Source organism: Coffea arabica, chromosome 3c, assembly GCF_036785885.1.
Source record: "Coffea arabica cultivar ET-39 chromosome 3c, Coffea Arabica ET-39 HiFi, whole genome shotgun sequence".
NCBI classification, from domain to species: domain Eukaryota; kingdom Viridiplantae; phylum Streptophyta; class Magnoliopsida; order Gentianales; family Rubiaceae; genus Coffea; species Coffea arabica.
In genome coordinates, this window is record NC_092314.1 from 5,984,441 (window position 1) to 6,056,529 (window position 72,089).

Sequence of the window (72,089 nt, forward strand, 5' to 3'; positions counted from 1 at the left end):
TCTTGAGGAATATTGGTTGTGTTGAAATTGAAGCACCTGGTCTTAAAGACTTTTATTGTTGGAATAGTATTGTAAGAAGCTATTTACGGCCATTGCCTCCTATTCGTATGTATACATGTAATAATCTGAAGAGGTTGTCCTTGAATGATATTGGCATTAAGGATGAGTTTTTCTTAGGCATTGCGGGAAATTTCCCACACCTTGAGGAGTTGGCGATCCAGGACTGCTACCATTTGCAAACCATCAAGATTTCAAGCCACTCGATTAAAATCATAAATTTAGGATTCGCAGTGGACAGGGGATTCAAAGAGGCCTGCATTGATGTACCAAGCATCGTTCGATTCGAGTATAAAGGAAACTTCATTCCCTTGTTTTGTTTTACAGCTCCCTCTGGTCCTTGGGTTTCTGACATTGAATTATCGTGGCATGATAGGAACATTTTGGAGACTTCCTTTTTCTCCAAGTTGAAGGAGTTGTTGAAAGAGCTCAATCGATCTGAAATTTCACTCAAACTCATCTTTTCCCCAAGTTTTGAGGGCTTCATTGAGGCTGAGACGAGGAACAGTGCCATACATCCCCTGCCTCAAGTTCAAGAATTGTCTATCAGCTTCAACGCGACAGATTCTCTAAATGTTGCACATTCGATACTGGATGGTATCTTTTGGACTTGTCGTCCTAAAACCATGGTTCAATATTGCTACCATGATTTGCACTTCAATGTAAATTGCACTAACCGGGCGAAGGTACTCTTTCAGATGCTAATGTTCAGAAAAAATCAGAAGCATAGCAGTTGGCAGCAGCCAAAGTTTTGGCAGAAGGATCTTAAGGATGTCAAGCTTGAGATGTTTCAAAAGGGCAAAAGAGTTCAGCAGCCTCAACTTTCAGACTGGGAAACTTTCCTGAAGGTAATAGAAACTGAAAAACGCAGTTATTATCTTGTCTTTGAATTGGAATGGCAACCATTTGGCATGAATAGGAAGCGCAAAAGAACTCGATCATTGGAACTTGGCAATAACAAAATAGTGTAGCGGGTCCTTTTGGTAATATTATTCATTCAGGTAGTTCTGTTTCGGTTAGTCGACTCATCATATGTACTATATGGTCATTATTGTGATTGAATTGAACATGTTGGATTTTGTTATTTCTGCTTTTATTTTCTTTTGCTTGATTGGATTTTGTTATTTCTGCTTTTGGTAATATTATTCATTCAGGTAGTTCTGTTTCGGTTAGTCGACTCATCATATGTACTATATGGTCATTATTGTGATTGAATTGAACATGTTGGATTTTGTTATTTCTGCTTTTATTATTGTTAGTTCTGTAATGCATCATTTCTTAGCTTTCTCTGTTCTATAAACACATCCTGAGGTACTAACCGGCATCAGTTGTCTGGTATGCTTCATTGATGATTGACAAGAAATTTTTATATAGTCTAAACTTTAAAATCAAAACTTAAACAGCAGATATTATAACGCAGACTAGGAGGGTCATTGTGAATCAGGTCCTTTCTTCAGACCATCGGCCAAAAATGCAGAATGTCTTCCAATCATCACCTGGCTCAGTTATAACGTTAAATTCGAATATCTGCAGATTGTAAAATAAGCATATTTTAGATTTTTCGCAAGTGGACCACCTGATGAGAGTCTTTCAGTGGCAGCATACCTTGAAGAACAAATGAGTATGGTTCAAAAAATTTGTTGTTGCTTGATTCTTGGAAAAGCTTATCTGATTTTAGAAGATCATAAGTAGAACGGATGTATTAAAGTTTTGGGCAGTTGTAGTTATAAGCCTTTGCCCAAATCCTGTGTGAATATTTATTAGCATAACCAGGTAGACGGCAAACAATCAAAGTTGCAGCACTTTTTCTCTTCCGTCAGTTCAGATTACAGATTGTCAAACCTTGTACAAATTGTCTTTTTCTGTGGGTTGATCTTGTACTTGTCTCAAATCATTCTAAGGGCTAGAAAATCCTCCTGAACCTGATTCAGGTGGAATTTCCATCCTACGTACTTGAATTTTAGTCCATCCTGGTTTGGACTAAAAAAAATTAGTATGTTTTCTTTTTTTTACGAGTTAGTAACACTTGATAATTAGACCTCGTCTCTTTTGGTTCAGGAAACATTCTTGATAGAGTTTTGGAAAAACTAATGGCAGTTGAAAGTGGCAAATTTTGGGTATCTATTCTTGTAATTTGCCCCTATTTTACCAATTTTAGAAATACTGGAACACATCTTGAGAAGATTACATGCAGCAATGGCAAGTCCTTGAACACTTTCTGAACTAGAAATCCTCTGATGGCTTCACAGAATTAGTGGCTTGATGCTTGTAAGATAGCGAATTCCAGGATTAAAAAGCAGCAGTAAATTCTTTCCTCTGAGAAGAACTTGATAGATTTTGCCACAGGGACACTTGAAATTCAAAATGACAAGACACTTCCCATTTCTGTTCCCCCATTCACTGCTCCCTCACAAGGTCCTCCTTTACTTTCACTCACCACTTGACTCGCTTCAGATTCATCCTGTGTAACTCAATACTGTTATGGAAGTTGGGCAAATAGGGATTATATTAACTAGTTGCCACCATCTTAATTCTGTTCTGAGTTGGATTCAAAAGCTGCTGATTTTGGTGGCTGTCTAGTGAATATTTTAATAATGTTTGCCTCAAATAATACTTTTATTTTTGTTTGTTTAAACCCTGTCAAATAATCCTTGCAGCACTTTCCTTGATCATAAATTACTTTTGTTTGATGTACTCTCAAATACAACTGATGAAGTCGTTGTTTCTTGTTAACAGATTACTAGAATTCTTGTTTTTTCTTTTCTACACCAAATTAAGGTACACTTCAACTTGGTTGTCCTGACAAGCCATACAAATGCAGCCCTCTAAAACCCCCAAACCAAAGTACGTATATGACAACTCCTTCCTTGTTTCTGCAGTTTTGCTGCAATGAAACCTCATTCACTTGACCTTATTAGGCAGGACATATTCATGGGAATCCTGAGTATCAATTGCTCTATGCCCTATTACCACTTTATAACCATCAGTGCATGAATCCTAACACATCCCAGAATTTGTCACAGCATAATCAAGTTTCTGATTGTCCAATTCTAGCACAAGGTAGAAGTGTGTTGTCAATGGATTCCACAAGTAGAAGGAAGCTCCAAAAAATTGTAAGCCAATTGTGATGGTTCTGCTGATGGTGGACTCATAATTTTATAGACATACACATAGGTCAATCAGAAGCTATATTTGATCGCCTGTTTCTACCAATTAGAACTCAGTAGTGTTAAAGAAAAGAAAAAATCCGTAGGAGAGTTTCTATGACATGAAATTTCTGTGTCAAAGAAAATATGCTAATATAGACACTACTTTCTGTATCAAAGAAAAAAATCCGTATGCCCCCACCCTCCTCTCTTCCGTATCTCACCTGCACCATTTCTATCAAGTTTAATCAAGTTTCATAAATAATGGCTTTTATTGTACTTTTTAACCCATTTACCTAAGGTGCAGTCGCATAATGCAATAGTCTTTGCAATTTTGCCCGTCTTCTCATTCGGCCCTTCAACATTAACATTCATAAGCGCCTTGCATCCCTGAAATCATCAATTTTGTTTTGAACGATCCCTTAAACTAAAATTCATGTAGGGTCAATCATGCAGCAGATCTTTTGTCACACTACCTTCTATTCCACTTTTTATTATATTGTTATTTCTTCTTCATAAATATTATATTTTAGTCCTTTTTTATTTCTTTAAAATTTAATAACTATTAATTGAGTAATATATAAATACATCAGTCTCAAAAAAACAATGTATAATAAAAAATTTAAAAATAAAGCAAAAATTTCATTAAAAAATTTCACTTTTTTATGCAATTTGATTTTTTGAGTTGTTAAATTTTGTGTATTCTTCGATTAATATTTTTTGGATCTCAAGGAAACGAAAAATAATTAAAATATGATTTTTATAAAAGAAAAATAGTAATATAATTAAAAGTGAGATAGAAAATGAAACAGTGAGATAGAAGATACGTTGCGGGTCAATTTGATTACAAATTCTTATGACCAAACTTAGCAAATTTATCCTGGCAAATGAGAAATTACCAGACAAGTTTTACAATTTATCTTGGTAAACTCTGACGCATCAGTGTTCTACTGACGATATCAAACACAAAGTCAATCTCACCACCTCCTCTTTAACTCTGCTAAATTGATGCTAGTACGATATCTTACAATATTTTCTTGAAGATAGGGTTAAAGGCACCAAACCTCCTAAAGCTTGATATTATTTGTACTTTTCTTTTTAACGTTATTTTTGTTGCATTTTACTCCCTCTGTTAAGCCACAGCAGCCTTTACATTAAAACATGTCAAAATTTTCAATAAGTGTACACTTGTCTCCATTTTTCTCTATTCTTTTTTCTCCTTGCCCAAGCTTTTCATATCACCCATGTCTCGCAATACATTTTTTTTTTTTTTTGGGAAAAATCAAGAACTAGGTTTCCAAAATATTTCACTTCTATTAAAAAAAATAGGGTAAATTACATTTTACCCCCTGTGGTTTACCCTTTTTTTACATAACCCCCTATGGTTTCAAAAGCTATACATAACCCCCTCATGGTTTGGATTAAAGTGTCAAAGTAACGGAAATAGTCACTCGTAACGGAACTTCTAAAAATGTCGAAATTACCCTTATAAATACATGACACATTAACCCCGTATAATTTTTATATTTTACCATATAACCCCTTGTGGTTTAATATTTTACCATATAACCCCCTTATGATTTTCAAAATATACGCATAACCCCCCTTGGTTAATACATATATTTCAACTTTACATAAGGGTAATTTTCACATTTTAGGTGACGCCGTTATGAATAATCATTCCTGTCACTTTGACACTTTAATCCAAACCATAAGGGGGTTATGTATAGCTTTTGAAACCATAGGGGGGTTATGTAAAAAAACGCTAAACCACAGGGAGATAAAGTGGAATTTGCCCTAAAAAATATTACACCAACTAAATTTGAAAACTTTTCTATTGTTAAAACTGTTCCTTCTCAAATTATGAACATTAATAAATGGAGATAAAATGCAAAATGTTGTAAGATATCTCTCACGTTGTGAAATTTTAAATATTTAAATAATTTTTTTTTTGTTAAAATTACATTTTATGCAATTGTTTTATGATTTTTTCACATGAAATAATTTTATTTTAAATTCTACAATAGATTTCAAGGGCATGTGGAATTCTTAAGTGATTGGATCTTTTTTTTTTTTTTAAATACTATGTCTAGTAGTAATACTAATAAAGTCAACTTGGTTATGCAAGGCGCGACGATGTTTAGGAATTTGAGTGAAAGCAAATTCCAAATCTAGAAGGATAACCAATATTAGGCAACTTCTAAACTTTTACGCCCCTCCCTACTCCTCTATATATACATTGCGCCATGCCTCCAATTTCATAACTTTTGATTCCGAGAAACATTAAGAAAGCAATAGGATGGCCAGTTTCGGGTTAGGAATTCGGTTCTGTCTTACCGATGAAGAGTTGATCACGTACTACCTATGGTAAAGAATCAGCTATTGCGTTTGGAATGGAAAAGGGTCATGATCGAAAGAAATATCTAGGGTGAGAAAGGGACGCCATGGGATCTGTTCTGCAACAATGATCCTTGGCAGACAGTAGTGGATCCTTTGGGCAAAGTCTTTCGTGATCAGAAAGTACTTTATGTGTTTACGAGGCGATCCAGCGTTGGTAAGAAGAAGGGAGACAAGAATAAGAACGGTGTTGCGGAAGCCCTACCAAAGTTAAGGTATAACGAGTAAATTATTGTACCTAAAATTGCAAAAATGGTAATTCCCAGGAAATATTTGGTGAGGCACACTGGCCTGCTTAAGTACCAATTTCCTAGACAGAATCACCTATATATGCACTTAATTGCACAATAACTCACTACAAATATAGCTACTAAATAGACAATAAAATAGAACACCAGAATTTAACGAGGTTCGGCTAATTTGCCTACGTCCTCGGACACTACCGACAATTTAATATTTCACTAGAAGAAATATTACAAAGAGAGAGAAGAAAGCAAGTTATTGGCTCTTGCTTGGTGTACTTGAATTGGTTTGTTTGAGAGCTATTTATAGTTCTCAAACAACCTCTCAAATGTTAAACTTAACCGATGTGGGATTTAGAAACTTAGGCCAAAGAATTCAAAGTCCTCAATTTTGGCTTGAAAAAGTCATCAATTGAGGCTTGGCTTTGAATTCAACAAATCTCCACCTTGGCATAATTTCTAATCCCACCAAAAATACAAATTTTTTTCCCTCAAATTCGGTGGTGTCTTCAAATGCGTTGTCAAGCGCCAATCTTCAAGTTGTGCACAACATTTATCAAATTCAAACAATGTTGGAATTTGATAGTTGTCACAACCTTCGTAAGCATATCAGCAGGATTCTCCTTGGTCTGAATCTTTTGAAGTAGTATCGTACTATCTTCCAAAATCTTCCTCACAAAATGATACCGTACGTCGATATGCTTCGTCCTTGCATGATAAACTTGGTTCTTTGCTAAATGAATAGCACTCTGACTATCACAATGAACTTTGATAGACTTCTGTCCAATTCCCAATTCATCAAGCAATCCATGAAGCCAAATTGCTTCCTTAACAGCTTCCGTAACTGCCATATACTCCGCCTCTGTAGTAGAAAAAGCAACTGTTGACTGTAAGGTAGACCTCCAACTGACTGGTGCCTTAGCAAGTGTAAAAACATACCCAGTCGTTGATCGACGTGTATCTTGATCTCCTGCGTAGTCGGAATCACAATATCCAACTACGCCTTGACCAATCTTCTCATCCCGCTCAAATACTAATCCAACATCTACGGTGTTCAAAATATACCGTAAAATCCATTTCACAGCTTGCCAATGCTCCTTGCCAGGATCATGCATGTACCTGCTCACAACTCCAACTGCTTGTGAAATGTCGGGCCTTGTACACACCATAGCATACATCAAGCTACCCACCGCATTTGCATACGGTACCTTTGCCATATATTCTCGTTCTGCATCATTCTTTGGAGATAACGATGCACTAAACTTGAAATGAGGAGCAAGTGGAGTACTAACAGGTTTAGTCTTTTCATTCATACCAAACCTCTTTAATACTTTACTAAGATACTCTTTCTGTGTCAAATAAAGCCTCCCCAATCTTCTATCTCTACTTATCTCCATGCCGAGAATTTTCTTGGCTTCGTCGAGATCCTTCATTTCAAACTCCCGACTCAAATGAGATTTCAATTTTTCAATCTCACCTTGATCCTTGGAAGCTATCAACATATCATCAACATAACGAAGAAGATATATGTAGGATCCATCTCGTAGCTTGCGCAAATATACACAATCATCATATTTGCTTCTTGTGTACCTTTGCCCCATCATAAACTTGTCAAATCGCTTATACCACTGTCTTGGAGACTGCTTCAATCCATACAACGATTTGTCAAGCTTGCATGCCATCTTTTCTTTACCAGCAACTTTGAATCCTTCTGGCTGAGTCATGTAGATTTCCTCTTCCAAGTCACCATGTAAAAACGCAGTTTTTACATCTAATTGGACAAGTTCCAGATCCAATTGTGCTACCAAAGCCAATAAAATTCTGATGGAGGAATGTTTCACGACTGGAGAAAACACTTCGTTGTAATCAATTCCCTCCTTCTGAGCGTAGCCTTTAGCCACCAATCTTGCTTTGTAGCGAACACCAGACTTGTCAGGAAATCCTTCCTTCTTTGCATATACCCACTTGCATCCGATTGCCTTCTTTCCCTTTGGAAGACTGGTTAGCCTCCATGTTTGATTCTTATGAAGGGAATGTACTTCTTCATCCATTGCAATCCTCCACTTTTCTTTATCCGAACTTTGAGCTGCTTCATTGAAAGTGGCAGGAATATCAACATTTATGGTTGGGGATGCATAGGCCACTATATCAGCAAAACGAGCAGGTTTTCTGATTGTCCTCTTTGGCCTACTGGTTGCAATTGATTCATGTTGCTGTGAAAGTTCTTCAACTGGAACATTTTCTTCAGTTGATTCTTCTTCTACCATAGGAGTCCTTTCATCTACTCCGATATCCACTGCTGGTCTGATAATGCTTCTTTCAAACTCCATCTGCTTAGGAGTGCTCTCCACCTGTTGGGGAGTACTATCATTCTGCTGTACATCTACCTTTGTTAACATGGTAGATTCATCAAAGATGACATCCCTACTGAAAACTATCTTTTTCGTTTCGGGACACCAAAGGCGATAACCTTTAATGCCTGTTGTGATCCCCATAAAGAGCGCCTTCTTCGCCCTTGGATCCAACTTTGATTCTTTAACATGATAATATGCAGTAGAACCAAACACATGTAAGGAATCATAATCTGTAGCAGGTTTTCCCGACCATTTCTCTAATGGCGTTTTGCCGCCAATAGCAGTTGATGGTAAGCGATTAACGAGGTGATTTGCATATGCTAAAGCCTCAGCCCAAAATTGTCTGCCCAACTCAGCATTGGACAACATACACCGAACTTTCTCCACCAATGTCCGGTTCATACGCTCTGCCACCCCGTTTTGCTGTGGTGTATCTCTGACTGTGAAGTGCCGAACAATGCCTTCATTTTCACAGACCTCCATGAACGGATCACTAGTGTATTCACCTCCGTTGTCTGTTCGAAGGCGTTTGATCTTTCTTTCTGTTTGAGTTTCCACCATCTTTTTCCACTTGATGAAAATTTCCAATACTTCACTTTTCGCCTTCATAGTATACACCCATACTCTTCGAGAGAAGTCATCGACAAAGGTAACAAAATAATTCTTGCCTCCCAAAGAAGTTGTTTTGGAAGGTCCCCACACATCAGAGTGCACATAATCCAAAATACCCTTGGTATCGTGAATTGCAGTGCCAAATTTTACCCTTGTCTGCTTTCCTTTGACACAATGCTCGCAAAAATCTAACTTGCAAACACTGGCTCCTTTTAATAGTCCTTGATTCATCAGAAGATTCAAAGATTTTTCTCCGGCATGCCCTAAGCGCATATGCCATAATCTGGTTACTTTCAATTCTCGATCATCACTGGAAGCCACGGCCGCTACTCCAACAACTGCATTACCTTGATAGTAATACAAGTTATTATTTTTTCGGATTCCTTTCACCAGCACCAATGCACCTGAAATGATTTTCATCACTCCATTATATGCCGACACCTTGTAGCCCATTGATTCTAGTACTCCCACAGAAATGAGGTTCTTTTTCAATTCTGGCACATATCGGACATCAGTTAGAATCTTAATTGATCCATCCTGATTCCTTAGCCGAATTGAACCAACCCCATTTGTTGCTAATGTGGTCTCATCTGCCGTGTAGACGACTCCACCTTCTTTTTCCTTGAAATCAAAGAACCATTCTCTATTGGACGTCATATGATGGCTACAACCTGAGTCCAATAGCCATGTACTAGAATGACCAGTAGGCATGACAGCTAATGAAAAATCTGAGTTTTGATCAATGCACTCAGATACATTTGAATCCGCAACAGCTTTTTCTTTGTCAGGTCTACCCTTCAGTTTTGGGCAGTCCTTCTTCCAGTGCCCTTTCTCTCTGCAAAAGGCACACTCATCTTTACTTAGTCTGGCTCTTGACTTGGATCTTCTTCTCGTCCCCTTTCTCTGGTTTTGTGAGCGTCCTCTAGTTACCAGAGCTTCTGCTGCTCCATCTCTGCTATTTTGCTTGTCTTTTCTTCTGAGCTCATAGCTGTACAGGGCAGAGCTAACTTCACTGAGGGACACCTCAGCTTTCCCATGGAGTAGAGTTGTTTCAAGATGCTCAAACTCCTCAGGAAGAGATCCCAACAACATGAGAGCCAAATCTTCGTCTTCAAATGTCACATCTAAATTCATCAGATCAGTGATTAACTGATTGAAATTAGTGATGTGATCACTTAGAGTTGTGCCAGGAACATAAGTGAAGCGAAATAAACGCTTCTTCATGTTGAGCCTGTTCTGACAATTTTTCTTCAAGAACTTCTCCTCCAATCCAGTCCATAATTTATTTGCAGAGGTTTCTTTTGAGAACACATATTTTTGTTCCCTTGAAAGACACGATCGAATTGTACCACACGCTAAACGATTTAGCGTCCTCCATTCCTTCTCTTCAATCTCTTCTGGTTTCTCTTTTTCGATGGCAATGTCTAGACCTTGATTAAAGAGCGCGTCTAGAATCTCACTTTGTCACATGCCGAAATGACCGGTACCATCAAATGTCTCCACATTTAATTTTGTATTCGTCATAACATTTCTCGCCATAATAGATAATGACGAGCTTGTTGATGCTTGCATTGTAGATGAAGATCTACTTTCGGCCATCTCTACTAATTATATTTAGTAGCTCCTAAATGTAGAGTAACAATAGCCCAAGAAATCTTTTCTGATGTGGAAGATCAGACCATGCTGCAACCACAGAGCATACTAAGAAACCTCGAGCTCTGATACCAATTGTTGCGGAAGCCCTACCAAAGTTAAGGTATAACGAGTAAATTATTGTACCTAAAATTGTAAAAATGGTAATTCCCAGGAAATATTTGGTGAGGCACACTGGCCTGCTTAAGTACCAATTTCCTAGACAGAATCACCTATATATGCACTTAATTGCACAATAACTCACTACAAATATACCTACAAATATACCTACTAAATAGACAATAAAATAGAACACCAGAATTTAACGAGGTTCGGCTAATTTGCCTACGTCCTCAGACACTACCGACAATTTAATATTTCACTAGAAGAAATATTACAAAGAGAGAGAAGAAAACAAGTTATTGGCTCTTGCTTGGTGTACTTGAATTGGTTTGTTTGAGAGCTATTTATAGTTCTCAAACAACCTCTCAAATGTTAAACTTAACCGATGTGGGATTTAGAAACTTAAGCCAAAGAATTCAAAGTCCTCAATTTTGGCTTGAAAAAGTCATCAATTGAGGCTTGGCTTTGAATTCAACAAACGGGACAGCTGGTTTTGGGCAATGGCATGGCAATACAGCCACATAACCTATCAAGAAGGCGGGCACTGGGGAGCTAATTGGCAAGAAGAGGACGTTTACGTTTAAGTCAAAAGAGGAGACTCAGGGCCAATGGACTATGTACGAGTACTATATTGATGGTGATAGTTTGGAAGGGCTAAACAACGAATTAGATACTTCTTTAGTACTTTGTCGGATAAATAGAGATGACTCCAAAAGCTCTAAAGGAGGAAAACTAGTATCAAGATGAAGATATGGCATTGTCGAATCCAATGATCAGGGGTTGACTAAATCAGCAAAGAGAAAATCGGACATTGATCAATTTGGACGCACTAAGAATTTGAGATCTAACCCTACTGATTAGTGCTAACGATTGCTCTGATTGGAGTACTAGGATGGTACTAAGTACCAGTACTCCACCTGCAGCATCAAACATGAACAACGAGGAGCCAGATATTGCCGGCAGCAGTGGAGCTATTGTTGATGCAGCCCTTGGAGATATTGTGTATGACCCTTCTAATTTCAATGTTTTACCAGTTGAAGACGATCCTAATGGTTGGATCATCATGGAGGAACTGGATCCTAATTGGATACCAGCGAATGACAGTTCTGCAATAGATGGAGAACAAATTAATGGACCAATCCAGGCAAATTAATCCTTGATAGACGTTAAGAAGTGGAAATCACTGATATCTTTCACAGAATTGGTGTCTTGATCCTTGTAAGGCAGTGAATCCCTGGCTCAGAAAGCAGTCAAATTTGTAGTAACAATTTGTAGCCTTTGCCAGAGGGACACCTGAAATGCAAAATCAGACGCTCCCCATTTCTCTCCACTCACGCTGCTTCCGGATAAGGTCCTTCATCACTTTCAGTCACCACCTGACTCACTTCACATTCATCCTGTGAAAAAATTTTGAACTCTTAACTGTTCCATTGGTCAATTAAATTTCAATTTACAACTAAAACAAGACTATCAAAAGAAAAGCCAAGAGAGAAGATTAATGAGTGACATTTAATTTAAACATGAAAAATTAAATGTGGCATGGCCGATTATATGTGTAGGTCTCGTATTTGTCGTTTTCCTTTTTGGAACAAGAGTTCCGCTTCATATTGATGCACTACTCAATTGTTTCTGTGCCCATCTCTCCAATTTCACTTGGTAGGTGAAAAGTGATGGGCGATCATGGAGTAAGAATAACATAAAGCCAATTTGACACACACACACACACACAATGGTCCAACGAATAATATATCTATTATCTATTATCTATATATCTATCTATCTATCTATCTATTACTTTACTATATAAAAAGCATGATGAGTCTTTATTGCGAGTGTAAGCAAAAATCAATCTTAATTTTTATGATACCAATATTGCCCTTGACACTAATAGATAGACAAGATTACATTGCATTTTCTTAATAATTAATAAGATTTATGCTAACAGTTACAAATAAACATTTCTTGAATTGTGGTGATTTTGGTGCATTAAACCAAAAAAAGAACAACAAATTCATTGCATTTCATCTATATTAATATCAATTATGCCAACAATTACAAGAATGAAAAACATTCCCTTGAGTTATAGTGAATTAAATCGAAAAAAGAAGGACAAATTTTATTTATGAATTATAAAATAATATGGTGAATCTTAGTGGTTAATAGTGTAATAAAAAATTATATTAGTTTTTGTGATGCCAAAATTACATTCCTCTCTAATAAATGGACAAATTGTGCTGCATTTTATCGTTAATAAATAATATCAAACATGCTAACAGTTACAAAAATGAAAGGTTCCTTACTTTTTAATTTACCAAAAGAAAGAAGAACAAAAATTTTTTTTTTCAAAATCCAAGTTTAGAGAGTACTTCAAACATGAAACAAAATATAATAAATTGGTACTATGAGTCTCTTAAAAAGTACCACAAGTCTTTTTATTTTTTGGATGCAACTAAATTAAGCCTTAAGAGCACCATTTTAATATGCGTTTATCAGTTTTGAGTAAAAAAAAAAAACTTTAATTCAAAATATAATAGGAAATAGAGTACCAAGGTAGGCAAAGAGTTTTATATTAGGAATTTATTTATTTAAATTGCAATAAAGATTAAATTTAATGAACTTTATCAATCATATTCTTGTAACAACTAACAATATTAAACTACAATTAATGAATATTATATCCATCAATGGCAATCATAATAATAATTACAAAGGTGAAACATACCTTTGAGTTATGTTGAATTAAGCCAAAACAATATTTTTTTTATAAATATCAATTTCAATGTGAACTTTACAAGTGAATAAAAATATATCCATGTTCAGTTTGACTATTACATAACAAATAATCTTAAAATCTGACAAATTTTAATCATATAAACTTTATAATCATAAAGCATGTCATCAGTGAGAAATACAATAAATTACATCAAATCAAAATATTTTTCTTCAAAGTTAAGCTATTTAAATTTGAATTATGGAATTTCAATATGTTTATATACTATTATAATTACAATAGCATCATAGATTATTTTACAATCCACTGTTAGCAAAAAAAAAAATAATAATTAGAAAATCTTACTGAAACTAATGAACAATTCATAGAATGACTTAAAGGGAAGCAATAAATTATTCAAAAAATTTAAAATTTAAACTCAAATGGCATGAAAAAAAAAAGCATTTAGATCATCTGAATTTAACCAAAAGACAAAAATAAAACAAAAAATGTCAATATTGTTACAAAATAAAAGTGCTCTTGGAACAAAGAATGATTTATTGCTTGTACAATTGTATTGGTTAGGGCAAACTAAGTTCAAAAAAATATAAACTAATATAAATATTAAATATCACATTTTTTTCCTCAATTATCTTTATTCCTTCAAAATAATTGATTTTCTAAAAGTTTTAAAGGAAAAAAATATAAAAGCATCATGTTCACGTGCAAAGCACGTGCTCCATTGCTAGTATATATATATAATTTTTTTCTCATATTTGTCCAGACTATTTTTGGAGTCTTTAGCGAGCTAATGCCTTTCTATGGGTCAACCCTATGGTAAAATAACTTTCACCATGCATATCTTACCCATTTCAGGGTTTGATTTGCTTTATGTAAGCAAACATGGGCACTTGCACTGATAAGATATAAGATTATGCATAATGAAGTCTGGAACAGAAAAAGAAGAAGTAGCAGCAGTAGTCTGAGAAAAGCACGCAGTTCTCAAATTCACATTTGAATTAGTGACTTGCAGCCAACACTCCAATAAAGATAATTAAGCAAAGTTGAACTCCATTACATATATTTGGTAAAAGCACCATTTATTCCAGCGCAAGTCATATCCAAATTCAAGGAATTAGTGATATAAAGCCATCCATTTAACTTGGATTGGAAGTAGTTTCCACTCTTCACTGAGGATTTGGTGGGCGGCTATTGGCAGATGAAACTCTGGATCCCCATTCGAGCAACTCTTTGCTTGTGTCATCTTTGTGAACGATCACTTCTATGAAGCACAAACAGTCTTTCTTCTCCCCAGTTGCTGTTTCAATTGCGTTAACTAGTTCCTCTTCACAGCATACCTGAAAATTTGTATCACCATAATAATAATCCGTCGCAACAGAATATTAATATATTGCAGTCATAGGCTACTTTTTTCTTTTTTACTCCCCTCTCCTTTGGGCGGGGTTAGCACAAAGCAGGAATTACCTTTGTGGTCCAGCAATTGCCTTCACCATTGCAAAGTGCATCCACTAATCCAGTGTAGTTCCAGTTCTTAATCACATTGTATGGACCATCATGAATTTCAACCTCTATGGTGTATCCTCCGTTGTTAATCAAGAAGATGATAGTCTTTTGGTTGGAACGAATCATTGTACTCACATCTTGGGCAGTCACCTGCAACACAAAAATTTTATTAGCCCCGAAACCTCATGCTCTTAAAGATCAATGAGATTTCCCCAATTAAGTGTAATTATTTCTCACCTGAAAGCTCCCATCACCAATGCAAGCAATCACCCGCTTTTCAGGTACGGATTGAGCATAGCCAAGCGTAGCACCAACGGACCACCCAATGGAGCCATATTGCATTTGAAACTCATATCTGCAGCACCAATTTTTGCTCGTTAATTTTTATAGAAAGAAAATGGATGAAAAAGCACTAAATGACATCGATACCTACCCACATCCTTCTGGTAATTTGAGCTTCTGGCAGTTGAACCAGGAATCACCTGTCTCAGCAATCACAGCTGTTTGGCTAGAAAGCATCTTCTGGATGTGCTGGAATAGTACATTGACCCTTAATGGCTCAGTAGGCTCACTTTTCAGGGGAAGCCCTTCAGGGACAAAGATCCGTCGATAATTTTCATGGGCAGTGTTATTCTTCTTGATCTTTTTGGCCAATTCGTGAAGGAAATCTTTCATGAGCACGCAACCAAAAGCAGGTCCGTTGCCAATGACAACGCGGTCAGGCTGCACAATGATGGCTTTTTCCTTCTTGAGCAAGAGTGAATATCCAACTGAACTGTAGTCATTGAAGATTGGACCGACGAATATATAAGCATCAGCAGATTCCACAATCTCAGAGCAAAAGGCTGTGCTAACTGCACCCCAATAAGTGCCAATAAAGTGAGGGTGGTGCTCTGGCACTAGGCCCTTCGCTGATGGCATCACGGAAACTGCGTAACCACAGGCGTCAGCCAATTCAACGAATGCATCACAAGCTTTTGCAACTCTCAGCTTTGGGCCTCCAACCATGACTGGCTTCACTGCTTTGTTCAAGAAGGCTGCTGCTGCTTCTACTGCAGCCTGGAGTCCCCTCTCATTACTCAATCTGCATCCATGTAATAGTCTCAGGCATCAGTTGATTTCCTATAATCCAAGAATGAATCTAACAAGCATTTAAGCTTATAATCAATTTAATGTACCTTGGTGAGATTGAAAATGGAATGGGCTCTCTGTCGAAAGTTGGATGAGGGATGCCTGCCAAGTTGCAACTGACGCTAATGTAGACTGGCTTGCTTTCTTTCAGAGCAGTGGAGATGGCTCTATCAATTTGTTCATGTGCATCTTCTAAGTTATTAACCACTGCCTAGCACAGAAAATTCACCCCCAACAAAAAGGGAAAAAAAAATCACAGCCATTCTCAAGCCTTCAGGACAAAAAGCAGCAATCAAAAAATCCAAAACATGCAATGGTGACAATTGTGGAGGATTTGACATCCACCTGATTTAAATCAATATGTCTCAGTCTTAGTCGGGTCAAGGGTAGGGGTTATTTGTATAGTGCAGATCTGATCAAATTGTGTGTGTTGAGCTAATTGATGTTTAGTTTTTAAGCATCATCAAGTAAAATTCAGTAATAGTAGTCCATTAACAAGAATACTAATCATAAATGGACAAGTGCAAAGACAAAGGAATGGAGCTTGAAACGCAAAAAGGTATTGTCAGCCATTTACAGGAAAAAAATAATTGAAATATCAGCCACTATAAACAATGAAAAGTTCCTATGGATGGGAGCGAAAGAGTTTGCACGAAATATGTAATTGAGCGCTTCAAGCGATTAAGTCCTTGGATAAACAATAGTTCATGCAGATTTAGAAGGTAGGAAGTTCTGGGATTAAATTGCTTGTAACTGGGGACTTAAAAAATAGAAGTTCTTACTTTGTAGACATTTTTCTCAAAATAGTAGGTACCACAATGGCTATGGATGAACTGAAAAGTGTGCAAATTACATTCGAGGATTTCTCAGATTCTTTTTTAATCTGCAATATACATTTTCAAGTATAGAATTTGTCTGCAGTGCAAATTTATGGCATAAGAAACCAAATTAGTTATATGCAAAGCAAGGAAGATTTTTTAAATATTACCTTCCACTGCATATTGATAAATAAAAACTTGGACGAAAAAATCCAAATTCAGAAAAAACAAATAAATTGACAAATAAAAAATTGATGGAAAATGAATCTAGAATCCAAATTCAGAAAAAAAAAAATTTGTGTATGAATAGAACTGCACATCAAAGAGCAAGTGTAAGAATCCTTAATTACCTGATAGCAAGTGACGGTCTGGAAACATCTCAATTCCTGGCTAAAATCAGGAAGGCCAATAGTATGATGAAGAATCCTATTAGTCCCATAATCATTCGTGTTAGGCCCTCCAACGATACAAATCACTGGAAGATTCTCACTGTAAGCCCCGGCAATAGCATTAAGCACACTGAGTCCACCCACAGTGAAGGTAACGACGCATGCACCTACCCCGCGAGCCCTGGCATAGCCATCAGCAGCATAGCCCGCATTCAGCTCATTACAGCATCCGATATTGTTGAGCCCTGGTTCAGCAATTAAGTGGTCGAGAAGGGTGAGGTTAAAGTCGCCAGGCACGGAGAATATGTCGTTCACGCCAATCTCAACCAGCCTGTGAGCGATGTGGCGGCCCAGGGTGGCTTCAGGCCCGACTATCATGGAAGGAGGATGAGAACTGGAGGAGGCTTCGACGGCGGAAACATTGCCATTGGTGGCGGGACAGCCCACGTTTTTGTTTTCAGCTGGTTTGCATGAATCTATGGGACTCAAAATGCTGTCCATGTTTAAAGAAATGTGGTTTAGGCGGGGGAAAGAGGTTTACTGCTTAATTACTACTTGTAGGTTGACGATGAATCGTGAGAGAAAAAAATATGAACCAAGGTGAGGAAGGAAATTGGTGATGGTCGGTGGAGGAGGAACATTTATATTGGGGGGGGGGGGGGGGGAGAGTTAGTCAAGGGTTTTGAGGATGGACAAGGGGCACGGATTGTTGTGACAACCGTTTAGAAAAATTCACGGATCAAATTTTGCTAATAATGTAAAAATTAAAATTGTAAGGTCCAAAAAACATCTCATATATAGCTCTAAATCAATTAACATATATGAGCCAACTTGAATACTAGCTCTTTATTACAAAGATGTACAAGCAGTTAACAATGAGTTATAATCTGGACAAAAGTGAAAAACTCTTACACTGTTCAAGATCCATTGCTACTGTAATCATTCTTGCCCTTATCCCTTTTATGACACATTTTTGCTAACACGTCTTGGATTCGTCTGTTTTCATCACGAGTCCTTTGCTACTATTACACAAAATCCGGCTGCTATGACAATTGTAAGTCATCGTTACAAATTACAACTAGTCATTATTATTACTATATAAAAAGTATGATGAGTATTGACAATAGGGACTATAAGCGTAAGTATATTTTGATCTTAGTTTTTGTTATGTTTAAATTACCCTCATATCTTTTAATTAGAGTTATTGCATTTCAATCATGATACTAATAAGAAAAATGAAAAGTTTCAATAAATTATATCTAAAAAATATTGACAATTAAAATTAAAAAATGCCCAATTACAACTATATTCACCAATCATTTTATGTTGTATATTATGAATTAAATTTTCACTTTTTGTGATTGATTTGTTGTTTACCTTCATGTGATTTTAAGATTGTATTTTCAATTTTAGTGGTTTTTTTTTTTACTATTAAGGATTGGTCTAAGTGATTTTTGGCTATTAATGTTTGGTGTAAATGATTGATAGTGCTCTTTCAATTGGTGTTAATGATTGATAGTGGTATTTTAGTTTAAACTTTTTTGTGATTGGAGCATGATTGAGATGGATGTTCATGATCTTCAAATTTGATTTTTTGTTGTTTCGGCAAGAATATCATGAAAAGCTTTAAGGGTCGAAAAAAGTTTTTGAGACTAGATTATTATAATTCCTATCGATATCTAACTGTTAGTTTCCAGTTGTGCTTGGTTTTATTAATAACTTCCTCTAATTAGTTACCTATATTATGAGTGTTTGGAATATTAGAAAATTTCTTCCTACTTCTTAGGAAAAGCAAAATATTTTTAGAAGACATTTGAAATTATTTTATAAGAAGTTCAGTGTAATAAAAAAAATGACTATCATGTTCTTAATATATCAAACATTGAATGCCGCATGCACTTTTTGTACTGACTGAATACTCAACCATTTTGATCTCAATTTTTACTGTGTCCAAATTACCCTCTTGTCTTTTAATTAGAATCGTTGCATTTCAGTCATGACACTAATAAGAAAAATGAAAAGTTTCAAGAAATTATATCTAAAAAATGTTGGTAATTAAAATTTAAAAATGCCCATTTACAACTATGTTCACCAATCATTTTCTCCGTCTCCAATTATTATATGTGTTAAAATTATCTCTAATTATTATATTCTTATGCGTATGTGTGATAATTAAAGCTAACTATATTTTATATACGTGCTGGTTTAGAAGAAAATCACTATTAATAAGAAAACAAAAGGTTGGCGAGTTTCAATGTCTACAAGTAGTCTTAACTTCAGAAGCTGGGGGGGTTTGTCTCCATGGCCGACAGTGGTAGTCTTGGAGATGATGGGCATGTCCAAACTGCCAGAACACATCACTGGCATCACGTACCTTCATTCCTCAAACCCAAAGAACCAGCAAAAATGAGTGTATTGTCTAAGGCATGGTTGAGCACATGGCTGACGCCCCAATTAAGTTGTATTGATTCTTTGAAGATTGCAGTTAAACTTTTTGAGTTCCCGGCGCTTACGCCTGATCATGTCAATACATGGCTCCAAAATGCTGTGGACAATGGTGGGAGAAACCTTGAATTTTTATACACTCTTGTAATTCTACGTTGCCTCAAAAACAATTTTTGAAGCGAAATTACTCGTCAAATTGTGTCTTATGGGCCAATTCCAGTTAAAGCCCCAAGTAATCAAGGATAATAAGGTGTCATCATCTCCAAAAGCCGTATCTTAGCGTGGATTTAAGCAAAGAGATGCTTCAAAACATAATGTCGAGCTGCCCATTGATTGAAATCTTGAATATTTATTCCAGTAGAGATCTTGTGAACGTAAAGGTGAGCAAGCTTCTAAAACTTAAGCAATGTAGTATTGTTATACAGGGAAATGGTTATGTTGAAGTCGAAGCACCAGGTCTTGAACCCTTTTACTGTAATAATTCATAATTGTATAACAGATGTTTCTTTTGAATTAGATTCAGAATCATTCCCTTGCAGGCCTCACATGCATATATGTGAAAATCTGAGGTTAACCTTGGATGACATTGCCATCACTGATGAGTTTTTCTTAGGCGTTGCAGAAAATTTCCCACACCTTGCAGCGCTGACAATCCAAGATTGACTCCATTTGCAAATTATCAAGATTTCGAGTCACTCGATTAAACGCATACATTTGGATTCAAAGAGAGAACTGAAAGAGGTCGTTAAGCATTGTTCGATTTTGAATTGAGAGGATACTTCATTCCCCCACTCTCTTTTACACAGCTTGCTCCTACCCTAAGGTTTATGACATTGAGTTATATTTATGAAGTTAAATGTTTTGGACACCTCCTTGTTTCCCAGATTGAAAAACTTTTGACAATGTTAAATCAATCTCAAAGTTTCATTCCAGATTTTCTTTACCCCCAACTGTCGAGGGTTTCAATGACATGAGAAACATCGCCTCATTTCTCTGCCTCGAGTTCAAAAATTGTCTATAGGATTTGGTGATAGGGATAGTCTAAATGCTGCATGTTTTTGTGGTATCTTTTGGACTTGTCCTCCAAAAACCAAGTTCTGGACGAATTCTTTTGGGCTTGATGTGGGTTTTTGACCTTTGAGTACAATGACGGGGTGAATGTGCTATTTGAGATGCTAACGCTTAGAAGAGATCGCAAGCATAGCAATTTGCAGCAAATAGTTTTGGCAAGAGGATCTTAAGGATGTAAAACTTGAGGTTTCTGAAAAGGAAGGGCACCAAAGAGTTCAACTGCCTAAGTTTTCAGACTGGGACACCTTTTGAAAGGTAACCTCACTTATTTGAAAACTTGTTAAACCTGTTTGTGCTGATAAGTGAGCTTGATAAACTTGTTAACCGCCAACATTTAATATGAAAACTTGAGGTTTCTACGTCAAGTTATGCCAAAACACTGAAGTATGTCTACACAGAAAATTGAATCCGCCAGCATTTTTGAGCAATCTAGCCATGAATTTTTAACAAGTTTTCAAGACAAAAACAAGTTCAAATTCGATATTCAAGTCCCATTTCCATGTTAAGTCATCTTCCAACCTCCATAGTTGTCAAAATCAACAAATTTTAGCTCCCAAAGTCATGTAAATACATAAGCAATCCTGAAAATGAAGTGCTAGCTCAAGTCATTCATTTCCCTCAACATTCCTCCTTTTCATATTGATGATGGGCCTATACCCATATGAAAATAGAGACCAACACAAACTCTATACACCATAGCCATGGAAACTAATCAAGGATTTGAACCAAATGCCACCCAATCACCCGGTCATCAATTATTGCATAGACTCGATCCATTATCTGAAAATAGATCCTATAGACATAAATAAGTCGCGTCGCTCTTTTGCTTTACAATCTTCAATAAAGAAATGGCGTGGCGATATATATGGCCACATGGTCCACAACCTTATTGGTGGACCAAGTCTATTCAAGTATTTGCCTTTAGTTTCAACGCGTGTACTTATTCTTTGGAGATTGTTAATTTCCTTTTGAACCTCCATGAGCTCCAACTCGAATTTATCATTTGAATCATGGGTTCATACTTGACATTTTCTACATTCCTCACTTCCAAGTTCCACCACTCAACATGCCTCGTTAAAGATTACGCCTCTTTGTGTCACCATGTCAGCCTCTTGAGCTAACATCTCGTCGACCGTCAACTTGTCGAGGGTCTTCACCATTTGCACTTCTCGAATTTAGTTGCACCTCTTGACTGCTCAATTTCTTTAGTATGACACCTAAGGGGTGACCATTTAAACTTTCTCAAATTTGATTGCATCTCTTTCCTTAATTAATCTTACATTTTCAAAATATAATTCCTAAAATATACCTTTAACGAGTGCCTAATAAAACACCTATTAGACAGAACCTTAAATTAAATCAGACGCCAAATGATTTCATTAACTCATCTGCTCAGGTCTCTGCGATTCTACTATCTTGCCTTTTGGTTAGAAGCTCCAGTAGTTCAATTTCGCTGTTGAATGGCGGACGGGTAACATCACCGTCCAACATATCTAGTTCTCATCGTTTTGCTCTATTGCTCTGAATTATAACAGGCAACGGCAACTTATATTTGGCACACTGGAGACTCCGAAGGAAAGACCAAAACAAACACTATGATGTTTTTAAGGAAAAAACAGAAAACATATTACTTTTTCATAAAAACTTGAGCAATATAATTCATTTTCTAATTTACACCAAGGCCATCTACAACAAGAGGGGCCGGATACAATAATTTTCCTATCCATCATCTAAAAAGTTCAAGGAGCTAAACTCGATCCAGTACCTCCATCTTCTTGCTCTCGAAACAGAGAACACGGTAACATCGCTGAAAGCTTCATTAGCAGTCCCGTTGTCGAAATTTCTTGCACCCATTTTAGCTATGAGGGAGTTGAATCTCCTTTCACAATGGTGCTTCTAGCCGAAGTGATGTATACAACAGAAGATAGAGAGTATACAAACTTCTTTTGCATTCCTAACTCTACATGTAAAGAAGCCTTCAATCAACACCCAAACACGACCAAATGCTCATGTTGACGTCAACAATCAAACTTAGAGTTGCCACATCTAAGATGAACTTCCAATCTGTATGGCACTGTCAAACCCTGGCACAACATGAAGATACTGTAAAAAATCTCTGGACCAATTAGGAAAACTTCAAGAAAGCATAGCACAAAAAAGTGAGCGGTATTTCCAAAAGATACAAGTTCTTGTTTCTTTGTCCTTTAATACCTTCACTTTTCATAATAACCAAAAAAGGTAAAAGGACTGCATACCAATTATTTAATTGAGAACATATAAATAACTCTTAGTCTCCTAGACACAAATGATGGCTTTAATCAGACAGCTCAAAATCTGGTTTTTAATGCTTGATAATCTAATACTACAAGACAATACACTCTAATAAGCTAATACAGATAGCTAAATATGAAACATCATGTCAACCTGTTTTTCACAAGCAATCATCCTACCTAAAAGGTATAAAAAAACAATTAAAAAAGGCTTATCAAATGGGAAAAAAATTATATATCGAGAACATACAGTGAAAGCAATAAATGATTTAGCAATCCTGTACCTCTAATATGTGGGTTGCAATTAGCCTTCTAAAGCATATGTGGGGACCTGCAATTAATAAGCAAGATAATGACAAGTAAGCATTAGCATTCCATTTAACCTGAAACCTATACTGATTAGAAGCTACTAACACCTAATCAGATTGCCTCAATTTTACACTTGTAAGTTGATTAACTGACAGAAGAACAATCCAAATCAACTTTGTTCCATCCTCACTTGAAGGCTAAATAATGTTTCCTTTTGACAAATTAACCACCTCATCTATCCAAACCATAAATGCCTAATTTTGTAGAATCTTAAGCAGAAATGACTAGGGTCAGGAGGAAGGGGATTAGACACTTGATATAGCGTCATCTTAACTCCAGTTACTGCATTTTAATGACAGCATTGTAACAATTCAATCTCAGGTAAACAGAGGTTAAGGTGGTCTGTTCCCTTTTTTTTCCAACCAGCAGTGTGACAATATGATCCTAACAAGTCGTCAAGCTTTGCATCTTACATTCATCTTTGCTTACCTCACCTGGAGCCTCTTTCCGGGTAACTTTTGTGGTAACTTTTGTGCAATAAACTTCACATAAATGGAACATTAGAGCACAAAAGAGAATCTTCAAATTCAATCCTTTAACATTACTGTGTCGGGGTGATTCATTATTTAGTTTTGTAGAAATCCAAAATACACCATCAGCTGTTTACTTAATTCTAATCAAATAAATCACAACTCCTATGCCTCCCATACTATAACAAATGACTTCCTCCCCATATATGTATAATTACTTTCAACCTACATACAAGAAATTCTTTTAGACATTTGTCTTCAAAGAAAATTTGACCACCAAGATTGAATGTAGCGATGGTTTTCTTCGCAAAACTAAAATGCATGAACTGAAAACATAAGATCTTTCAATTTGAAGCACATGCAATACATCTGATGAATGTTTTATTGTGTGCTGAAACACTTCTCACATTAAATTTTAAGCCTCTCCACATAAAGTACAGAAGGACTAAATAAGACGGTGTTTGAGAGAACACATCAAGCAAAGAACTGACATCAATGACTACCTCTAACAGACTTGTAGCAAGCAAAGAAACGCATCAAGCAAAGAAACGACACCAATGCATACCTCTAACATGTTTTCATGAGAAAAAGATGCTGATGCAGGATTTAAACCATTAGGGTTATTGAATTGAAGGATCCTTAGCTTGCCTTCCTGCGATTTTGAGGAGAAAGTCAATACATGGACAACTTAATGGGAAACCTGAAACATAAATCATGACAAGTTTCTGCGAACCTTGGTTCCATACACAAGACCGCCACCAACTGAAGGATGAAAACAAGCCACATTGACCTCATCCTCAGCACTGGGAAGAACTCTTACAAGTTCCATGTCAGAAACTCTGTATATCTGGGCAGCACAAAGCAGAATTTTGGATGCAAATGAACAGCATCAGTGAATTAGAAGGCTCCTGGACATACCTCTACTCATGGAAACTAAAAAACCATCATCTTATAAAATTATTAAAGACTACAATTAGCTTGTATCTAAAATGCTTAAGAGATCTCCAAATGGGAAGTATAATAACTTCATTTGATGGCCAACAACACATAACGCATGTGAAAAATGGTATACAATTTGACAACATCCTCCAGCACTGAGCCACTGCAAAAGAATGCAAGCCAGTTTGCATGCCATAACTTTTCCTATCAGAGCCCACAAGACTCCATTTTCATAGTATTACTATGACCATTGTTATATATGCATCTGGAATCTATGTTTCTGCAAGTGTCTCATGTCGCTGATTCCAAATTTTCAAGAAATAATGTATCTTCTAATAGTCGTATTCTAGCTTGCTTTATAATTTTCTCAAGACTCATGGTGCTGGGGGGTGATTGCCACAATGAAACATAGCTGCATCCGAATCTTTCCAGTTTAGGATGCAAAGAAATCAAACAAGCAAACCATTTCACTTCAATTTACAACTCTAACATTTCATTAGGAGAAAATAAAGCTGATGCAGGATTCAAACCATTACATGTTCTATGACCCAAATTCTGTGCATGGAGATCATGCAAATAATGATATGCAAAGAAGATACCAAAGATTTGCATAATTTGCTCTTTAAAACTAACATCTCAAATCCTTTTTCCTTTTCTTTCAACATATTTACTTTTTCTGTTAAGTTGGGAACTGACGGTACTAATAACAAATTCATAAAAAAAAAAAAAAAAAAACCAAGCCAATGATATTTATTTTGAATGCTTGATGCCTGTTAAGGGATCCACCTTTGCCCCATCCCAGCAAGGTGATAATCAATTAACAAAATCAAGGATCTGCCAAATTAATAGAAATTTGTCCTTCCCTAATCATAAAAGATCTGGATGTACAGCTCAAGACCCTGACAAACGACTCACTAACAAGCAAATGTCAATCATGTAGAATGGGTCAGGTAAGAAGCAAATGGGATGACAGAAAAACAGAGAATCATTCAAAGTAGAACTTAATGTAATTTGAAAAAAAACAATGCCAGAAAGCAAGTATAATTAGTCTAATTATCAAATATACCTCCAGAATTGTATAAATTGGTACAGTCAGCTCTCCATCAATCACAACACTTTTGAGAAGTGAACTGTGACGACGGCCATAAGCAAGTAATAGATGCTCAGACGTAGGGGAGAACTGCAATTACAAAATATAGAACATCTTAAAATAGGAAATTCTTGCAATTCCATTTCTTCCTGCATTTAACCAGACAAAGAAACATATCTTGTAAAATCTTACAAACTAAAGTATCTTGCACATAAATGAAACAGAAACTTGTTAGATAAACTACTTAACCACCATGACACGTATAGCTTCTCAATCATCACAGACTACTGATTAATGATGATGCTGACTTATCATAACAGATCACCTCTTATCATCTGATAGTTTAAGTCATTGAACGAGATGGCAACTCCACATATCACAAACATAGGCAAAGGCCTTGCGTTCAATTCTCCTCACCACCTAGTATAAAATGTGCCCAGGAGTTGTGCTAATAGAAAATTTCTGAGTGAGTTTTATCAGAGTGCAAAGGAAACCAACGTAATCTCCTTTCCAACAGCTTAGTGTTAAGAGGCTTAAATCTGGTAATTAAGCAGTTAAGAATACATTCAACTCAAGGCAAAGCAGAATGTAGGAAAGCAATGAACTTTGCCATTTTTTTCTTCTTTTCATTTGGGCTCTCTAATCAATTGCCTTCTCTACGTTCTTAACAGGGAAAACAGAAAATATATCACTCTCTCTTTTAACTTTATCAGCTTCAAAATTAATATGTTACCCAAATTCAACTGTAACTCAGCTTTGAGTATGAACAATCCATCTGCTCAATGCTGAGTACAATGAACTGCAATGCAAATGGATAGTAGGATTCAACTTTCCTTCTTTTTTTCTTTTTCTCCTTTGAAGCCCACCCCACGCCCTCTTCCCCCTCCCCCATTTAGGAGAAGGAAAAGGTAGGGCTAGGAAGACTAAAGTCTTCTTGGCATTCAATTTACACAGTGAACTATTTCATTTAGGAAGAAAGAAACCATGTTATACTGATAACTTATTGTAAGTAATATTCAAAACTAGTTGTGTCAACAATAAAATTCAATTATGGAGAAATCAGCCTGGGAAACAATTGCTGTTTTACTAATCCATTTCCATTTCTTCCTAAACTCAATGAAGATGCACACTACAATAGGATGGTAAGATCACGCACTGTAAAAATTTCAAACATTGGCGTGCATGACATTAGTTCATTCAGGGGATAATTCTGCTCTAACTAACAGTGTTGTACTATACCAAAACAAATAACTTCAGATAGGTAAAATTCAATAGTATTTGCACGATCACATAAAGCCATGGAGATATCGTGCCAACAATTTCAGCAATAATACTGACCTGAATGGAAGTTAAACAATGAGCCGCTCTGATGGCCCGTGATGCAAGCACCATCCCAAATCTACCAAAAAAAAGGGCTCGAGTAAGACAAAATACTTGCCAATGTGATAGGGGTAAATTACAGAATGGTTTTTGAGCCATGTACAGGACTTACGTTGCCTCCTCAAGAGAATATACTCGCAGCTCATACATTACTTTGTGGGCTGAAATTGGATGTCTGGTTGGGGATGTCGCAACCCCAGTGGCATCATGATGAACTTGCCCCGGGAAACCAGGATCAGCTTCCATGTTTGGTAGGACACAAGCGACACAGGCTGCTAAAAATCTACCACACGGCGAAAAATGGGCTCCCATTTCACTGGAAAGAGAATGTAAAGGACGCTTAAGCATCAAGAGAAATATAGCTCATAATTTCACATTTTAGCAAAAAAGTCAAGATCTAGGATATGCAGACATGGTCTTATCACCATAACGAAGTTTAAAGATCAGCAAGAAGCAACTTCCATATGTAGAATGCTAATCTTTCTGCTAAACAGTTGTCAAAGAAACTAGTCAGTTTTTCCATTTTCTTGTTTTGGTAAAACTAGGCAGCATTAGGATATAACAGTAAACTCTCTAATGTGTTAACATGGATGAAGATATACATACCTACAAAGAACTGCATGGGGTATGGTTAAGCGACATCTTTCTGCATCAAGAGGTGCACAAGGATCTTTAACATCATGAGACCATATCCGAAGTTTCACGGTGCATGGTAACTCAGCAGTTGCTGCTGCTGCCATTGAAGTGGCTACCTCAGGCTGAACCTGGCTTATGATAGGATTAGTGTTGCCATCATCATGTACAATACTGTTATAAGTAGCACCATCACCAGATCCAGCTCCAGGTACACGTGGCCGTGAGGAGCGGTGCCGTGAGCCGGATCTTCCAGTAACTCTTGAATGAGCAGCATCATTTGACATAGAGGAACTTAATGGAGCAGGATTCTCTATATTATTAAAAGAAGAAATATGCTCATTACCACCACCATTTTGTGAACGCATGGCACGGAGGCCAGCTTGGCTTTGTCCAATCAACCATCCTTGCAGAAATGGAAGTTCCCAGTATGCTGGATCACTGAAAGGGAAAAAATGATTGTTTCTTTCCTCAGGCTGAATATCAGTCTCCATCGCATCCACCACGGGCTGGGATACAGCATTATCTGTCTCCCCCATCAAAGAATTAGGTTGTTGCTCTTCTGTCGAACTATTCGGTTCCATAGGAGACAGCAAAACTTCGTACTGACCCGTTGGAGTTGAATACGTGAGAAGTCGCACAGAGTTAGATGGATCCACTCTTTGTTGTGCACTATCAAGACCCACATCTGTATCAGTCTGCTGCAAAGGTAATCTGCTATCACTTCTACCAACCAAAGGCCATATCAAGAATGGTAAAGATAAAAGAGGCAACTCATTAGGCAGATTAGACCGCGAATTTGAATGAGCATCTGCCAAATAAACGGTAGGAGGAGGGTAGCGCAAGTAACCAGGGGAAGTTGCAAGTGTCATTGAAGAATCAGTTGAATCAAGGTCATTAACCTAGAAAAGAGTAAGACCAGGGTTGATTCCAGTAAAAAGATAACTAAATTAAGAGCATCTAAATCTCCAAGATGTTACCTCAGCAGTGAGAAGAAATGGAGCAGCATAAGGGTGGAAATGCACAGCCCGTAAGGAACGGCGTGTCTTAAGTACAATTGTTGGTGGGGATGTCTCTGCCCTCCTATTGTAGTGCCATATGTAAAGCTGCCAGATGATTAAGGTCAATCTAAGGATCCAACACCTAACTCAATCATATGTTGATTTAGAATACAAACCTTGTGGCCTGAAGCCACAGCCAGAAATTCCCCCCGAGCATGGAAAGCAATGGAAGCTATAGGGCGGTCTGCAAGGAAAAAATTTTCAGCAATTGCACACGCCAGCAATATGTATATGAAGCAGGCAAAAAATTCCTAAACTTAGAGTAGTATTAAAGAGACATACAAAAATCACGCGATCCTATACATTCTGCAGTTTTTGCATCCCATAATCGAACTTCATGGTCCAAACTTCCACTGGCTAGAAGATCAGGATACAGTGGATGGAATCTAACCTACAAATGTTCCACCAGCATGTCAGATAATCAGGTAAAAATAGAAAAGCAGAATACTCAACAAAATCAGAGGTAATCATCTATAAAATGCATCCAGATAAATCATACACAAGATTCAAGGGCCACTCTTCAAATGATGCACATATTAGTGTTTCACTTCATTCAAATTAACATTTTCTTCTATATATTTTTCTCAGGATAGTTAGAAGTTCGTCAGGTAGTCTTTACCAACTACAGTCACTAACTGAGATGTAAGCTGTCCCAAAAGAAAGCCTTACCACCCATGGTGTCCTCCGATGACCACTCAGCACCTTTAAGCATTTCCCAGTCTGGCAATCAATTATCTTTACAGTATGGTCACCACTACCAGCAAGAAATCAACAAGAAGTCCATCAAATTATAGCTTTCTAGAACAGAAAAGTAAAACAAACCTATATTAGCATTTAGACTGTTCTTCTACATATCATCACATTCACAAGAGTGCAGCAGCGAGGGGCATGCACATTGTGAATCTGTATACAAGAGACATACAGAAACAGGAACATGCAAAGACACACACACATGCACACACCCAACCACACACAGAACAAAAGAGGAAGAGAGATTTAACTGCGTAGAAGCAAGTGTTTTCCCATCAGGACTGAAGGCTGCTGCAATAGTTGACCTTGGGGGAGGCAGAAGAGGACAATAGTCAGCTGTTAAATGTTGCAAAGACTCCGCCTCCACCCTAGAAACAGTAAGGAAAGGACATAAATTTCAAAAACCTAACAGTGGCAGCTTTCGAAACTTTTAATATAGTTATAGAGTAACCGCAAAAGAAGCATGTTCAATTAGACACCATTAAAAAGAGAAGTAAGATATTTACCATGAGATGAGACCTCGCCTTGCGTCAATTTCTGCATCACTTTTTGTACCAAAAGCATCCACATGACGTGCAGAAGCCTCTTCCCAAAACTTCTTTGAAGAATGTTTCATTCGAGGGGCAACCTCTCTCCGAGCTAATAACCGAAATACATTATAACAACTGGTACATGATGTTCAGCATAACCAAATCAGAAACAGTTCAGTACGGCCAATGCAAAACAATGTGATTTATGATAACCACAAAATGAGTCTACTTGTAATGTTGTGAAAGAAATCTATATGTAGAAGCTTACAAGAATCTGTTAGCTTAGAAGATGTAAATTCAGAACCCCAACGAAATTTAAAAATGCAGTCCCTCATATGCAAAAACAAGCCCTGATCAGTCTACAAACCTAGAGCCATATAAATTTGGCAACTGAACCAAATCAGAACAAACACAAGCCATAAGAGGCATCTTAGATATTGGCGTCAAACAGCATTATGTCTCATCACAAAAGACCAACACAGTGACAACCAGTGCATCACATTTGTGCATCAAAAACAAATCTAAATCACAGGGGAAAAAAACTAATGCAAAATCCAAACTAAAAAATGAACCCCATCCCATTAGGACAAATGTATAGCTCTTATAAAAAAATTAATACAAGTTTAGGTTCTCTCCTATATTAGTAAAACATGCAGAAACGTATGCCATATGTATCAAAATAACCAAAATGGTACAACTGTTAGCCCCGTGAGCAATCCACTAAAGGCTAAATGGTCTAACATTTTCTGTGTCTTGTTCCCAGCATGACTACAATATCAGCATTCCAGATATCCTATCACACAGAATTTTAGCCAAGAAATCAAAATTACTCCTTTTTTTGTTTTCAAGGTTCTCCAATTAAACTTCTTAGGCCAATACAAAACCATAAGCAGTGAAGGGATTGACCTAAAAATTCATTACTATCAGACAATCAACATTTTCATGAACAAATAAGAGCAAAAAATATATAATAAAACTCAATTCACAAGGCCGTGGTCATAAATTTCTTCCACAAAAAATCACTGCCGAGTGCCGTACTTCATTTCCATTAAATATCAAAGAATATGATTTATCTGAATTATCAAACAAAACTAAAATTCATCAAAACCAAACCAAAAAAAAAAAAAATGCAGTCTGACATGTGGGATAGATATTGAATTGGCATTCCAATAATCAGGACCACAATTTGAACAAACACGCAACAAATACATCAATATCTAACAATTCAATCCGATAGCTCAGATCAAACATCAAAATTTCCCCGAATTACAATATAATACCCATCAAAAACTCAAATTTCAGCTTAAAAACACGAAAATAACTTCCAGAAGGGATCAAAACTCAGATCTACAGAGTAAAACCTAACTCAATAACCAGAATTCAGATGAAATTAGGGTTCAGAACTGAACCTGCTTTTCGGATTTGCTGTAGGGGTGGCGCAAGCCGCCGCCTGCAGCAGCGGCTGTTGCAGATTCATCGACGACGACGTCGATGGAGCAGTATTTGGATAGGAATTCGAATTCTCCGGCCATAACGCCGACGACGACGACCTCATTATTTATTCTCCTCTCCAGAAGAAATTTTGCATGCTCTGAAAAATTTCAGCGGATTAATTTAAAGAGAGAGCTGGGCTTTGGTGAATTGCCTGAAGTGACCTCAGAATTTTGATTCAATTTCACGGCGAAGGATGCTGAGGGTTGAGGAACTGAAGAGAGGGGTAGAATGGGAAGAAAATTTTGGGGGAGAAAATAAAACAGGGTGGGGAGGAAGAAGATGGAGATGGAGCTAAATGGGTCCGGACACCGGAGCGTAAGGAACATTAGGGGGTGTTTGGGAATTGAGTTAAAAAGTTATTGAGGGATGGGACGGGTTGTATCGGCTGATCTGGGGATACATTATTGTTAAATGGCTGTAAACGTCCTTTTACTGGATTTGAACGTGGACGGTTTTTCCTTCCAAAAAAAAAAAAAAAAAAGTGGACGGTACCTAAGATTAATGTGATGATTGATTATGATCAAATTATGACAACTAGGTTTTGAGAATATATTTGTTAGCTTGATTTGTTTATGATTTTGCTTCTTCATTAGGAGTACTTTAACCATTTATTAAGAAAAATTAAATTATAAACCTACTAAAGTAGTAGTCTAGTTGGTTTATTGTATTATCTGATGAAATAAAATATACTTGATGATGATGCCGGAGATTTGAAAGAGGGTTACTCCCACGAAGTAAGAGGGGGAGAAGATTTGTACCATACCTAATTTTGCAATTTTTAGGTTGTCAAAGAATTGAAGTTTCTTTCAAGCAAATTTAAACCCACTTGTTGAGACTAACAAATCAAAATCAAGCATGACAACACTTTGCAATAATCTTTGACTATACAAATCGCACCATACAATAGATGGCGCGATCTTTGACTGAAGGAGCTCAATTTGATCGAGGACTGGAGTACTTGAGCTTGAGCGAGTTTGTGCGAGAGTTTGAGTTTAAATAGATATTACCATGTTCATATCCAGCATTTAATTTAGTATCCGATCAAATTCGAGTTTAAATTCGAATACAAAATTATTTGAGCTGAGTTCAAATAGGGCAGTATACAAGCTCTTATCAACACATTTACATTACACCACCTAAAACTTAAATATCTAAAATTCAGCTCAACTCCTAGGATGTTTGGTACTCAAATCCTCCCCTTTCCCCTTCTGCATTTTAAAGCTTGAATAATCTTAGGTCTCGTTTGGATGATCACTTTTTGAATTTTTTGTAAAAAATTATATTATAATGATGTAATATATGTGAGATAAAAGAGTCATTTAAAAACACGCGAGGAGAATATTTCAAATTTTTTCCACAGAAATTAAAAATCCTAACGGAGCCTTATGCAGGAGGAAGTGGGGCAACCGTCCCTGAACAATGTAATATTTTTTGAACGTTTTGTAAGTTTATATAAATTTCTTGTACATTCTTATAACAGAAGTGTGATTTTTGATTACTGTTCATGTGGGTCCTGTATATAATAATTGTATCTCTGTTGTTATATTTTATAAGTAGTTTACGTAGAATTACACCTTATTCAAAAAATGTTACATCATTCGGAATGATTTTTACTGATAACCATTTATGCCCTTGGTCCTATTCAAGATAATTGACATGCTTTAGTTCGCAATTGCCGGTTCTTATTATTCCCCACTGCCCAGTACAAGTGCCAGATGCGGCTCGGAACTTGACAACTATCATATTCTCCTCTCTTGATGTTCCGCGCCAACTCTACATTAGTATTTTCAATCGTTGTGAGGCAGCACCGGAGGATGACCAGAGCTGGACTTTGCAGGGTGGTTTTAACTATTAACCTCTTTCCGCTTCTCAAGCGGTGAGATTTTCACTTGTGTGGGACAACTAATAATCATAATTCTATTGATCTTGAAGATCCAGTCAACATTTGAAAAAAAATTAGATACTCCCTCCGTCCCGTTTTGTTAGTCTTGATTTTTTTTTCACACAGATTAAGAAAGTGTAATTAATTTGGTTGGAAACATAAATTTAGATTAATAATTTCCTAAAATACCCTTACGCTAATCACGAAGAGTGCCAATTAATATCAGTTACAGCTAATGGGTTAGTATTGGAAAAACTCAATGTATTCAATGTAGTGAGTTAATATTTAATAACAATGTATTAATAACAAGATATTTAATAAGGGTATTTTAGATAATTTGAAAGATTCCTACATTTCTTAATGGGAAAGTGGACTACAATTTGGGACAGACGAAAAAGGAAAATAAGACTATCAAAGTGGGACGGTATTGTTGTGTGGCACGGCACATTAATACCAATAATCTATCACTGCTACCATTAATGAATGATCAATCATTAATACAACCATACCACTTGCCATATCGCGTTCACGTCAATGAAAACTTTGAAATCATGCAGATCTTGTATAGAAAAACTAGCTCAAAGACTAATTAAAAGTTACTAATTTTGTCAAAGAGATCTTATAAAATTTGTTGAAAATGATACCAATTTAATGTACAGGAATATGACAAAGGTGAATAATTTTCTTACTTCATGTCCTAGAACGTAACTATCATTTCCACCTCATTACTTCTGAATTAACAACCCCCCTCTGGAAGACACAACGAATAAAAGGAAAATGAGAGAATATTGCGTCTTATATAATCGTCTTAATCTTCATCCTCGCTCTTAAACCCATTTTTATTGTGGATCCTTATTCTTGACTTATGACTTTTTTTTTAGGAATGGCAATTCTCGACATGATTAGAAAATATAATTCGAACCTAACACGAAATTTGTAGGTAGGGCCTATAGGTTTACCCTTCATGAGTTTGGATCAAAATCTGGTCTAACCCAAATAACTCGCCAAGCAAACAAATTCAAATCAGTTCAATCACGGGTCAACCTGTTTGACCTATTTGAACCATTTAATGTGTAATTTTATAATTTAATAAATAACTTGGGGACATAAAGTAAATAAAAAAAACTAATCTAGACTATCAACTAGTATTATGAGAATGCAATCATGAATTGTATGTGAAAACAATAGATTTTATTTGTGAAAGTGTCAAAGTTTTGTTTTTGTTTATGTTTTTTTTATAAAAAAATAAAAAAAAAGGACTATAAGCAACATACATGAAATCTAGGAATAGGGTGAAATTTTCTATAATTTTATGGAAACTTTATTATAGAAAGAGCAAATTATCCAAATGATCACTGAACTATTGGAATCATCGAATTTTGACCACTAAACTATTAAAATTCTGATTTTTTGACCACTAAATTATTTAAAGTTTAGATTTCAAATCATTCCATTATATTTAATCGTTAACTATACCCTTTTCTTTTGTCTAGTGAATCGTGCAAACACTCAGATCTATCATGTTTAATGATTAAATCAAACGAAATAACCAAAATCTAAACTTTAGATAGTTTAGTAAGCAAAATCAAACTTTTAATAGTTCAATGATCAAAACTTGATAATTCCAAAAGTTTGGTGGGCATCTAGATAATTTACTCTTATAGAAAAGTCCACCTACTACCACTAAGGTGAGAAGCTCAAAAAAAAAAAAAAAAAACAAAGTTAAGCAAATAGGTTATTTAGATCAGGTAACTCGCAAAATTAACGGATCGTGTTTGGATCAAGAAAATTGATCCATTTAATTTTGTGGACCACGTTCAAGTTAACGTGTTATTTAGTATACTTAAGTATCAATCCGACCCACCAACCCACAATTCGACCTGATTGTTACCCCTACATCTAGTTTTCAATTTCAAAACTATTACTATTACTGCCAAACTCAGAGTTGATTTCTTATAAGTGGCAGCAAAATCAAATCCTTCTGAATCGAAGTAATATGCTTCAACCGTATGTCCTACATCTTCCATGAACACCAAATTCGATAAACAAGAACTCGTGTAGCCATGCTTTTCAATTCCAATAGTCACTTCTAGATGAAACCATATCTAAATTATTGATCCCTTGATGTAGATATTCATTTGCCCAAAGGGTAAAATCTCCACTATTTTGAAGGGGACATCATTACACCATCACATCTTGCAACGTGCCAACACGTTGAATGGTTAATTTCGTTCGTAAATTTTTCTTCTCACGAGACTTCATCAAGTATTACGGAATATGCTATCTTTCTTCTCGAATCTACTGAATTGTTGGGAATTTGAGCAGCAGATTCCTTGAAGTAGCCAACCTCCAATTAAAAATAGAAATCAACTGCCTCGAATCTGTAGAATCTCACAACCAATGAATCAGTTTTCGGTAATTCCAGTCCGACAGTTCGTTCCAATTTCTCCCTCCCTTGCCATGCAAAGAAACACGAAAGCCATCAAGTCTCAATCCTGTGAGATTCAACGTGATTAAACTCGAATATGCTGGTGTCTAGGAACTGTTTTACGGATGTGAAATGTAAGAACAATTATATGCTTCCACAAAGAAAGCAAAAAAACTGAGATTAGGATAAAGTTTTGTCGCATGACTTCTCTTGAATTCTTGATTATGAGGTTTGTTAGGATGTGGAACAAGCAACTAGATGTAATAAAATTGTTAACTCAAAAGTCTTCAATTGGCCTTATTTGGATTGTAGTTTTGCGCAAACTTTTTTTTATGTTTTGCACGAGCATATTTTTCGATTATTTTTTATTTCACATACATCAAATCGAAATAATACATTTTTTTTTATAAAAACCAACTCAAGTATATTTTCACACCCATCGACTTGTGTTTGTATATCATTGTCGTTTCGAGGAAAGGGAATGGGTTATAATTTTTCTCCTATTTCCAATCAAGTACCAATATCAACATATACCAAACCTAATAAGCTATAGACTGTACGAGGCCAAACCCTAGGTATTGTAACAATTTTGAGGGATCAACAATTAAGTGATGATAATCATTCAAAATTCTTAAAATTTATAATGACCAAGAGTTATAAATATGTATATGTTTTCGTGTTCCATTAATTCAAAGTTAATCAAGTACAAGTTTTCCAAATCAAGAAAATTATAACACTAACCACAGAACTAATACAATTTAAGGAAAAAGAAAAGAAAAAGAAAAGAGGGGGATATAGCTTGGAGGTTTGAGTGGCTAAAAAATATCACCTAAGCAAAATACACCTAGAATTAATGTAAATTAAGGCTTATGCCTCTTTACTCTCTGTTGTTTCATATCTTAACTTTTTCAGCATAGGAGCACAAATGATGTAAAGGTGCCTTTTTTTTTTTTTTATCTCTAAAGAATATATATTGTATCTTAGATTACTTGGATTTGGTTCATCTTTTTCTGGAATCACATTCGAAACAGGTGTCACGACATTAATTATTTTATTAATCTAACTTCCAAGTGTAAATCAAACAACTTAAACCAACACATCCAACAATATATGAATTTTTCTTCTTCTTCTTTTTTTTTTTTTTTGGGATATTGAGACTTGCCCTTATTGTTGCAAATTCAGTATTCTTATGCCAACACAAAAGTGCAAACTGATGATAATTCAGCATCAGATGCAAAAGAAACATTTGGTTGTTCTTTTTTACATTCTTTTGGAGTTTTGTACACCAAACAAATTTTTCTCTTTTTTAAAAAAAAATTTGTAATGAAGAATATGATGTTTATGGACGACTAAATGCTGAAAATGGCATCACGTAATTTATAAGCATGCGATTTATTTGTGACCAAAACAAAGAGGTGCCTCTCTGGTTATGGTTATGCAGCTACAATTCAACTAGCTTTTGGCTCGCAAAGTTATTTCAGTGGATCACGTTGCCAGCTGCCGCTGGAAGTTTAATTATTTTCTTCTTCTCATTTTAAGTGAATGTAAAGGTTTTTTTTTGTTTTCGAAACGGAAAGAACACGTACACCCAACTAATTTAGACAAACGCAGGAGTTAATCGAGAAATCGGTCCGAAAGCAATCTAAGAGAGACCCACAAACAATCACTGCTCAGCCAATTGGTGAATATAAAGCTTGAATATTGAATATTTGTCTATTATTTCTGACCACGGTCATGTAGAATTTTTTTTTTTTTTTTTTTTGGTGGACAACGATAACTAATCTACTCCTGCTTCAAAGCCTTCAATGGGAGGAAACTAAAGAGACTTGTGTAGAGATTGGGGGTAAATTTGGAATATCAATTAAGTGTTACTGCACCCTCTTTATCTTTTAAGAACAAAACGTCCTATGCTTCTTGTATTATATACCAGGTGAAGTTAGCGCATTTTGTATGATGCACCCGACAGAATTTGAAATTATCAAAAATTAAACGACTAGTGTATGAAAGAATTTTAAAGGGGGTTCTCCCTGCTCGATGGTCCACGGTCATGTGGGAGTTGAAAAAAAGAATCGAAGAGTAGTTACAAGACACATATGACAAAGAAATTGATTTATTTAGGCATATATAATTAGCTTTCTGTCATCTTTTCCTTTAACTGTAATTAGAATTTATGTCACAATCATATCATTTATTTTGTGGCTCCAAAGCCAATCAAAAGGAAAATTGCTCTTTCCTCGTGTTTTTCGAGTCCATCATTCAATCACACAATTATTTAATCAATGTTCTTGTCCAAAAGCTAAATCTTAACAATATTTCACTTCTATTATCCACGTATCCACGAAAATCATGATCCACTACGAGACCTAAATGTTCTGGAAGTTGTATAAATTTTTGGATTATTATTTTCTTCTGAAAATTTTTTTAAAATATTTTTTTCATGAACATATTTTTTGATTATTTTTATCTTACATACATCAAATCATTATAGTATTTTTTTTTATAAAAACTCAAAAAAAAAAAAAACAATCCAAATAAGTTCTTCCATTCAAGGCTCAATGTTCACCACCCCTTCTTAGCTTTCTTTAAAAATGTCCAAGAAAAAAAAAATGCATAACTAAATCCATAAGCAAGCAAATGATGTGGTCTAAAAATCTCCCCAACTACCTCAAATTTCCAACCTCCATTTACGTGTACACATGCCACAAGACCAGTGACTGACAACCATCACAGAAAGATGATCAAACTTCTTCTCCAAAATCTACAGAATTTCCCGGCCATTTTCCAAAATCTTGATAATCACACGGGCCCACAAGTACACAAGACCTCAATCAAACTCACCATTAACAGAACGATGGCCCACGAGTGAATCAGACCTGAATCAGACGCCATTCACGGATACTTCATTCCATCGATCAGAATCTTCAAAGAAACGTCCACACAAAATCCACTGGACGTCATCCACACAAGATTGCTTCATTAGTCATTACATACGTGTCTTAAACTTACTGACTGTGAGCCTGTGAGCGTGTTACCCTTGCACCTTCCTACCAGACACGTGTCACTTCCACCTCCCTCTCTCTCTATTTCGTGGACGTTAAAACCGCCGTTGAAAGATAAAGGACACAGCCACCCAAATTGGCGAATTGTCCCCCAAGGTGACTTTAACCCGACGTGTGACTCGCCATTTCCACATGTCCCACTCCCATTAGCTCACACCATGGAACCAACAATACACTAATTTTTTATTTTATAACGGTAATATTCGTACGCTCTTTCTAACATTCGTTTACAAGGGATGGTTCCAAGATTGGCAGCAACTTGCAGCTAGAGGTATTATCGAACCGAGTCAAGCTCGAATTCAATTAGAATCAGTGCTACTTGAACTCGAACTCGAACGAGTAAAAGAATTTGAACTCGAACTCAATTCAATAAAATTAAATTAAACTCGAGTTCGACTCGTTTGATCTCGAGTAAATATCAAGCACGATCTATTCGAGCTCGAGGTTGAGTTTTGAAATAAACCTATAATTTTTAAAAAATATATATAATATAAATATAATATGAAAACTCGATTAAACTCGTCGAGCACTCGAGTATTTATTTTTTAAACTCGAATTTGACTCGTTAAATGTAACGAGTAGCTCGAGCTCGATTTGATCGAGTTCAAGCCAAACTTTTTACCAAACCGCTCGCAAGCTACTCATGACTTGCGAGCGGCTTGACTTGATTGCATCCCTACTTGCAAATTGCGATAGCATGCTCGAATTTGCGTCCGTATGAAAGGTATGGTTTTTTAGTTGTTTATATAAAATTTTACTATAACTTACTATAAAATCTGCAGAAAAAGCCTTTGTGTATTTAAGGGTTTGGAAAAATTTAAAAAGATTTCTTTTTTATTTTTTTTCTTTTCCTTTACTTTTTATTTTTTTTTGCCCCTCCTCCCTTTCCTTTCTTTTTCTTCTCTTTCTTTGCTCACATGGCAACAGCTATGGAGTTTTCGACGGTGATGCCATTGTCGACATTGGTTGGCCGTCCGCCGCTGCCTTCTTCATTGACCAAATTTCACACTCCTACATTCCATTTTCGTGTAAATTCCATTTCCGTTATTAATTTTCAGAGAAAACAAATAAAAATTGGTCTAAATTTAAAGAACAATTGGTAGACAATGTTTTCTCCCCTTTTCTCCCTCCCTCTCCTCCTCCCTCTCCCCCCTTTCTCCTGCCTTCCACGCTCTCCCTTCCCTTCTCACGACCCTTCCTCCCCTACTTTCATGTGGACCAAATCCCTCCCCTACCCTGATCTGGACTAGATTTGGTCCGGAAGTGTTGATAGACTAAGGTGTGGAGAGGAAGAAGAAGAAGGAAAAAATTTTTTATGTGTCTTTTGGTATATAAGGTATGTCTTTTAAAATTTTTGGGGAGTTTTTTAAGGTTATTATAGTTAAAATTGTTAAAATTTTTGTAGAAGAAAAACTAGGCAAAAAACTTGCCTCCCAAACTGATATTTGCATCAATTTATTTGATTGTATCATACAAATATTTTAAATTATTTTTTATCTCAAATATATCATATTAAAAATGTGATATAATATTTTTCTCAAAAAATTATTCTAAATAATTAACTATTCCAAACACGAGTGTTTAATGGTCAAGATTTAGCTCATCAAGTACAATTCAAAATGTACAACGATGATTACAGCACAAAACCTTGACTCAAATTATATGTATCTTTTTAGCGGGAAAAATTGAGGAAAAGAATGATTAAAATTCAAGGCCTTTCTAAATTTTAGAATTGAAATTTTAACCTCAACACTGGACTAGAGCCTTTTCAGCAATGATATGTGTCTTTATGAATGAATAGTGTTAGATTTTTAACATTAGTATTACGAAATTATGTAAATTATTTTTGATTAATTGTAACTTATTGAAATATTTGTAAAACCGTTCATAAATAGTTGCCTTACCAACAGTTCTCGGCAAAACTCTCGTGGACGTAACTTTTAGATATTTTATCTACCATACATACTTTGTTATTTGAATTCAAAAGCTTTTTTTATGGGATAAAAAAGGAATAAGAAAGCATTCAAAATTTGAAGAGAAATATAGGAAAGGGCACGGGTATAGATGAATTGGGTGATTCGGTGGAGAAAAGGTAAGTGAGAAATTTCAAATTTTAGTCGTCCCACTTATACAAAAAAAAAAAAAAAGATAGAAAAAGGTATATAAATATTATTTCTTTTTTCCAAATACTCTTATAGCTGATAATTAAAAATAAAACATTTGAATTAATTAAGTGACACTGAATTTTTTAAATAAAATTTGCTTCAAAAAATAAATGTGATAGTTTATTCATTTATCACTTAATATAATGTACATTTAAATGTATCAAATTTAATATTTAAAAATTTAAAAAATTCAAATTTCATGTTTTATTTTTTAGAATTCAGTTTTATCCAACGCGCACCCTAAAGTCTTATTCTTCAAATTGATTTTAAGTTTGACACGATAAAATCTCATTCAATGTGTATGATTTTGATAAATATCATAGCATTGAAAAAAAAATTTTGTGACAAAAAAATCAATCTACTCTTAAAATAAAGTTTTCAAATGCAATAAAATCTGCCTGGCTCAGCTCAAAGAATGACGAAATCAAACATAAAAAAAAAAACATTCAGGATCAGCTCAATTCAACTGTTATACTAGCACACTAGTAAGTAGTAAAAATATTTAGGCGGTTCAACTTGATCACGCGCTTCCACCCCGAACCTTCATTAGTAACCAGAACCTTCATTAGTAAATAAAAATATTTAGCGGGTTCAACTTGATCACGCGCTTCCAACCTGAACCTTCACGCGGATTCTCCAACCCATCTCCACCGTCCTTCTCACTTGTCTCTATAGCCATCCCAGCCGTCGCCTCCGCGTTCGCTCACAACTCGCCACTTGGCCCCAAATTAACGGCTTATCCTTTTCCGGGCCAAAAAAAAAAAAAATCTTATCCCATCTCCCATCTAAGCCTATATATATCGCTGTCCCTCCGCCGTTTCCAACACTTCACCAGCTGTGATTTTCGCTGCAGAGCAAAGCAAAAAACCAGAAGAAAAAGGGAGAAAACCCCAGAAATCCAAAGGATATTAATTCTTGATATTCCACTTTTTTTCATTTTCCATTTTTTGAAATATTTCTGTGATTGATTCTTTCTGTTATGGCAATGAGTATGCCGCATCAGATCGGAGCATTGGCCGGCACGCCGATAGCAGCGGAGTCCGGAGGACTAACAGGAGAGGGAGCTCAATCGGCAGCAACAGTTAGCACGTCGGCAGTGTGGAGATCACCGGTGACGAATCTCCGGGTTTCAGTGCAGAAACCGGGAGATGTAGAAAGGGTTTCACCCCTTTCGTCGCCGCCGTTGAGCCCGGTAAGGGCCGGCATGCGACCAGATCTCTCGGTTGCATGCCAAGCATTTGCGACTGCCGTGGAGACAGAGCCGGCGGTCGAAAAAGTTCATAGATTTCCTGAAAGTTCTACCCAGAAGAAGGAAAAAGGGGTGCCGGTTTTCGTGATGATGCCGTTGGATAGTGTGAAAATGGATAACACAGTGAATAGGAGAAAGGCGATGAATGCGAGTTTGCAGGCGCTGAAGAGTGCTGGGGTAGAAGGGATAATGATGGATGTTTGGTGGGGATTAGTAGAGAGGGATGAACCAGGGAAGTATAATTTCGGTGGCTATGTTGAGCTCTTGGAAATGGCGAAAAAACATGGGTTGAAAGTTCAGGCGGTCATGTCTTTCCATCAATGTGGTGGAAACGTTGGTGATTCTTGCACGTATGTTACTTTCAACTTCACTGCATCATTTTTTTTTTATTATTGGAAAAAGTTTTAATTTTTTTTATTTTGGTTGAATAATAAGTAGTATCTATTGTCTGGATTGAAAAAGATGTTGCTTTTATCTGAGCTCTTAACATGTGGTGGTAGCGGCTTCAGAGCTGGAAAAGTCAAATTTAGCTTTCCCTGTTCACTTTTTTAGTGGTCACAAGAAGCTGATGTAAAATGGAAAATTGGTAATGGGTGAAAAAGACGTGCTAGAGTTTTAATTGTAATCGACAACAAAGTAGTATTTTTTTTTGGGGGCTCAAAAGACAACAAAGTAGTATCTAATTAAAGATTGTAACTTGGAGTTGGTTATTTTTCCTTTTTTTAGTTTTTGTTACTTTGTAAAAGGGATATATCAATTGATAACAAGACGTAAAATTTTGTCGTACTTATTTTCCTATTGAAGTCAAGGCGAGTAGGTTCTGTGTAGTTTCCTGCTGGATTAGGATCTTGTCTGTCTAGGGACTAGGAAACCAAATTGATAATTTAATACCAAAAATAAAGCCCAGATACCTATCTGTTTGAAGATTGCATAAGTTAGTTATGTAATAAAAACGAGTCAGTATGGATAATATCTCATCCTAGGAAAATTCTCCCCTGTTTCGTGTAAGACTTGCCTTTTCTAGAAGATATTAGACTTGAAGCAGGAAAAAAATGAACATGGCCATGAATGCTTTATTGCCTCTATGTGAAACTCAAATTAACAATTTTTGGATTATGTAGAAGGAAAGGTCATTCTAGTATTCATGTGGATAATTTGGATGAATATGGCCATGAATGCTTTATTGCCTTTATGTGAAACTCAAATTAACAATTTTTGCATTATGTAGAAGGAAAGGTCATTCTAATATTCATGTGGGTAATTTGGATGAATAACCTTTGAGTGCTTTGAACTTATGAATGGGCATATGAGTTTTAGCACAAGTGTTGTCCATACTTTTGAAAAATGTTAGTTCCATGGTCAGTGATCAATGGGTGTGTAGCTTCTACCTTTCTTTTCATGGTATCATAATGTGTCTTTAATTTTCTGGTGCATATTCTTTTTGCTGATTGTTCCTTTTGGCTTCTCAGTATCCCTCTCCCAAGATGGGTGACAGAAGAGATTGACAAAGATCCTGGCCTTGCATACACAGATCAATGGGGGAGGAGAAATTATGAATACATCTCTCTTGGATGTGACACCCTTCCAGTACTCAAAGGAAGGACACCTGTCCAGTGTTATTCTGACTTTATGCTGGCTTTCAGAGACAAATTTGAGCACCTGCTGGGAGATACCATTGTGGTAAGCAAATAAATTCAACATTTTTTACATTAGAATAGATTAATCTGGAGTGTTGTCTTTGAATAAGTAGTCATTGTCTTACCTTTTTATCTTGTCATGACATCAGGAAATACAGGTTGGAATGGGTCCTGCTGGTGAGCTCCGCTATCCTTCATATCCTGAACAGAACGGAACGTGGAAGTTCCCTGGGATTGGAGCTTTTCAGTGCTATGACAAGGTATGTTCCCATTCAGTTTGGTTCTTGAGTTTACATCTTACTTGTGCTTATTGATTACTTAACTTTATGTATCTCTTGCAGTACATGCTAAGTAGCTTAAAAGCTGCAGCAGAAGCATATGGAAAGCCTGAATGGGGAAGCACTGGCCCAACAGATGCTGGCCATTATAACAACTGGCCAGATGACACAAACTTCTTCAGAAAGGAAGGTGGTGGCTGGGACAGTGAATATGGAGAGTTCTTCCTCACCTGGTATTCCAAGATGCTTTTAGATCATGGTGAGAGGATACTGCAATCTGCTAAAGCTATTTTTGAGAATGGAGGGGTCAAAATATCAGTGAAAATTGCTGGAATCCACTGGCATTACGGAACAAGGTCCCATGCCCCTGAGCTTACAGCTGGATATTACAATACTAGATTGCGTGATGGATACCTTCCCATTGCTCAGATGCTGGCGCGCCACGGTGCAATATTCAACTTTACTTGCATTGAGATGCGAGACCATGAGCAGCCACAAGATGCACTTTGCGCACCTGAGAAGCTTGTTAGGCAAGTGGCTTTAGCTACACAGCAAGCTCAAGTTCCTCTCGCTGGAGAAAATGCATTGCCAAGGTATGATGAATATGCACATGAGCAGATACTAAAGACAGCAGCATTAAATATTGACGGTAACTCGACCAATAGAGAAATGTGTGCTTTCACATACTTGAGGATGAACCCGGACTTGTTCCACCCTGATAATTGGAGAAGGTTTGTGGCATTTGTGAAGAAAATGAAGGAAGGAAAAGACGTCCACCGGTGTTGGGAGCAAGTGGAGCGCGAGGCTGAGCATTTCGTACACGTAACTCAGCCATTTGTGCAAGAAGCTGCTGTAGCTCTGAGGCACTAGTACTGCAGCAGGTTAATGCATGTTTCTGTATGTATGAACAAGAAGCAGAGAATGCCCTGATGGCTGGTTTTGTGGCCATGGATCTCTGTTTTGTTGTACGCATATGATTAGGCCTATTTCAAGAACCATATAGGAATTCTCCAAGGTGTTTTAGTAACAAAATTCCAAAATGATGCAAGTATCAATGATGCATTAATAATAGTAGGAGTATTTCTTTTCATTTGTTGTGCATATATTATGATGTATGAATTGTCAGAATGTTGAACTGTTTTGGTCATTCATTCATATGTCAAAAGAAAAGGTAGAAAAGTATAATGGATTGAATGCGTCTTAGAGAAGCAATTAATATCCAGTTATGAAACTATCTATGAGAATTCCCCTAGACTCTGGTAATCAACAAGAATTGAGAATTGTGTTCATTAGTGATCTATGAGAAGAACTCTTGTAAGACGTCTATGGTCCCTGCTGTCTTGCATCAAGGACTTGGCGTACTTGTAAGATTTTTATCTGCCGCCCGTTTCAATGGCAAAGCGATGGATTTATGGTCTTTCACGTGAATCTGCTGATTGCTTGAAAATTGGGTGCCGTAGGATTTAAACCACTGCCACCTTATTCCCCATCACATAAACTTACAGGCCACTTCTGCTCTCTCTTGCAAGGTGGGTAATTGGCAATTCTGTCCTTTTCTTTTGTTTGGGTCTAAAACCCCGGTATTCGGTGACTGCATTCGATTCTGACTAATTTGAAGTTTAACACTATTGGACTCCTTTTGAGAAGATTTTGATAAAATGTTATTTTCTTCATTCACAAGACTCAAAATCGAGGCCTTGATTAAAGACCACTAAGCTCTTTGTTACTCGACCCAACAACCATTAATGGCAATTCTATTTGGTTAGTGAAGGTAGAGCACTAACATGGCTAAACAACAAAGGTGAAGATTGCAAGAGCTCGACAAAACTATGAGATTGGGATTTTTCATGTAGATAGCGTAGAGAAAAAAGAGAATCAGTGGAATCATTCTTATATATTAACATTGCAGTCTTGTAGGAAAAGAAAAAAAAGGCCCCGCGGGGGGGGGGGGGGGGGGTCGAAACAATATTCTTATTTATTAACACTCCAGTCTAGTCATAAGCGTAATTAATCAAGGAAAAAAAAAGGGTGTAAATGTTAAAGGTTGAGCATTTTCCCAACATATATCCTCGTGGTTAAACGGTTATTTCTTGTTTTCTTTTTGGGCCTATTATCATGATCACCATTTTTTTTTATTAAATTTTTGGTCTGTATTTTTTTTTTCAATCGTCACCATTTTTAGTCTGTATTTAAGATTAGCCTTTTGGGCCTATTGTCATGATTCATGGTTATGTTAGGTGGACTTGTTTGAATATTAATACATCATCATATTATTTGAATGTTAGGTGGACTTGTTTGCATTACAAATATATTTTTCAATCACTTTTTTTGTATTTATAATTACCTTTCCACTTTATATATATCACATCATCATATAAAAAATGTTACATTACTATTTTAATAATCTTCTATCCAAACACATACTTTTTGGGCCTATTTAAACGAGTGATAACATAGTTAAACATATCTCTTGCTAGTCTTGCAAAAAATAAATGACATTAATCAACTTTTTCTTTTTGTTAATCAATCAATTTATTAGAGGATACGCCTAAATGGATCCTAAAATTATTCTATTTATTGCATATTGGTGTGTGTGTGTGTGTTCCTCCTAATTTGCAGCTCAATTTTCGTTGTTACGTTGGTTTTCACAGCTTCACTTCATAATAACCTGAATTGACCAAGTAATTAACCAAAAAAAACACTGGGATGGCAATTTCACAAAACTTGTTCAAGTTCCATAGCCACATGAAACAAGCCTATTGTCCAGGTCAAATGCAGCATAACATGCAACACCTAACAACCTATTATTCCTACGTGCCATTACCTCATAGCTCAAAAGGCAATCATGTTCTACTATAAATTCAAGACCTTAATTCAAGCAAATATGCAAAACTTTCTGTTTCAGTTACAAAGATATCAAACGATTTAGACACTTCATTTCATCTTTAAGGAAAATGTCGAGCACTCAGTTTAATGCAGGCGAAACCCATGGCAAAACTCAGGTGATTAAACCTCTTCTATTTAAGTGTTAGCAATTATCATTCTTTTCTTGCTGTTGCAGCAAATTTTATGGCCTAGTCCTGTTTGTAATAATTTTGCTATCCACAGACATTGTAGTTGATATATAGCCAGATCACCATATATAGCTAGATCATCATATATAGCTGATATACGTTTCTATTTTCAAGATATCATATCAATCATCAAGTATAAGAAAATGAGAATTCTTGATTTGGGACGAATTCTTGAAGACTCATTAGTAGGACTCTGCATCCCAAGATTATTACTAACAAGCTTTTATACGCAGGCCAAGACAGAGCAATTGGTTGATTCATGCAAGGATGCAGCAAATGCAGCCCGTGACCGATCTGCCCAGGCTGCAGATCAGAGTGCAGGATTCCTTCAGCAGGTTTTCAACTTTTACAGTTTTGTCCAAGAAAAATTCGGGGTTAAAATTCCTTTTCTTTATCTTCTTCTTATTATTATTACTTCATTTTTATTTCAGACTGGTGAGCAAGTGAAGAGCATGGCTCAGGGTGCCATTGATGGTGTGAAGAACACACTTGGCGTTGGTGACAACAACACTAAGAAGTGAAAGAAACACGTCAGTCATTCGTGCGAATCATGACTTAGTTGATTTGTTTGTTGGTCATTTCCTATAATTAGGAGTTTCCTATACTCCAATGGTATAAGGAAATCACAAGTAGGGATTTCTTTTTAAGGATTTCTCAGATGATGTAATAAGAGCTTTTAGAAATTTGTTGATAAAGTGGAGTTTATACCATTTTGATGATTTTTAGGTTAGCTTAGAATTTGCTTCAGTTTCTAGCTTATTTAGAGTTGGGAGCATGTTAATTTTGCATTGATCTGAAGAGTCTCTTGATACAGAGAACTCTCTTTCAAGTGTAATAAGGTAGTATTGACTATGATAAAAGATACTGAATTCATGAAGAAAATGAGACAACTTGGTCTTTTTTCTGGCTTCTTGTTAAGATTCCGAAACCCGCTTTCCACAAGAAGACTAGTTACAGAACCGAAGTCCAACGTTTTAAAATTACAGCTAGGTTTGCAAAATGGAGATTTGTAGTAGTTAATATTGACCACTAATATTATCTCTTTACCCTTTATTGTCATTGCTGTATAATATGCTTTCTACCTAACTTGCACGCACCTTAGAATAATTCATCTTTTTGATTCACAGAATTTGTGTCAAGGACTCAGGACTAGAGCTGTCAAAACCGAACTCGGCCCAGATTTGGTAAATTTTTTCGGGTTTGGGTTGAGAAATAATTCCGATACCTGAATCTGGACCAATATCCGTTTACTCTAAAAAAAAGCGAGTCGAATACGAAATATAGGATTCTGACCGATATCCGATTCAAACCCAAATAATACATTAATAATTATAAAATATAAATATTTCTAAATATATTCTTTTACTAAATTAACAAAAGTATTCTTTTACCAAATTAACCAAATTACTTGTATCTCAGATGAAGCATCTAAGAAATTAGGATTTGCAAGACGCAAACTTGTTTGACCAGAAATGTATTCATCACAAGTTGCATATAAGTGTTTTTTGCTAAATACTTTGAGATCATGTTAGGCCTTTTTGCTAACATGGATAAAAGAAAATGAATGATACATGTTGGGCATTTTCTTTCTAGATAGACCCGGACCCGACTTGAGACTCGTCAAATCTGGTTCTGAAATCTTAAGTACAAAACCCATCGGATATACGGGTCGGGTTCGGGTCTAGTACATTAAAATGAATCGTGGTCCGAAATTTTCAATTTTCGATCCAAACCCGACCTGTTGTTGATAGGCCTACTCGGGACTGAAGATTTCTGAAAATAATTCCCAAATTCATTCTCGTTGAACTACCCGGTGTACTTGCTAGGATAGAAATCCAATACTCCCTTGATCATGTGTTTGGTTGGGACACTTTTTCTTTTTTTAAAATACAGTATTTTATAATTGACCCTATACTTGGGATTGGGAATGGGAATGGACCTAACTAAATCATTGAAAATTCAAAAACAACTAAACTATCTTCGAAAATGTTTTAGAAGTCCTGGATGGAAAATGTAGGCAAGGCGTTTTGAATACCATACCTATACCCAAGCAGGGATACTTCAACGTTAGGCTCAAAATTTTCTCCATTGAGCTTATTTGCAAACTAAATATAATAAATATTGCATTAAAAAAAAGCATAAGAAATATTGTACCCACGGGCCATAAGATAGGGATGGGCAAAAATACTTGTTAACTCGAAAACTTACCATATCCGATTCAATTCGATCCGAAAATTAGAATATCCGATTCGTATTATTTCATCGCATTAAAAAGAGGTTCAAGTACCTGAGTAGATTCCGGGCAGGTTAGGGTCACATACTTGAAAATCCACGAATACTTGACTCACCCCGCACACACATACACACACACATATATATATTTTTAATTTTTATACACATGGTATAAAATAATATTTTTAGAACTAAATAAGCAATTTTATTGAGCAAATTGTATTACAAATATGGAAGATTATAGTTTGTTTACAAGATTCATTTATAGAGTTCATGATCTTATTTTTTTTTTAAGAAAAAAGTTTAGTTAATGTGAAATATATATCTAAAAAAAGGGGCTACTTATTTCAAATTTTTATTGATTTTGAATTCTATTAATTTTTTTTCCTTTTTCTTCTATTCTCTTCGCATGTTTGTTTCTTGGTGGGATGATTTTTTTGAGAAAAAATCTTTATTAAATTTTAAATTTTAAATGAAAATGTAAAATATAAAATTAAATTAGCATAGATAATTTTTTTAAAAAAAATTAAATGATAAGTGGGATGAAACGGGTATCCGTTGACCCGATCCTATCTAATTGGATACTTGCTGATATGTGGGGCAGATAAAACTCAGAAAATGATTGATTTACTACATATGGGAGGCCCAGTTAAATGGTGCACGAGATAGGTATTCGACCCATGCTCACCCCTACGACAACCCCATAAGGTCATATATATCTCTCTTCATTGCATATACTCAACACTTATAGACTCCAAGCCAGATTAAATACTTTAAATACTTTATTACAAAAAAAAAACACTAGATTAAAATTAAATAATTGTTTCACAAAAATCTCCTGGAATTCTTGCTAGGATCTTGCCCATTGCTGATCTTTATAATCTTATGCCAATTTTCTAAAAAAACTCTCAATAGAAAATTTCATAATTCATCTCTTTTGTTTTTAACATCTTTCAACTAGGGAGAAGTGAAATTTAAAAAACATTTCTGATTCATGGAATCAAAATTTTAACCACTAGACTAACGTATTCTTGACATCATAATTTATCTTCGATCCAATAATTGTCACTTTAAAGTTTTTCAACAAAAAACACACCTGTAGTTATGTTTCTTAGTTGTATTTAAACACCACAAAAAAAAAACTTAACTTTCCTCTTATGAAATGTTAAAATTAATGAAAGACAACTGAACCGAAATTCTCAAGTCCAAAAAATAAAAAAAAATAAAAAATTAGAAACCGAATAAGAAATCTAGAATGATCGCTAATCAATTGACGTGATGGCTGTGTCCCGCGGCTTCTCCTACCTTCCCTATCACCATCCAATAATACGCCACTAAACTTCACCTTCAATTCTATTGCCTTCTAATGGCAAAATTATTGAAAAGTGAAAACCCCTTCATTGAGGAAAAAAGAAGGCGGAAAAAGAAAATTCTTCAAGTTCCACAGCCACATGAAACAAGCCCATTGTCCAGGTCAAATGCAGCATAATATGCAACACCTAACAACTTGCTATTCCTACGTGCCATTACCTCATAGCTCAAATGGCAATCATATTCTACTATAAATTCAAGAGCTTAATTCAACCAAAAATACAGAACTTTCAGTTTTAGTTACAAAGATATCAAACGATTTAGACACTTCATTTCATCTTTAAGAAAAATGTCAAGCACTCAGTTTAATGCAGGCGAAACCCATGGCAAAACTCAGGTGATTGAACCTCTTCCATTTAAGTGTTAGCAATTATCATTCTTTTCTCGTTGTTATAGCAAATTTCATGGCCTAGTCCTGTTTGTAATGATTGGCTATCCATAGACATTGTAGTATTATTCTACTTTTTGTTCATGGCATAAAACTGCTATACTATTCTTCCACTATTGGAAAAAGAATTTGTCTTGCTGATGATATAAGATGCTAGATGAGTTTTCTATCCTCTCAATTACATGTATGAGATGGCTATTGCATTAATATAAGATCATCATGTATAGCTGATATATGTTTCTATTTTCAAGATATCTTATCAATCATCAAGTATATGAAAACGAGAATCCTTGATTTGGGACGAATTCTTGAAGACTCATTAGTAGGACTCTTCATCCCAAGATTATTACTAACTAGTTTTCATACGCAGGCCAAGACAGAGCAGTGGGTTGATTCATGCAAGGATGCAGCAAATGCAGCCCATGACCGATCTGCCCAGGCTGCAGATCAGAGTGCAGGATTCCTTCAGCAGGTTTTCAACCTCTACAGTTTTGTCCAAGAAGAATTTGGGGTTAAAATTCCTTTTCTTTATCTTCTTCTTATTATTATTACTTCATTTTTATTTCAGACTGGTGAGCAAGTAAAGAGCATGGCTCAGGGTGCTATTGATGGTGTGAAGAACACACTTGGAGTTGGTGACAACAACACTAAGAAGTGAAAGAAACAGATGTCATTCATGAGAATCATGACTTAGTTGATTTATTTGTTAGTCATTTCCTATAATTAGGAGTTTCCTATACTCAAATGGTATAAGGAAATTATAAGTAGGGATTTCTTTTTAAGGATTTCTCAGATGATGTAATAAGAGCTTTTAGAAATTTGTTGCTAAAGTGGAGTTTATACCATTTTGATGATTTTTAGGTTAGCTTAGGATTTGCTTCAGTTTCTAGCTTATTTAGAGTTGGGAGCATGTTAATTTTGCGTTGATCTGAAGAGTCTCTTGATACAGAGAACTCTCTTTCAAGTGTAATAAGGTAGTATTGACCATAATAAAAGATACATAATTCATGAAGAAAATGAGACAATTTGGTCTTTTTTCTGACTTCTTGTTAAGATTCCAAAACAGGTTTTCCACAAGAAGACTAGTTACAAAACCGAAGTCCAACGTTTAGAAATTACAGCTAGGTTTGCAAAATGGAGATTTGTAGTAGTTAATATTGACTACTAATATTATCTATTTACCCTTTTATTGTCATTGCTGTATAATATGCTTTCTATCTAACTTGCACGCATCTTAGATTAATTCATCTCTTTGATTCACAGAATTTGTGTCAAGGACTCGGGACTGATGATTTCAGGAAATAATTCCCAAATCCGTTCTCGTTGAAGTACCCGATGTACTTGCGAGGACAGAAATTCAATACTACCTTGATCATGTGTTTGGTTTGGACAATTTTTTTTTTAAATACAACATTTTGTAACTGGTCGTATAATAGGGAATGTGAATATACCTAACTAAATTATTGAAAATTCGAAGAGAACTAAACTATCTCCGAAAATGTTTTAGAAGTTTTGGACGGAAAATGTAGGCAAGGGGTTTTGATTCCCATACCTATACCCACGGAGGGACACTTCGACTTTAGGCTCACAATTTTCTCCATTGAGCTTATTTGCACACTAAATATAAGAAATATTGCATTAAAAAAGGGTTATTATCACTTTACCCCCATAAACGTTTGGTGTTACTATCAATTTCCCCCTTAACGTTATCTTTTACCCCCAAGACTAATGGTCAAACTTAACGGAGTTTGTTAATTAAAGTAAAATGACATGTTTAACCCTTAAAATTGTTATCACTTTATCCCCATAAAATATAGTCTCATTATCAATTTACCCTATAGAGTTATTTTTTAGACAATTTATCCTACCATTAAACCAATTTAGCAAGTTAAAAAACTTTAGAAGAAAATACTCTTCTCTTTGCATAATAAATAATAAAAAATTTAGAGTGACTCTTCTTCTTTTTAATATCAAGAAAAAAAGTCAAAGTATTGATTTTTTTTCTTCTTGACAATCTTATTAATATTGAAAAAAAAATAGAAAGATGGAGAGGGGGAAGGGGAGAGAGAGAACTCAATTCTTTTTTTAAAAATTACAAATAAGAAAGAATTAAATACTTTTATTATTTTAAAATTATTTCACTTTTTTGTTTACCACAAAATTTCAATTCTAATCCCGACAACCTTAAAGTAATATGATAATATTAGACTTTTCTTTATTTTATTTTTTTCAAAATCTAATTTTTTGTCTCTTTCTTTCCTATCTCTTTTTCTTTTCCTAGTATTAATAAGTGTGAAAACAGAAATTTGAGAAAACTCTTTTATTTTTATATTTTTCGATCTCTTAAAGTGAAAAAAAGAAAGAATAACCATTCTAACTTTTTATTTTTAATTATATATAAAAAAGGGTAAATATATTTGAAATTTTTTGACCATACTAGTTGGATTAACGATGAGGTAAAATACCTAAAAAATAATGTTAGGAACTAAAATGATTGTATCACTATAATTCAAACGAATAAAGCGATAATAACAACGTAGTAATGCTATAAAATAAAAGGATATTTTTGTCCAAAATTTATTAACGTGTTGAGTTGAATTACTTATAGGGGTAAAGTGATTAAAAGATAACGTTAGAGGGTAAACTGATAGTAGTGATATAGTTTAAGGGGGTAAACTGATAATAACCCTTAAAAAAAAAGCATAAGAAATATTGTACCCATGGGCCACAAGATAGGGGTGGGCAAAAATACTTGTTAACTTGAAAACTTACCATATCTGATCCAATTTGATTCGAAAATTAGAATATCCGATTCGTATTATTTGATTGCGTTAAAAGAGGGTAAACTACCCGACTAGATTCCGGACAGGTTAAGGTCACATAATTGAAAATCTACAAATACTTGACTCACCCCGCATATATGTATTTATATATTTATATATTTATTTTTAATTTTTATATACATACTATAAAATAATATTTTTAAAGCTAAATAAACAATTTCATTGAGCAAATTGTATGCAAATATGGGATATTATAGTTTGTTTATAAGATTCATTTGTAGAGATCATGATTTTATCTTTTTCAGAAAAGAATTTAGTTAATGTGGAATATATATCTAAAAAAATGTGCTACTTATTTCAATTTTTTATTGATTTTGAATTCTTTTAATTTTTTTTCTTTTTCTTGTATGCTCTTTGCATGTTTGTTTCTTGGTGGGATAATTTTTTTGAGAAAAAATCTTTATTAAATTTTAGATGAATATGTGAAATATAAAATTAAATTAGTATAGATCATTTTTTTTTAAAAATTAAATGATAAGCGGGATGAGACGGGTATCTGTTGATATGATCCTATCTAATTAGGTACTCGCTGATATGTAGGGCGGATAAAACTTAGAAAATGGTTGATCCGCAAAATGCAGGATGGGTTAGTCAAATGGTGCACAGGGTAGGTATTCGACCCATACCCATCCCTACGACGACTCCATAAGGTCCCATATATCGCTCTTCATTGCATATACTTAACATTTATAGATTCCTAGCTAGATTAAATACTTTTTTACAAAAAAAAAACACTAGATTAAAATTAAATACTTGTTTCACAAAAATCTCCTGGAATTCTTGCTAGGATCCTGCCCACTGCTGATCTTCATAATCTTATGCCAACTTCTAAAAACAACTCTCAATCAATGTTTTTAAACCCGAACCGGGAAGTGAACCGAAAAACCTCCGGGTTCACGATTCAACCAATTCGATCCCGATTCAAACATTTAATAATTTTTTATTCATTTTAGTATTAAAAATTTTGAATAAAACTAAAATATTTATTTTAGAAAATAAATATTTAATAAAAATCGGTTGAATCTCTCGATTTTACCGGTTCAACCGATTTAATTAATTCTTTGGATTTTTAATTGAATCGGACCGGAGGCATGGCCAGTTCGCAATTCAACTGGTTGAACCGGCTGGTCCGGGCCGGTTTTTAAAACCATTGCACTCAATAGAAAATTTCATTATTCATCTCTTTTTTTTTTTAACATCTTTCAACTGGGGAAAGGTGAAATTTAACAAACATTTCTTATTCATGAAATCTCAATATTAACCACTAGACTAACGCATTCTCGACATCATAATTCATCTCTGATCCAATAATTGTCACTTTCAAGTTTTCCAACAAAAAACACACCTATAGTTATGTTTCTTAGTTGTATTTATACACCATAAAAAAAATCTTAACTTTTCTCTTATGAAATGTTAAAATTAATGAAAGACATCTGAACCAAAATTCTCAAGTCCAAAACCAAAAAATAAAAATAAAAAAATTAGAAAACAAAATAAGAAATCAAGAATGACCGTTAATCAATTGGCACGACGGCTGTCTCCCGCAGCTTCTCCTAGCTTCCCTACCACCATCCAATAATACGCCACTAAACTCCACCTTCTTGCTCCCAAATCTCAAGCTAAATTCTATTGCCTTCTAACGGCAAAATTCTTGAAAAGTGAAAACCCCTTCTTTCAGAAAAAAAGAAGTCGGAAAAAGAAAATTTTTTAAGTTCCACAGCCACATGAAACAAGCCTATCGTCCAGGTCAAATGCAGCATAATATGCAACACCTAACAACCTGCTATTCCTACGTGCCATTACCTCATAGCTCAAAAGGCAATCATGTTCTACTATATATTCAAGAGCTTAATTCAACCAAAAATGCAGAACTTTGGGTTTTAGTTACAAAGATATCAAATGATTTAGACACTTCAATTCATCTTTAAGAAAAATGTCGAGCACTCAGTTTAATGCAGGTGAGACCCATGGCAGAACTCAGGTGATTGAACCTCTTCCATTTAAGTGTTAGCAATTATCATTCTTTTCTTGCTGTTGCAGCAAATTTCATGGCCGAGTCCTGTTTGTACTAATTTGGCTATCCATAGACATTGTAGTTGATATATAGCCAGATCATCATATATAGCTGATATAAGTTTCTATTTTCAAGATATCATATCAATCATCAAGTATAAGAAAATGAGAATTCTTGATTTTGGATGAATTCTTGAAGACTCATTAGTGGGACTCATTAGCAAGCTCAAGTTCCTCTCGCTGGAGAAAATGCATTGCCAAGATATGATGAATATCCACATGAGCTGATACTAAAGATAGCAGCATTAAATATTGACGGTAACTCGACCAATAGAGAAATGTGTGCTTTCACATACTTGAGGATGAACCCAGACTTGTTCCACCCTGATAACTGGAGAAGGTTTGGGGCATTTGTGAAGAAAATGAAGGAAGGAAAAGACGTCCACCGGTGTTGGGAGCAAGCGGAGCGCGAGGCTGAGCATTTCGTACACGTAACTCAGCCATTTGTGCAAGAAACTGCTATAGCTCTGATGCACTAGTACTACAGCAGGTTAATGCATGTTTCTGTATGTATGAACAAGAAGCAGAGAATGCCCTGATGGCTGGTTTTGTGGCCATGGATCTCTGTTTTGTTGTACGCATATGATTAGGCCTATTTCAAGAACCATATAGGAATTCTCCAAGGTGTTTAGTATCAAAGTGACAAAATGATGCAAGTATCAATGATGCATTAATAATAGTAGTAGCATTTCTTTTCATTTGTCGTGCATATATTGTATTCATTAGTGATCTATAAGAAGAACTCTTGTAAGACGTCTATGGTCCCTGCTGTCTTGCATCAAGGACTTGACGTACTTGTAAGATTTTTATCTGCCGCCCATTTCAATAGCAAAGCGATGGATTTATGGTCTTTCACATGAATCTGCTGATTGCTTGAAAATTGGGTGCCGTAGGATTTAAACTACTGTCACCTTATTCCCCATCACATAAACTTACAGGCCACTTCTGCTTTCTCTTGCAAGGTGGGTAATTGGCAATTCTATCCTTTTCTTTTGTTTGGGTCTAAACCCCGGTATTCGGTGACTGCATTCGATTCTGACTACTTTGAAGTTTAACACTATTGGACTCCTTTTGAGAAGATTTTGATAAAATGTTATTTTCTTCATTCACAAGACTCAAAATCGAGGCCTTGATTAAAGACCACTAAGCTCTTTGTTACTCGACCCAACAACCATTAATGGCAATTCTATTTGGTTAGTGAAGGTAGAGCACTAACATGGCTAAACAACAAAGGTGAAGATTGCAAGAGCTCGACAAAACTATGAGATTGGGATTTTTCATGTAGATAGCGTAGAGAAAAAAGAGAATCAGTGGAATCATTCTTATATATTAACATTGCAGTCTTGTAGGAAAAGAAAAAAAAGGGGGGTCGAAACAATATTCTTATTTATTAACATTCCAGTCTAGTCATAAGCGTAATTAATCAAGGAAAACAATAGGTGTAATTAATCATCCTTCATGTTAAAGGTTGAGAATTTTCCCAACATATATCCTCATGGTTAAACGGTTATTTCTTGTTTTCTTTTTGGGTCTATTATCATGATCACCATTTTTTTTATTCAATTTTTGGTCTGTATTTTTTTTTTTTTGTCAATCGTCACCATTTTTGGTCTGTATTTAAGATTAGCCTTTTGGGCCTATTGTCATGATTTATGGTAATGATAGATGGACTTGTTTGAATATGAATACATATTTTTTTTGCAAAAAAAAAAAATTTTGCATTACAAATATATTTTTTAATCACTTTTTTGTATTTGTAATTACCTTTTCACTTTATATATATATCACATCATCATAAAAAATGTTACATTAATATTTTAAATAATCTTCTATCCAAACACTTACTTTTTGGGCCTATTTAAATGAGTGATAACATAGTTAAACATTTCTCTTGCTAGACTTGCAAAAAATAAATGACATTAATCAACTTTTTCTTTTTGTTAATCAATCAATTTATTAGAGGATACGCCTAAATGGATCCTAAAATTATTCTATTTATTGCATATTGGTGTGTGTGTGTGTGTTCCTCCTAATTAGTAGCTCAACTTCCGTTGTTACGTTGGCTTCCACAGCTTCACTTCACTAATAACCTGAATTGACCAAGTATAATTAACCAAAAAAAACATTGGGATGGCAATTTCACAAAACTTGTTCAAGTTCTACAGCCACATGAAACAAGCCCATTGTCCAGGTCAAATGCAGCATAACATGCAACACCTAACAACCTACTATTCCTACGTGCCATTACCTCATAGCTCAAAAGGCAATCATGTTCTACTATAAATTCAAGAGCTTAATTCAAGCAAATATGCAAAACTTTCTGTTTCAGTTACAAAGATATCAAGCGATTTAGACACTTCATTTCATCTTTAAGGAAAATGTCGAGCACTCAGTTTAATGCAGGCGAAACCCATGGCAAAACTCAGGTGATTAAACCTCTTCTATTTAAATGTTAGCAATTATCATTCTTTTCTTGCTGTTGCAGCAAATTTCATGGCCTAGTCCTGTTTGTAATAATTTGGCTATCCACAGACATTGTAGTTGATATATAGCCAAATCACCATATATAGCTAGATCATCAAACATAGTTGATATACGTCTCTATTTTCAAGATGTCATATCAATCATCAAGTATAAGAAAATGAGAATTCTTGATTTGGGATGAATTCTTGAAAACTCATTAGTAGGACTCTGCATCCCAAGATTATTACTAACAAGTTTTTATACGCAGGCCAAGACAGAGCAATTGGTTGATTCATGCAAGGATGCAGCAAATGCAGCCCGTGACCGATCTGCCCAGGCTGCAGATCAGAGTGCAGGATTCCTTCAGCAGGTTTTCAACTTTTACAGTTTTGTCCAAGAAGAATTCGGGGTTAAAATTCCTTTTCTTTATCTTCTTCTTATTATTGTTACTTCATTTTTATTTCAGACTGGTGAGCAAGTGAAGAGCATGGCTCAGGGTGCTATTGATGGTGTGAAGAACACACTTGGAGTTGGTGACAACAACACTAAGAAGTGAAAGAAACACGTCATTCGTGAGAATCATGACTTGGTTGATTTATTTGTTGGTCATTTCCTATAATTAGGAGTTTCCTAGACTCGAATGGTATAAGGAAATCATAAGTAGGGGTTTCTTTTTAGGGATTTCTCAGATGATGTAATAAGAGCTTTTAGCAATCTGTTGCTGGTGTGGAGTTTATACCATTTTGATGATTTTTAGGTTAGCTTAGGATTTGCTTCAGTTTCTAGCTTATTTAGAGTTGGGAGCATGTTAATTTTCCATTGATCTGAAGAGTCACTTGATACATAGAACTCTCTTTCAAGTGTAACAAGGTAGTATTGACCATAATAAAAGATATATAGAATTCATGAAGAAAATGAGACAATTTGGTCTTTTTTCTGACTTCTTGTTAAGATTCGAAAATAGGTTTTTCACAAGAAAACTAGTTACAGAACCGAAGTCCAACGTTTTGAAATTACAGCTAGGTTTACAAAATGGAGATTTGTAGTAGTTAATATTGACTACTAATATTATCTGTTTACCTTTTTATTGTCATTGCTATATAATATGCTTTCTATCTAACTTGCACGCATCTTAGATTAATTTACCTTTTTGATTCATAGAATTTGTTTCAAGGACTCGGGACTGATGATTTCAGGAAATAATTCCCAAATCCATTCTCGTTGAAGTACCCGATGTACTTGCTAGGACAGAAATTCAATACTACCTTGATCATGTGTTTGGTTTGGACATTTTTTTTTTTAAATACAACATTTTATAGCTGGTCCTATAATAGGGAATGTGAATTTACCTAACTAAATTATTGAAAATTCGAAGAGAACTAAACTATCTCTGAAAATGTTTTATAAGTTTTGGACGGAAAATGTAGGCAAGGGGTTTTGATTCCCATACCAATACCCACGGAGGGACACTTCGACTTTAGGCTCACAATTTTCTCCATTGAGCTTATTTGCATACTAAATATAAGAAATATTGCATTAAAAAAAGGGTTATTATCACTTTACCCCCATAACGTTTGGTGTTACTATCAATTTCCCCCTTAACGTTATCTTTTAGTCACTTTACCCCCAAGACTAATCATCAAACTTAACGGAATTTGTTAATTAAAGTAAAATGATATGTTTAATCCTTAAAATTATTATCACTTTATCCCCATAAAATATAGTCTCATTATCAATTTACCCTATAGAGTTATTTTTTAGACAATTTATCCTACCATTAAACCAATTTAGCAAGTTAAAAAACTTTAGAAGAAAATACTCTTCTCTTTGCATAATAAAAATAATAAAAAATTTGGAGTGACTCTTCTCCTTTTTAATATCAAGAAAAAAAATCAAAGTATTAATTTTTTTTCTTCTTGACAATCTTATTAATATTGAAAAAAAATAGAAAGATGGAGAGGGAGAGGGGGGGAGAGAGAACTCAATTCTTTTTTTTAAAAATTACAAATAAGAAAGAATTAAATACTTTTATTATTTTAAAATTATTTCAATTTTTTGTTTACCACCAAATTTTAATTCTGATCCCGACAACCTTAAAGTAATACGATAATGTTAGACTTTTCTTTATTTTAACTTTTTGCAAAATCTAATTTTTTGTCTCCTTCTTTCCTGTCTCTTTTTCTTTTCCTAGTATTAATAAGTGTGAAAAAAAGAAATTGAGAAAACTCTTTTATTTTTATGTTTTTCGATCTCTTAAAGTGAAAAAAAAGAAGAATAACCATTCTAACTTTTTATTTTTAATTATATATAAAAAAGGGTAAATATATTTAAAATTTTTTGACCATACTAGTTAGATTAATGATGAGATAAAATGCCTAAAAAATAATGTTAGGAACTAAAATGATTGTATCATTATAATTCAAACGAATAAAGTGATAATAACAACGTAGTAATGCTATAAAATAATAGGATATTTTTGTCCAAAATTTGTTAACGTGTTGAGTTGAATTACTTATAGCGGTAAAGTGATTAAAAGATAACGTTATGGGGTAAACTGATAGTAGTGATATAATTTAAGGGGGTAAACTGATAATAACCCTTAAAAAAAAGCATAAGAAATATTGTACCCACGGGCCACAAGATAGGGGTGGGCAAAAATACTTGTTAACTCGAAAACTTACCATATCCGATCCAATTTGATCAGAAAATTAGGATATCCGATTCGTATTATTTGATTGCATTAAAAGAGTGTAAGGCACCCGATTAGATTCCGGGCAGGTTAGGATCATATAATTGAAAATCTACAAATACTTGACTTACCCCGCATATATGTATTTATATATATTTTTTAATTTTTATACACATACAATAAAATAATATTTTTAGAGCTAAATAAACAATTTCATTGAGCAAATTGTACGCAAATATGGGAGATTATAGTTTGTTTACAAGATTCATTTGTAAAAATCATAATTTTATGTTTTTCAGAAAAGAATTTAATTAATGTAGAATATATATCTAAAAAAGGTGCTACTTATTTCAAATTTTTATTGATTTTGAATTCTTTTAATTTTTTTCCTTTTTCTTGTATGCTCTTTGCATGTTTGTTTCTTGGTGGGATAATTTTTTTGAGAAAAAATCTTTATTAAATATTAGATGAATATGTGAAATATAAAATTAAATTAGTATAGATCATTTTTTTAAAAAAATTAAATGATAAGTGGGATGAGACGGGTATCCGTTGATCTGATCCTATCTAATTAGGTACTGTGACGACCCCACCTCCCCCTAAGGCGTACCAAAGGGTTCGGCGGACCGCCTGCCCAACTCTCGCCAGGACTCACTCACTATCTTAATCGAGTCACGTACACACATCCATGAACCATAAATAACATTCCCAATTCAAGCTTATAATTTACATTAATAGAAATCGAGGTACAAAGTCTCAACACACCCAACTAGTTCAATACGTATACAATCCAAGTACAACATGTTCCATTCGAGGAATAGCGCGAGTACAAGACCAAAAAGTCAAAAGTCAAAACAAAAGGCTACGCTAGTCTTTTACAAGTCTCACGCGTCACTCGTACCCCTGAAAGGAAAACAAATGGAGTGGAATGAGCTAAAAGCCCAGTGAGGTTCCAAATAGCAAATTGACCATTATTTAGAAGTACAAGTTTTCGGTATAGCAAAGTAACAAGCATGAAGAGTTCATAAAGGTGAGCAATAACACGTCAAGTAGCAATCTTAAAATGAACGAATGTAGAAAATTTTTCAAAAGAAACAATAATCCAATAAACAATAATTACTCCAAAGTATAAGGATACGGATGACTCTCAGGAGCCAAATTCCCATTACATTACCAGAAGCTTGATCCCGTAGTAGTTGACACTCCGTCAACTTTCAAGTAAGTAACCAATCCAGTAGAACACCACTTAAACGACTCTCCGTCCACCGTTCAACCCCCAGCTGGGCCCAAAATCCTCAAGAACATGGGTGGTAATACTCGAGTATACCGATTAGTCGAGGAGATATCACTCCACTCGACAATACAAGAGACCCAGGGTTCGTTACCCAATCGACCAAACCCTTGCCGGCTCGACTAGAGTAACTCGCCACAGGGTTTCTGGAATTCCAGGAAGTGCGTGCATCATAATCAAGTATATCAAGTCAATTGCAACAATAAACAAGTATATCACGTAAGGGCAAGTGCGATAAAGTACACTCTTGCCCTATCAATTCACGTATATAACATGTACTCATATTGGTCACGTATCAAGTTCAAGTATCTAGTGCAATTCGGTATTTGAAAGCACTCACCAAAAGATATAGTGCCTTTACTGGTCACTTTCAGGTTATACTCCGGGTTCGGAGTCCAAATCTGCGATAAAACTCAGTTTGAGAACTTTGAAACATGACTAATATTCGAAACTTAGACGTTTCGTTCAATAAAATCAAGAAATTGAAATTCACTCGGATGGTAGTCGTGAAACACTTGCTCGCTTTTTAAATGGTAAAACTTTGTAACATTTATACTTGAAAATGCCATGCAAGTCGAAAGTATAAGGAAAACATACTCCGAGCAATCATTATTTCCTTTCTCAAGGGTACAAGTTCGGCCAAGTCCTTCCTTATATACCCCGGAACAAAAATACTCAAGTACCCTAGATGGTTCAAGCACTATTCATATCAATTCGACCCAAGTCGCAAGTGTATTTATATAGTTCTCGAGCGTAAATTCGGGCAGCATGCCCTTTGTGTTTACCTAATTTTTCAGCCATTTAGGCTTCATTATTTTTCTCAACCACAACCCAACATCACATATGTCAACAATTCATGTCCAGAGCCGTTCCATAGGCTCACAATATCATAATAACAAGAATCACAACAATGACAAGTGCAGAAATTCAACTTAGCACAAGACAGATTTGACGTACGAATGCGGAAATAACATATCCGAGGCTACGCTTATTGGATTGAGGCGTAACCTATGCCGTTTCGAAGCTAAGATATAGGGCTGCAATATTCATGAAGGTCACTTAGTCCAGTTCCTAATGTAGCTTAGTCAAATCCTCAAATTACTAAACCAGAAACCAATTCGTCGGCTATATAACCGCATTACCCTGTAATGGTCATATCTCAGAGTACAAAAGTCCGAATCAGGTGTTCTTGGAGGCATTTGAAAGCTAAGTCAGAATACTACAACTTTCATGTTTTGGCCCAGAGCTAAATCAGTACGGCTCCTAGTCAAAAAACGTGATAAACTGGACTTAACTGATGAAACGGACTGCTGGGAAATATTTGAAACAGTAAGGGTATTTCGGACTTTTCATGACCTACGTTGCTCTGATTGGGCTGAAATTTTACAGGCACCTACAAAATACCATTCTCTACAACTTTCCTTCTTTGACCCAAAGCTAATTCGGCCTCTAACACATAGATACAAATTCGGACAGAATGTAAGCTAGAATTTCCAGAAATCTGAAATTTGTAGTTTCTAGTGCAACTTTCCCCAATTTCTCACCTCTCACACTACCAAAACATCTTATACAACATTAATTGTAACATACAAGCATCATACATCAAGTTGGGCAGAAATTCCACAGCCCTAGTTCATCAAATAAATTGGGGAAAAACTTCTACACATGCTAGCATCCATGAATCCACCACCAATCAAGCTACTAAGCTTACTTTAACCATGATTGAAAGAGAAAGTTAGAGAGATATCATCCTCTTACCTTGATTAGAGTTCACCAAGTGTAGCCCAAGCTTTCTCTTTTCAAAATTTCACCAACAATCACTAACTAATCACTCAAAGGTAAGTTTAATCGGTTTAGAAATTTAATTTGTCACTTGGTTGGTTAGAATCAAGAAGAAGGAATTGTTTCTTGCTCTCACTTTCTCTCTCCCTCTTGGTCGACCAGCTGCTGGAAAAATGAAGAGGAAAGTGCAGAAAATTGGTTTAAGAAGGCTAGTTAATCACTTGGCCAAGAAACTCTAGGGTGGCGACACTTGTCGCCACCACCACCTTTCATTTTTCTCTTTCTTCCTTGCTATTTTCTAGCCTCAAATTTTCGGTCAAAGCAGCTGCCAAACAAGAAGACATTTTGCTCAAAAGTCAATAAGCTTGTATGGTAAGAAAGTGGTGGTCAAGTGGTACGTTCAACCGGTAGTGCGCGGGACCCGCCGGTTCGCGCCGTTTTTCTTAAAAACTCACGTATTACTGTTTTTTTTTTCTTCCCATACTCTAACCTTATATCATTGCTACTACTCACATATGATTTTTCACTTAAAAGTCACTTTTAATCACCAAATTGATCCTTGGTCAGTACCGAAAATTCATCTGGCGAAAAATCGCGAAAACCCTAATTTTGCTCAAATCTTGAAACCGAAGTGTAAACCCCTATTTCCAGGTTCATTTGCACTTATTGTTGAACAATTGGGTAGTAGGGCCTTAATAAATAATAATTTTCAAATAAAAGGAAATTTTTTAAGAAAACGTGAGGAATTTACAATTTCAATAATTAACATTAGAATCTCTAGTAAAATATGAAAGATTTAAGAAACCGTTTAGTCACAAGTAAACTAGGGTTTTTGATTAAAACATTAGGGTTTCTAGTCATTTAAAATGAAATAAGGTTTTAAATCAAACCCGAAGAAATATACTTTAATATTTTCTTCACAAACAACCTCCTAATATTCGAGATGTTACAGGTACTCGCTGATATGCAGGGCGGATAAAACTCAGAAAATGGCTGATCAGCAAAATGCAGGATGGGTTAGTCAAATGGTGCACAGGGTAGGTATTTGACCCATACCCACCCCTACGACAACTCCATAAGGTCCCATATATATCTCTTCATTGTATATACTTAACATTCATAGATTCCTAGCCAGATTAAATACTTTTTTACACAAAAAAAACGCTAGATTAAAATTAAATACTTGTTTCACAAAAATCTCCTGGAATTCTTGCTAGGATCCTGCCCACTGCTGATCTTCATAATCTTATGCCAACTTCTAAAAACAACTCTCAATCAATGTTTTTAAACCCGAACCGGGAAGTGAACCGAAAAACCTCCGGGTTCACGATTCAACCAATTCGATCCCGATTCAAACATTTAATAATTTTTTATTCATTTTAGTATTAAAAATTTTGAATAAAACTAAAATATTTATTTTAGAAAATAAATACTGGTTGAATCTCTCGGTTTTTACCGGTTCAACCGATTTAATTAATTCTTTGGATTTTTAATTAAACCGGACTGGAGACATGGCCGGTTCGCCGTTCAACTAGTCGAACCGGCTGGTCCGGTCCGGTTTTTAAAACCATTGCACTCAATAGAAAATTTCATTATTCATCTCTTTTGTTTTCAACATCTTTCAACTGGGGAGAGGTGAAATTTAACAAACATTCCTTATTCATGAAATCTCAATATTAACCACTAGACTAACGCATTCTCGACATCATAATTCATCTCTGATCCAATAATTGTCACTTTCAAGTTTTCCAACAAAAAACACACCTATAGTTATGTTTCTTAGTTGTATTTATACACCACAAAAAAAATCTTAACTTTTCTCTTATGAAATGCTAAAATCAATGAAAGACATCTGAACCAAAATTCTCAAGTCCAAAACCAAAAAATAAAAATAAAAAAATTAGAAAACAAAATAAGAAATCAAGAATGACCGTTAATCAATTGGCGCGACGGCTGTCTCCCGCAGCTTCTTCTAGCTTCCCTGCCACCATCCAATAATGCGCCACTAAACTCCACCTTCTTGCTCCCAAATCTCAAGCTAAATTCTATTGCCTTCTAACGGCAAAATTCTTGAAAAGTGAAATTCCCTTCTTTCAGAAAAAAAGAAGTCGGAAAAAGAAAAATTTTCAAGTTCCACAGTCACATGAAACAAGCCTATCGTCCAGGTCAAATGCAGCATAATATGCAACACCTAACAACCTGCTATTCCTACGTGCCATTACCTCATAGCTCAAAAGGCAATCATGTTCTACTATATATTCAAGAGCTTAATTCAAGCAAAAATGCAGAACTTTGGGTTTTAGTTACAAAGATATCAAATGATTTAGACATTTCAATTCATCTTTAAGAAAAATGTCGAGCACTAAGTTTAATGCAGGCGAGACCCATGGCAGAACTCAGGTGATTGAACCTCTTCCATTTAAGTGTTAGCAATTATCATTCTTTTCTTGCTGTTGCAGCAAATTTCATGGCCGAGTCCTGTTTGTACTAATTTGGCTATCCATAGACATTGTAGTTGATATATAGCCAGATCATCATATATAGCTGATATATGTTTCTATTTTCAAGATATCATATCAATCATCAAATATAAGAAAATGAGAATTCTTGATTTTGGACGAATTCTTGAAGACTCATTAGTGGGACTCATTAGCAAGCTCAAGTTCCTCTCGCTGGAGAAAATGCATTGCCAAGATATGATGAATATGCACATGAGCTGATACTGAAGACAACAACATTAAATATTGACGGTAACTCGACCAATAGAGAAATATGTGCTTTCACATACTTGAGGATGAACCCAGACTTGTTCCACCCTGATAGCTGGAGAAGGTTTGTGGCATTTGTGAAGAACATGAAGGAAGGAAAAGACGTCCACCGGTGTTGGGAGCAAGTGGAGCGCGAGGCTGAGCATTTCGTACACGTAACTCAGCCATTTGTGCAAGAAGCTGCTGTAGCTCTGAGGCACTAGTACTGCAGCAGGTTAATGCATGTTTCTGTATGTATGAACAAGAAGCAGAGAATGCCCTGATGGCTGGTTTTGTGGCCATGGATCTCTGTTTTGTTGTACGCATATCATTAGGCCTATTTCAAGAACCATATGGGAATTCTCCAAGGTGTTTTAGTAACAAAGTGACAAAATGATGCATTAATAATAGTAGTATTTATTTATCAATGATGCATTAATAATAGTAGTAGTATTTATTTATTTTCATTTGTCGTGCATATATTATGATATATGAATTGTGAGAATGTTGAACTGTTTTGGTCATTCATTCGTGTGTCAAAAGAAAAGGTAGAAAAGAATAATGAATTGAATGCCTTCTTAGAGAAGCAAATTAATATCCAGTTATGAAACTATCTATAAGAATTCCCCCAGATTCTGGTAATCAACAAGAATTGAGAATTGTACTCATTACTAGTGATCTATAAGAACTCTTATAAGATGTCTATGGTCACTGCTGTCTGGCATCAAGGACTTGACGTGCTTGTAAGATTTTTATCTGCCGCCCATTTCAAAAGCAAAGCGATGGATTTATGGTGTCTCACACTCTCACGTGAATCTGCTGATTGCTTGAAAACTGGGTACCGTATGATTTAAACTACTGCCACCTTATTCCCCATCGCATAAACTTAATAGGCCACTTCTGCTTGTTAATGCCAACCATTTACCACCTTGCAAATTGCAAGCAACTATATGCTATCAAGAATCATGTGACTAAAAGTTGCTTTCTAGGTCCAAAAGGCTTCTCTCTTGCAAGATGGGGAATTGGCAATTCTGTCCTTTTATATATATTTTTGTTGGTCTAAATCCTGGTATTCGGTGACTGCTAAGGCTTTGTTTGGATTGTATTTTTTTGGACTTTTTATAGAAAAATTATTGTAATGATTTGATATATGTGAGGTAAAAATGTGATTGAAAGATGTGTCCATGGAAAACATTGTGTTTGGGCAGTAGATTATTTGCCCAAATATATTTGCTTACGTTACCATTACAATTTTCAATACACCTTTTATCTTTCCAATTATCTTTTTATCTCACATACATCACATCACAAAAAGTGTTATAGTAAAAATATCTCAAATAATTTACAACCCAATTTTTCTTTGGAAAATTGCAATCTAAACACTCCTTTTTAGATTCTGACTAATTCAAAATCTAATATTATTGGACTCCTTTTGAGAAGATTTGGACAATGTTATTTTTTCCATTCACAAGACTCAAAATCGAGACCTTGATTAAAGACTGCTAAGCTCTTTGTTACTTGACTCAACAACCATTAATGGCAATTCCATTTGGTAAATGAAGGTAGAGCACTTGCAAGATTTCAACAAAACTATGAGACTGTGATTTTTCATGTAGACAGCGTAGAAAAAAAAGAGAATCAGTGGAACCATTCTTATCTATTAACATTGCAGTCTAGTAGGAAAAGAAAAAAAAAGGGGGGGTCGAAACAATATTCTTATTTATTAACATTCCAGTCTAGTCATAAGCGTAATTAATCAAGGAAAAAAAAGGGTGTAAATGTTAAAGGTTGAGCATTTTCCCAACATATATCCTCGTGGTTAAAAAGTTATTTCTTGTATTCTTTTTGGGCCTATTATCATGATCACTGGTTTTTTTTTTCAATTTTTCGGTCTGTATTTTCTTTTTTCTTAATCGTCACCTTTTTTGGCTTGTATTAAAGATTAGCCTTTTGGGCCTGTTGTCATGATTCATGGTTATGTCAGGTGGATTTGTTTGAATATGAATACACATTCTTTTTGCAAAAAAAAAAAAAAAAGCATCACAAATATATTTTTCAATCAATTTTTTTTTAATATTTGTAAGTACCTTTCCACTTTACATATATCACATCATAAAAAATGTTATAATACTACTTTAAATAATTTTTCAAATAATCTTCCATCCAAATAAATACTTTTTGGGCCATTTAAACGAGCGATAACATAGTTAAACATATCTCTTGCTAGTCTTGCAAAAAATAAATGACATTAATCAACCTTTTCTTTTTGTTAATCAATCAATTTATTAGAGGATACACCTAAATGGATCCTAAAATTATTCTATTTATTGCATATTGGCGTGTGTGTGTGTTCCTCCTAATTTGCAGCTCAACTTCCGTTGTTACGTTGGCTTTCACAGCTTCACTTCACTAATAACTTGAATTGACCAAGTAATTAACCAAAAAAAACACTGGGATGGCAATTTCACAGAACTTGTTCAAGTTCCACAGCCACATGAAACAAGCCCATTGTCCAGGTCAAATGCAGAGTATGCAACACCTAACAACTTGCTATTCCTACGTGCCATTACCTTATAGCTCAAAAGGCAATCATGTTCTACTATAAATTCAAGACCTTAATTCAAGCAAAAATGCAGAACTTTTAGTTTTAGTTACAAAGATATCAAACGATTTAATCACTTCATTTCATCTTTAAGAAAAATGTCGAGCACTCAGTTTAATGCAGGCGAAACCCATGGCAAAACTCAGGTGATTAAACCTCTTCTATTTAAGTGTAAGCAATTACCATTCATTTCATGCTGTTGCTGCAAATTTCATGGCCTAGTCCTGTTTGTAATGATTTGGCTATCCATAGACATTGCAGTTGACATATAGCCAAATCACCGTATATAGCCAGATCATCATATATAGCTGATGTATGTTTCTATTTTCAAGATATCATATCAATCATCAAGTATAAGAAAATGAAAATTCTTGATTTGGGACAAATTCCTGAAGACTCATTAGTAGGACTCTCTATCCCAAGATTATTACTAACAAGTTTTTATACGCAGGCCAAGACGGAGCAGTTGGTTGATTCATGCAAGGATGCAGCAAATGCAGCCCGTGACCGATCTGCCCAGGCTGCAGATCAGAGTGCCGGATTCCTTCAACAGGTTTTCAACTTTTACAGTTTTTGTCCAAGAAGAATTCGGGGTTAAAATTCTTTTTCTTGACACTCAATTATTTGTCATCTTCTTCTCATTATTGTTACTTCTTTTTTATTTCAGACTGGCGAGCAAGTGAAGAGCATGGCTCAGGGTGCTATTGATGGTGTGAAGAACACACTTGGAGTTGGTGACAACAACACTAAGAAGTGAAAGAAACACGTCATTCGTGAGAATCATGACTTAATTGATTTATTTGTTGGTCATTTCCAATAATTAGGAGTTTCCTATACTCGAATTGTATAAGGAAATCATAAGTAGGGATTTCTTTTTAGGGATTTCTCAGATGATGTAATAAGAGCTTTTAGCAATCTGTTGCTGGTGTGGAGTTTATACCATTTTAATGATTATTAGGTTAGCTTAGGATTTGCTTCAGTTTCTAGCTTATTTAGAGTTGGAAGCATGTTAATTTTCCATTGATCTAAAGAGTCACTTGATACATAGAACTCTCTTTCAAGTGTAACAAGGTAGTATTGCCCATAATAAAAGATACATAGAATTCATGAAGAAAATGAGACAATTTGGTCTTTTTTCTGACTTCTTGTTAAGATTCCAAAACAGGTTTTCCACAAGAAAACTAGTTACAGAACCGAAGTCCAACGTTTTGAAATTACAACTAGGTTTACAAAATGGAGATTTGTAGTAGTTAATATTGACTACTAATATTATCTATTTAGCCTTTTATTGTCATTGCTATATAATATGCTTTCTATCTAACTTGCACGCATCTTAGATTAATTCACCTTTTTGATTCACAGAATCTGTGTCAAGGACTCGGGACTAGAGCTGTCAAAACCGAACTCGGCCCGGATCTAGTAAAATTTTTCCGATGTGGGTTGAGAAATAATTGCGGTACCCGGACCTGAACCAGTACCCGTTTTTTCTAAAAAAAGCGGGTCAAATACGAAATATAGGATTCCGACCCGTATCCGACTCGAACCCAAAAAATACATTAATAATTATAAAATATAAATATTTCTAAATATATTCTTTTACTATATTAACAAAAGTATTCTTTTAACAAATTAACCGAATTATCCGTATCCTAGATGAAACATTTAAGAAATTAGGATTTGGAAGAGGCAAACTTGTTTGACCAGAAATGTATTCATCACAAGTTGCATATAAGTGCTTTTTACTAAATATTTTGAAATCATGTTAGGCCTTTTTGCTAACATGGATAAAAGAAAATGAATGATACATGTTGGACAATTTCTTTCCAGATAGACCCGAACCTGACCCGTGACCCGTCGAATCTGGTTCTAGAATCTTAAGCACAAGATTCGTCGGGTATACGAGTCAGGTTCGAGGCTAGTACATTAAAACGGGTCCAAATCCAAAATTTTCAATTTCAATCTGAACACGACCCGTTGACAAGCTTACTCGGGACTAAAGATTTCAGGAAATAATTCCCAAATCCATTCTCGTTGAACTACCTGATGTACTTGCTAGGATAGAAATCCAATACTGCCTTGATCATGTGTTTGGTTGGGACACTTTTTTCTTTTTTTAAAAAATATTGGGGAATGAGAATGGACATAACTAAGTTATTGAAAATTCAAAAAAGAACTAAACTATCTCCGAAAATGTTTTAG

At 35.3% G+C, this 72,089-nt stretch overlaps 5 protein-coding genes across 7 annotated transcripts in view; 3 read left to right on the top strand and 2 right to left on the bottom strand.

Annotated features, from left to right (window-relative positions):
- LOC113737965 (putative F-box/FBD/LRR-repeat protein At5g44950) overlaps positions 1 to 1,028 on the top strand; it is a 1,722-nt gene extending 694 nt beyond the window's left edge. Inside the window, exon 1 of the mRNA XM_027265097.1 lies at positions 1 to 1,028. This exon is cut by the window's left edge and continues 694 nt beyond it. Coding sequence (XP_027120898.1) covers positions 1 to 1,028 — 1,028 coding nt within the window.
- Positions 1,029 to 14,272: 13,244 nt separating this feature from the next.
- LOC113733693 (pyruvate decarboxylase 2-like) lies at positions 14,273 to 17,748 on the bottom strand. Its single transcript, XM_027259890.2, has 6 exons — positions 17,097 to 17,748; positions 15,976 to 16,139; positions 15,231 to 15,881; positions 15,035 to 15,152; positions 14,759 to 14,947; positions 14,273 to 14,631 (listed from the first exon to the last, which is right to left on the bottom strand). Exons 1-6 carry the CDS (start codon positions 17,634 to 17,636, stop codon positions 14,461 to 14,463), a joined length of 1,833 nt encoding a protein of 610 aa, XP_027115691.2. The 5' UTR covers positions 17,637 to 17,748; the 3' UTR covers positions 14,273 to 14,460.
- A 4,565-nt stretch (positions 17,749 to 22,313) lies between these two features.
- LOC113735454 (uncharacterized) lies at positions 22,314 to 31,899 on the bottom strand. 3 transcript variants are annotated; one of them, XM_072082075.1, is made up of 15 exons: positions 31,553 to 31,899; positions 30,120 to 30,278; positions 29,865 to 29,981; positions 29,533 to 29,617; positions 29,146 to 29,254; positions 28,980 to 29,047; positions 28,783 to 28,908; positions 27,776 to 28,704; positions 27,282 to 27,485; positions 27,128 to 27,188; positions 25,766 to 25,879; positions 24,494 to 24,607; positions 24,326 to 24,412; positions 23,206 to 23,252; positions 22,314 to 22,735 (listed from the first exon to the last, which is right to left on the bottom strand). In XM_072082075.1, the coding sequence occupies exons 1-14, from the start codon at positions 31,696 to 31,698 to the stop codon at positions 23,226 to 23,228; spliced, it is 2,346 nt and encodes a 781-aa protein (XP_071938176.1). In that variant the 5' UTR covers positions 31,699 to 31,899; the 3' UTR covers positions 22,314 to 22,735; positions 23,206 to 23,225. The 3 variants fall into 3 exon arrangements, with proteins under 3 accessions (XP_071938176.1, XP_071938178.1, XP_071938179.1); XM_072082077.1 differs by lacking the exon at positions 25,766 to 25,879 and having other exon boundaries at positions 31,553 to 31,844; XM_072082078.1 differs by lacking the exons at positions 22,314 to 22,735; positions 23,206 to 23,252; positions 24,326 to 24,412 and having other exon boundaries at positions 24,495 to 24,607; positions 25,766 to 25,938; positions 31,553 to 31,844.
- A 10,094-nt stretch (positions 31,900 to 41,993) lies between these two features.
- LOC113734385 (beta-amylase 1, chloroplastic-like) lies at positions 41,994 to 45,425 on the top strand. The gene is made up of 4 exons (XM_027260911.2): positions 41,994 to 42,770; positions 43,890 to 44,100; positions 44,207 to 44,317; positions 44,399 to 45,425. The coding sequence occupies exons 1-4, from the start codon at positions 42,151 to 42,153 to the stop codon at positions 45,203 to 45,205; spliced, it is 1,749 nt and encodes a 582-aa protein (XP_027116712.1). The 5' UTR covers positions 41,994 to 42,150; the 3' UTR covers positions 45,206 to 45,425.
- Positions 45,426 to 46,601: 1,176 nt separating this feature from the next.
- On the top strand, positions 46,602 to 48,309 carry LOC140037599 (uncharacterized). Its single transcript, XM_072082079.1, has 3 exons — positions 46,602 to 47,337; positions 47,643 to 47,744; positions 47,841 to 48,309. The coding sequence occupies exons 1-3, from the start codon at positions 47,290 to 47,292 to the stop codon at positions 47,928 to 47,930; spliced, it is 240 nt and encodes a 79-aa protein (XP_071938180.1). The 5' UTR covers positions 46,602 to 47,289; the 3' UTR covers positions 47,931 to 48,309.
- The last annotated feature ends 23,780 nt before the right edge of the window (positions 48,310 to 72,089 follow it).

Excerpts from the sequence above, each read along its gene's own strand:
- LOC113733693 (XM_027259890.2), bottom strand. The coding sequence starts at position 17,636 with ATGGACAGCATTTTGAGTCCCATAGATTCATGCAAACCAGCTGAAAAC. Across the intron at positions 16,140-17,096 it reads AGACCGTCACTTGCTATCAG|GCAGTGGTTAATAACTTAGA; the intron begins GTAATTAAGGAT and ends TTTCTGTGCTAG. Across the intron at positions 14,632-14,758 it reads GCAATTGCTGGACCACAAAG|GTATGCTGTGAAGAGGAACT; the intron begins GTAATTCCTGCT and ends ACAAATTTTCAG.
- LOC113734385 (XM_027260911.2), top strand. The coding sequence starts at position 42,151 with ATGGCAATGAGTATGCCGCATCAGATCGGAGCATTGGCCGGCACGCCG. Across the intron at positions 44,101-44,206 it reads TGCTGGGAGATACCATTGTG|GAAATACAGGTTGGAATGGG; the intron begins GTAAGCAAATAA and ends TCATGACATCAG. Across the intron at positions 44,318-44,398 it reads CTTTTCAGTGCTATGACAAG|TACATGCTAAGTAGCTTAAA; the intron begins GTATGTTCCCAT and ends TATCTCTTGCAG.
- LOC113735454 (XM_072082075.1), bottom strand. The coding sequence starts at position 31,698 with ATGAGGTCGTCGTCGTCGGCGTTATGGCCGGAGAATTCGAATTCCTAT. Across the intron at positions 29,982-30,119 it reads AGGCGAGGTCTCATCTCATG|GGTGGAGGCGGAGTCTTTGC; the intron begins GTAAATATCTTA and ends TACTGTTTCTAG. Across the intron at positions 23,253-24,325 it reads CTCATGAAAACATGTTAGAG|GTCCCCACATATGCTTTAGA; the intron begins GTATGCATTGGT and ends TATTAATTGCAG.
- LOC140037599 (XM_072082079.1), top strand. The coding sequence starts at position 47,290 with ATGTCGAGCACTCAGTTTAATGCAGGCGAAACCCATGGCAAAACTCAG. Across the intron at positions 47,338-47,642 it reads AAACCCATGGCAAAACTCAG|GCCAAGACAGAGCAATTGGT; the intron begins GTGATTAAACCT and ends TTTTATACGCAG. Across the intron at positions 47,745-47,840 it reads GTGCAGGATTCCTTCAGCAG|ACTGGTGAGCAAGTGAAGAG; the intron begins GTTTTCAACTTT and ends TTTTTATTTCAG.